General features: G+C 38.4%; 1 protein-coding gene and 1 pseudogene across 4 annotated transcripts; one reads left to right on the top strand and one right to left on the bottom strand.

The window, feature by feature from the left end:
- Nucleotides 1-13,578: 13,578 nt before the first annotated feature.
- On the bottom strand, nucleotides 13,579-40,892 carry PRP4K (pre-mRNA processing factor kinase PRP4K). 3 transcript variants are annotated; one of them, XR_012994661.1, is made up of 19 exons: nucleotides 40,769-40,862; nucleotides 35,652-36,845; nucleotides 32,421-32,594; nucleotides 31,998-32,153; nucleotides 31,177-31,258; nucleotides 28,146-28,356; nucleotides 25,540-25,613; nucleotides 24,007-24,097; nucleotides 23,482-23,629; nucleotides 22,083-22,220; nucleotides 20,687-20,840; nucleotides 19,586-19,700; nucleotides 18,919-19,070; nucleotides 18,354-18,440; nucleotides 16,892-17,664; nucleotides 16,332-16,377; nucleotides 15,722-15,807; nucleotides 14,850-14,895; nucleotides 13,579-13,763 (listed from the first exon to the last, which is right to left on the bottom strand). XR_012994661.1 is itself a non-coding variant. In XM_076330473.1 (15 exons), exons 1-15 carry the CDS (start codon nucleotides 40,804-40,806, stop codon nucleotides 17,461-17,463), a joined length of 3,018 nt encoding a protein of 1,005 aa, XP_076186588.1. In that variant the 5' UTR covers nucleotides 40,807-40,892; the 3' UTR covers nucleotides 16,126-17,460. The 3 variants fall into 3 exon arrangements, 1 of the variants encoding a protein (XP_076186588.1); XR_012994660.1 differs by having other exon boundaries at nucleotides 16,332-17,664; XM_076330473.1 differs by lacking the exons at nucleotides 13,579-13,763; nucleotides 14,850-14,895; nucleotides 15,722-15,807 and having other exon boundaries at nucleotides 16,126-17,664; nucleotides 40,769-40,892.
- A 982-nt stretch (nucleotides 40,893-41,874) lies between these two features.
- LOC143157277 (uncharacterized) lies at nucleotides 41,875-65,366 on the top strand (annotated as a pseudogene). The gene is made up of 4 exons (XR_012994752.1): nucleotides 41,875-42,025; nucleotides 57,006-57,119; nucleotides 60,091-60,214; nucleotides 64,565-65,366. The product of XR_012994752.1 is annotated as an uncharacterized LOC143157277 (transcript).
- Nucleotides 65,367-69,919: the final 4,553 nt, after the last annotated feature.

The raw sequence follows: 69,919 nt of genomic DNA, 5'->3' as shown, positions 1-69,919 counted from the left end.
AGAATTGGAAGAGCACAAGTGAGAAAAACTCGTGGGTTGAGATAAAAACAGTTTAATAATTGAAATAAAATTAGAATAATAATATGATAATAATAATAATACACAAAGCAAGTGATGCACAGTACAATTGCTCACCACCCGCCGACTGATGCCCAGCCAGTCCCCGAGCAGCGGCCCCCCCGGCCAGCTTTCCCCAGTTTATGTACTGAGCATGACGTCACATGGCATGGAATGTCCCTTTGGCCAGTTTGGCTGTGCCCCCTCCCAGCTTCTTGTGCACCTCCAGCCTTCTCAGTCAGTAGAGCATGGGAAACTAAAAAGTCCTTGGCTAGTGTAAGCACTACCTAGCAACAACTAAAACATCGGTGCGTTATCAACTTTGTTCTCATCCTAAATCCAAAACACTGTACCAGCTACTAGGAAGGAAATTAACTCTATCCCTGCTGAAACCAGGACAGGGCTGCACAGGGAATGTGCCTTCAGGACTGGAGGATGAAACATGGCTTTGTCTTGCTCAGGCTTTTGTGGCTGGTATGTTTCCCCCCCTCCCATGTTGCTCACATGAGCCTGAAACTCTTTCTGTGGGGTTTTTATGGCACTGTGGTGGTAGTATAGTGGTGGCCATTGTTGACATAGCCAGGGATAAACAGTTGTTCAGTCTTTTGAAAGCTCTTTATCAGCAATAACGTTTAGTAGACTTAATAGTGCATGAGTTATGTCATCAAGTATAGTTTGTGTGTGTGATGTGTTTGCTTTCCTCAAGGAAAAATGCAGCCATTGATGATCTGTTGATGGATGAAATAGCAGAAACAGGGTTTCCTTGATGAGTAGATGCCAGCATACCACTTACAGCAATGGGAGATGAACCATTACTGGTTGTGAATGAATTAGATCTGTTGAAATATTTTTTCCTGTTCTGACTCTCTATGAGTAATGAGAATAAATCAACATTGCTTCTCGGGAATGGAACTCCTGTGTGTTTTTAGTTAAAGTTAAATCATTGTCTCAGATCACTTATGAAGTTCACTTCATGAGTGTTTTGTGAACAAAATAATTTGTTTCTGATTAGCAGCATCTTTAGTAATTTTTACAAATTTTATAGGTGTCTGGTACTAAGAACAACAAAACAAGTCTGATGAATCTCTTCAAACAATTTCTATTTACTTCATACAACAAATTAACAACTTTAGATAATTTCTTCTGAAATAAGGTCACTTATTAATGATGTTTATTGTAATGGGATTGTGAGGATTACATCAAATGTTCCTGAATGTTCTTTATGTTCCCTTCAAGGTATTACCGTTGGGTGGTGTATATCTTGCTAACATGGGGGTGCAATATGCAATAGGATTCAGGTCACACTTGGCACAATCATACACATGCTTAATAATCTGCCTCCATGTTTGTGTAGAATCACAGGTAAATAATCAAATAGATCACACAGCTGTACCAATGGCAAGATATCTGCACCTAGTTTCAGAAAATAAGGTGTTCTAAGCTTACACTGGATAAAGACCTGCAACATTCATTGATTATATTCATTACAGTTACTGCTAATACAACACCTGTTTGACTAAAAGCAGGTTTGAGACCAGCAATTAGAAATCCAAAGTCTGTCAAAACCACAAAACTCTGCATACAAGGGCATTGTGAAACTTTACTGATATACTCCATGTTTTTATCATAAATGATTCAGTATTTTCAGGCTGCATCATGATGCTGGCTTTTGTTTCTAACATTGGATTTACAGTTCAGTTGTAAATATCCCATAACAACTCTGCTGTGTTAAAGTGCCTCTCCCTTGTTCCAGCTGAATGTGAACATGTCCATGAGGGTAATGCAGTAGATCTCATATCTAAACAAGGACTTTTAAGTTTTTCAAACAAGCTAGAATTTACGATGAAAAACTCTAAACCACGGCCATTCTTAAAAGGTTTCCTCCGTCTATAACCTTCCCTAGATACTTAGGGACAGACAACTACACACGTTATATAATCTTCTTGTAGTAACTAAGCAAAATACTGTCATTCACAAAATTTTCTTGGAGGATTAGTTTTCCTCTTTGGTTTGCAACTCAGCAAACTTGAAAACGCACTCTGTATTGCCTGTAACGAGTGAAACAGTATCAATACATTTTAGTCTTAAGTGGAAGGTGGAATAGGTCTAGAATGCAACGTCTGAAACCTGGGAAAGAAAACGCAAAACCAAATCCTTTTGTGACTTATTAACCACTTCTCCATTCAATGTGATCAAGATGCGTACAGTTGAAAGCAGTTCGTATAGTGTGTTTAACATGATACTGCTTTAATTAACTAGCTGCAGTCAACCACGCGTGTGATGACAGTTCAGCAGCTTCTCACCGAGAAGGGTGCGCAGCACAAGATGACGAGTAACAGAACTGGCAGCAAAGCCTGCAGAGCTTTGCAAGGCGATCAGTTCGGGGCTTGCAGGGGGCTGGAGCAAAAAGGCTAAGATTGCTATTGTCATATTTTCTGAAACTTTGGGATTAAAATATAAATCTGTACGACTGAAAATTCAATAGTAGCTCATCAGGCAGTAGCTACTGTCTGGATCAAAGGGGTTTTTTTCCTCTTCTGACAGAAAATGCCCAGACTCTCCTCAGACCTTCTCTCATCGCCACCCACAGGTCAGGTTGAGAGCTGGTAGGACACCGATGAGGACCTCGTATCTATTAGTCTGCCACAAGTGGGTACAGGTGAGAAGCGTCATTTGAAGGAGTGCCAAGCTGCATGCAGATGGTTGGTCACAGCACGGCTGCAGAGGGACTGCGGCGCAGTGTTTGTCCCTACATGAATTCTCCTGCTGTCCCAGGGGTGCCCTGAGCTCTGCACTCCAGGCCAAGGTGTTCTTTTCCGGGCCTTGCAAACCTCATGAACCAGCGCTTTTCATGAGTGCAAAGTTTACATGCACCTATATTATGTTAGAGACATAGTGTGCTAAGAATATAAACAAAACATGTAGGAAGATGTCCTTTGTCAGAGTGGTTAGTGTAGCACAAAAAGTGGAAAATTTTTCTGGCACATCATAGCTTTTCTTTCATGTGTCCTCAAAAGCAGACTTCTTCTCTCCGACTATGGTAGTTAGCTTTATAGAAGTTATTTCTTCCTACCTAAAATCCCCATCTTGTTCAAATGCAGATGCAACATTTGAGGTATGTTGTTAAAATCCAAGTTCAGCTCACTGAAACTAACAGATACATGCTTGTAACAGGTTAAAACTTTCTAGTAAATGATCAAAGAAAAAAAGTAAGTGATAATTTCTGAGAAGTGTTTTCACATGCACTATATCCCAAATTGGTTTGTTCTTTTTGCAGGACTCTTGCAGACTTCCAGTGGACCTACTGCTAGATTTAAGGTCATCTGAAAATAAGTGTAGCACAACACAGGTGGACTTCGTTGCCAGATAAATTAGGTATCCTGTTTAATTTTGTATTCCTTGTGCTCATTCTGAAACATGTTTCTGATATTTAAACAAAACTGTTTTCCTTACGTTAGCTAACTCAAAATATCAGCGAAGAAGGAAAGTTTCATGCCTGGAAGAAGACACGTAATGAAGGCAAAATTTCTGTGAGCAGGTAAAATAATGTTTTAATAGTTATATCAAATTAAATTGAGTAGTTAATGTCATAGCCATCCAGCCAGGCTGAACAGGTGAGAGCAATGCATGCAAAGACATGTTAGCACTCTGTAGAATTAAATGTCAACGGGTAATTATCAGCTTATATCTTTTCTAATCGGAGCGCTCAAAGGGCTTTTATTAACTGATGTAAATTTGTTTTCATTAAAGTTATGGAAGGGCACTGGGGAGGTAACAAACAGTATGTTCAAGTAAAAGCCTTTAGTCTCTTCTAGAGCGTGTCATTTTGTACTATAGTTACACCCTGAGGATGCTTGTAGATAGCTAAGTATACAGTTCATTAACTCCATTATTAGTGTAATTTCTTCAGTAGATTCTCTGTATACTCTGTCTGATGCTGGTTTTCATTATTAAAGGAGTAGCATACAGCAGAGAGGGAGATTTTTGTTTGGCTGTTTTTCTTTTATTGCTACTGGGCTTTCTCTTCCAATTTAGTTAAGACCCCAGAACTGTAAGAACCACGTCAGTACTTTCGATTACAAACAACATTTCTTATGCACCACGTGTTCTAGTGGATAGGAAATGTTTATGCAGATTGAAAACTTCAACCTGAACTTTGAATAATTCACTTACCTTGTTTTCCCTAAACGTATATGTAAATAAACTGATGGTATCTCCAGTTTGTATCCCTCATGATAGTATACGTTCACCTTAATTAACCATTTGTGATGGGTAGGGTTTCATATTTTTCAGCCAGTGAAATATCAATTGCAAATGTATTTTTTACCTGGCATTTTAGATAACTGATCTTACAGATATGAAATAATGGAATTCTTTACCTATTGATATGAAGGTTAATTTAAAAATCTGGAAAAGATTTGCATAGATAAAGAAAATTTAGAAATTTAAGTACTTACAGAAATTCCGTGGAGTTTGTAACAACATACCTAAAAGAAGAAACAATCTGTAAATTGTTACAATTTGCATTGATTAAAGGGATATTTTTGCTGTCTCTCAGCACTGCTGAATATTGTTGGGGGTTTTTTTTGACACTTAAAGTGATTAGATTTGAGTAACATTTTAAAACTTAAAAAAAAAAGTATCTGAACAACAAAAGAGCAGAAGCTAACTTTTGATCATATTGTTCCATTAGCCCTGATCTTCTAAATATGTGTGGCTGCCTTTCTTTTTTGATACAAGGACGGAATGCTAAGTTTTTTTATCAAGGTCTACTATTGTACAAGGAGAAGAAGCAGAAGGTGCAGTTTAAGTACATAAGGTTAGTGGAGAGAGTTCTTTGGAAATCTCCTCCCTACTCTGCAGTAACAAAACAGAACAAAACATAGTCTGTATTTGTCAAGGACAAACAATATCAAATTGATCTAATTTCCTTCATTAGTGTGACTGGCTTGGTGTATAAGTGAACAGCAGTGAATGTAATTTAAAGTTTAGAAAGGTTTTTGTGCTGTTCTGCTATGCAGCTGCCATAAACAATTCCAGGAAATGTGATCTAGATTAAATCAGAATTGTAGAGTTGTAGAATTGGCTGAAACACTCTACTAAACAGTAACCATCAGGTTATCAAAGTGAGAGGGCATAGACTGGGATCTGACAGGAGTTTATTCTGGTGTTGCTTTTGCTCAGCCTGTTCACAAATGAGTTGGATGTCAGGAGAAAGCATTGTATTATGAAATACGTGGCTAACACCAAGTTTTAAGATCATCTTGGTGAGTTGGATTGTTCATAATCAACAGGATGAATTTCAGTAATGAGAAGGACTTTCCACTCATACTACTACTGCTGAATTTTCTTCTGATGATTCTACTGATGATTAGATTATCTTCTAGTGATGCTGAAATTAGATACCCCAAGAACTGACATAATTGCTCTAAAACGGTTACCTCAGAACTATTTCAATAGGGATTATCTTATTTTAGCAAAACCTTAAGTATGTTAGTTTGAAATTTAGTTCTCACTAATCTACTCATCAAGGGAGAACAAATTCTGCTATATAGGTAAGAACCCAAAATACATGCAAGAACACTTCTATTAAGCACTTCCCTTCCCCAAGCCCTCCACTTCCTTCGTAGTTCTTCATCTCTGAGCATGTGCTCTTCCTTTGTGCTTGTTGGAAAACATAGAAAAAGGTGAGACTAATGGGGTAGAGTGGGGAATTGTCCCAAGTTTTGCTACTCTGTGCTGTAGCTAGCAGAGAGCACACTGGTAAGTTTTTGAAGGGTTTTTCATATGCTTTTGCAAGCTTTTTGTAAACTATGTATCTCAAAAGATTTAGGAAGAATCTCCGCGAGATTGCACTTCCCATTACCGGACATTCCTGTAGCAGTTGTGCCATCTGCTTCTATAGGAAATCGGGAAAGCAATGAAAATATGCTTGATTGTCTCTACTGGGAGTCAACTGGAAACTAGGAGAACCATGATGGTGGCTTCTGCCAATCTCTCCTTCCCTGCTCTGTAAAACCTAGTGGAAGTCCGGGGGCTTAAGCAGTGCTCAGTAAAGGCAGATAATATTTTACTTCTGTGATGGATGGTAAACCAAGAAAAGGCTTAAACTTTTTTTCACTCCTTTCATTTGCATTTGGTGCAAAATCAGCTTAAAACAAACCACAGTTTCCCTTGTGCCTTTCAGGCTTCATTTCCTTTTACCATTCCTATTGCAGATAAACACCTTGATACCACTTTATTTTCTTCTTCTGGACAGTATCTTAACACAGGTATTCATCACAGGGCACTAGGCTTCTCCTGGTTATTGGAACAAAGGAGATGGCACTAGAATAGAATCAAAGAATCATTGAGGTTGGAAAAGACCTCTAAGATCATCGAGTCCAACCATCAACCCAACACCACCATGCCCACTAAACCATGTCCCTAAGTGCCTCATCTACTCGTCTTTTAAATACCTCCAGGGATGGGGACTCAACCACTTCCCTGGGCAGCCTCTTCCAATGTTTCACCACTCTTTCAGTCAAGAACTTTTTCCTTACATCCAATCTAAACCTCCCCTGCCGCAACTTGAGGCCATTTCCTCTCGTCCTATCACTTGTTACTTGGGAGAAGAGACTGACACCCACCTCGCTACAACCTCCTGTCAGGGAGTTGTAGAGGGCAATGAGGTCTCCCCTCAGCCTCCTTTTCTCCAGGCTAAACAACCCCAGTTCCCTCAGCCGCTCCTCAGAAGACTTGTTCTCCAGACCCTGCACCAGCCTCGTTACCCTTCTCTGGACACGCTCCAGCACCTCAACGTCCTTCTTGTAGTGAGGGGCCCAAAACTGAACACAGTGTTTGAGGTGCGGCCTCACCAGTGCCGAGTACAGGGGCACGATCACTTCCCTACTCCTGCTGGCCACACTATTTCTGATACAGGCCAGGATGCCATTGGCCTTCTTGGCCGCCTGGGCACACTGCCGGCTCATGTTCAGCCGGCTGTCGACCAGCACCCCCAGGTCCTTTTCTGCTGGGCAGCTTTCCAGCCACTCTTCCCCAAGCCTGTAGCGCTGCATGGGGTTGTTGTGACCCAAGTGCAGGACCCGGCACTTGGCCTTGTTGAACCTCATACAATTGGTCTGGCTTTTTAAACCAAAACCAAACCGCTCTGGTTTTTGTTATTTTTGACCAGTATCTAGCTGTGTTACGGCAGTTTGGATAGTTTTTAATTTGTAACGTTGCAACACATACTCTGAACAAGGCTGTGCTTTGCCACGCTAAATTTTCTTTCATGGAGGGTCAGCTGGAAAGAAGCAGGGAAACCTAGAAGGTGATACGTGGGCTGTAGTTTGTTACCTGTGTTTTGATGTCTTGGTCTATGCTAGTGTTTGCTTTGTTCTGTAATTGGTGTATTAGAAAAGCAAAAATACGTACTGTGTTGTGAATCCGGGAGGAACAGTACGGAAAAGGCCCTCTGCCTCCCCTAGCCTCCCCCTGGCCCTGGGAGCACAAGATACTAAACTGGGTGTGCACCTTCTTGGGGGAGAAGTTTCCAGAAGAAACTTGGAAGTCTGTTATACAGGATTGGTTTCAGCCTTTGGAGCTGAACATGGCTCGTGCAGACTACAGGAATGAATGTTCCTTTCGGGAACGCTCATTTTCATGTAGAAGATAAAGAACACGGGATTACATTTTTTAAAATAAAAGCCACATTACATTTTTTGACAACAGAGTGGAAGAGTCACAATTTGAATATGTAATACCCTGAGGAGAAAAACAGAAGATAGGTAACTCAGCGTGACATTCAGCTTTTGATATTTTACTAAAAATAGCAGTCTTGCATTTATACTTGAGTGAGGGAAGTAGAGTTGGTTTTTAGTTGCTTGTAGGCATTGAAAAACAGTTTGAGCAGTTAGTCCACATTTATTATATGCTTAAATCAAAATAACAGCAAATTCCAAATAACTCTAGTGGAGTGCTGCTTTCCTTCTGTGATACGGAGTATCAACAGCTGCACCCTTAGCATGCAGAGTGTAATGAAGGGCAAGATCTTTACTGGATTCAGTGGGGCCACTATTTCACCTCTAGTACATTTTCTTCCTCTAAATGGAATCTCCAGTTTATTTCTGTCTTTTTTTCCTTCCTCAGACACACCAGTAAGCCTCCAGCGGGGACTCCAGCTCACATAATTCTTAAACTTCTTTGCTGCTAATCATGCAGTGGGAGGTAATGTGAATGAATGTTAAACAGCATCTTACACCGATCTTCAGCAGACATCAATAGTAATCTGCTGGACAAAAGGAGCCTGGGATATTCTTTCAATACTAGAACTGAAGCTGTTATTTCTAACTTTGAGCCTGCTGCTGAATGTAGTGGAAAAGAATGCATCTGAGAAGGAAAAGATAAATGATGGTTTGCCTAAATATTTCAAAAGCATGGCTTTGAAGTTAAAGCCATAAGCAATAGAAAACAACTGAGGGACTAATATCCAGAGATGGAAACAAAATATTCCTCTCTCCTCTCTCCCCCACCATTCATTAGTCTTTACAAAAGCTAGTCTTTTCCAAATAGGATAACCACAAGTTAGGTTTTGATCCATCCCTGGAAGGCTCTGATGTGAAACTGTTCTCTCATCTACTGGAAGCGGAAGGAATGCAGCATCTAACTACATTCCAGGAGAAGACCGACACCTCACAGCTTCTCCCCTGACGCTTGTCAACAATCGACCTATTTCTTCGAAGTCCACGCATCAGTCAGCCAGGGCTATCTCATGCTCCCTGTCTTCAGACAGCTTTTAATCAAGAAAAAATTCCAGCTGCCGTACACGTGAGCAGAGCTGCTCAGAATGTGTTTGGCAGCGCTGTGGGACAGGCAGGTGTCTAGTGGAACACCCACCGCTGGCAGTTCAGTCGCGAGGGAAGTTAGAGCATCACGCGATGCTCCAGAGAGCTCTGAGACGCCCACAACGTTAAACTCGAACCATATGCCCGTGAGGAGATCTTCCTCTTGCTCCGTTGCTGAACCAAGCTCTCATTCGGCTGTTGTAGCAACTTCAAAGTTACAGTCACCAAATACAGCTGCCGCCTACTCTTTCTATACCATTGTATCTGAACCATATAGGACCCAAACCTCTTCAGAAGGAGGTCAGTAATGAGTAAGCTTTTGTCTTGTCAAAAAGGTATAATCTCTCTCTTGCCATGGCAAAGCTGAAATACGTTAATATTGAAAAATACCAATTTCTTTAATTCCTCCTTGTTGTGAGTGAGTCTCATTCAGCACTGCTGGTTTAGCGTAGTTTATAAGTTAAGTCAGTAAATGTTTTTTTACTGTTTAGAAGTGATAGGTAATACCTCATCGGAATTGAATACCACTGTGTTATACAAAAAAATCAAATTTCATTCATTTTATGTGCCAGGATCTTGAGACATTTTGTAAGACCTCTTTATAAAACTAGCCGGCGCATAACTGTCTTCCGAAGGGCTTATCCTTGCTACAATTACAGCTTTTTTCAAATATTTGTAAAACAGTAATAAAATGTAGCATACAGACTGCGTGTTAATTACAGTTGGATCACTTAGCATAAATACATTGAAACAGTGTACAAGTGGCGGTATGACTTAGATACAGTCTCTGGACCGCATTCCAACTGCCTAAAACTGGTGTGGGCCGAAAGCTTTTCAGGCTCCGGTGGAACTACTCGTATTTGCCTTGGTATAAATGGAATAATCTGTAAAAGAGCTTACTGGTAGCCTGACCGTTGCCCGAGACCAAATAATGGGTGGCCTTGTAAATCAAATACATATGTGGTCTAAGTAAATACATTTACCCCTCTCTCAGAACGTAGGACTAGAATGTGTTCCTGTGGACTCTTGGATTTTGGAGGACGAGGACTATTCCAAGAAAACCTCCTTAAACTTTTATGAGTAAATTACATGCTTGATTTCATCATTTTGTCTATAAGAGGGTTGTTTCCATTAAGTATGTGTTTAGGCTGCATTCATTTCTCTGTCTGTGTACAGCAGCTTCCCACACATGAATTTTGCTAGTTTTGTCACTTTAAAATTCATCTGTTGCTTCAGGTACGCAGGGCTTCTGTGAGATGTCTTAAATTGCTCTTAATTGCATATATGCAATTACTGTGTAATTTACCACATGGTAAGAGAATTTCTGGATTATTTTTAAAGACGAAAAACCTTAAGAAAAAAGCATGTTGATCCAGGCATTATTTGGGATCCTGGTGTAAACATAGCTGAATTTTTTACCAAGCCTTTCTGAACAGAAATAGATTAATTACTTGCAAATAGGAATGGAGTTGGTATATTAGCTTTAATGAGCTAGCAGAGCAATTTGAGTCAGGTTGTGAGCTCACCTGTTTCCTATCCTGTCAGAGTGCCTGGATGTTCTGTAAAAGGGGCAGGGAACTCCACGCCTAAATTTGCTCCGCTGCATTTATTTAATTTAAGCCTCTGAGGGGAAGAAAATGGATAGGCATCGTGCGTGTTTCAGGTTTAACTTAAAAACTCCCAGAAAGAGTGACTCAACGGCCATCTTCCTGTGTGTAGGAGACCATTCAAAGGAAGAGTGATTGCAAGCAGTCCTCTTGTTCAGCCGAGATGAGACATCTTAATTCAAGAGGCTGAGGGGAATGGTGCCTTTACTGGATTCAGCCAGCTGGCTTAATCTGTCTGGAGATTAAATCCAGACTAATTTTGTAAAAACACGTATGTAATTCTGTGTTACCTTTCCACATGTCTAGCAGTAAGCATGGTATGAAGGTCAGCTTGGCTTTAGCTGAGCAGAACTTTGTTCTTTCCCATGGAAAGACTGCAGCCCAAGCGTAGGGCTGTTCTATACTGAGTATCTCATCCAGATAATGTTTCTAGGATGAGCTTTATTTTAACACAGGAGATGATAGATTTGTAGAATGTCTGAGCTTTAGGTGTATTTAGATAAGGTAAAGCTAACTTTATATGCAGCACATGAAGTTCAGCTTCCTCATTTGAGAACAGGGTTTAGGAGCAGAAAGAATACAGATAAATTCACGGACTGGCGAGTGTGACAGCTCAAAGCCACTGTCAGGAGTATTTGCAGAAGAAACTTGGTTTTGTCAAAAATCATGAATACTAGTTCTGCTGCTCCTGCTTGTAATGTGTTCAGTGCCATTCTTAGTCTTTGCTAGAGTTCAGCTCCAATTCAATAAATTGCAGGAAGAATATTCTCCCATTTATTCCAACTGAGGTTTTTATACATTGGGTGGGAATTATGGTAACAGTGAGGTATGGGACTTACTTATGAAAGGATGAGACTTAAACGCTTGTATTACTTTAGAACCAAAACCTCATTCATTTCAAGGAACGAACTTACTTAGCATAAAAATCAACGCAGCTAGTAAATGAACCTTTACAAATGTCAGAAAAAAACCCAAATCATAGCAGTCCCCTCCAATCTATACTCTGTAGGTCAGCTGGTCTTGCCCATGCTCAAAGCAGGGCCAGCTGCAGAGGTAAATTATTTTGCTTGGCATTGCATCTTGTTCAATGCTGACTGCCTCCAAGGATGGAAATTTCACAGCCCGAGTAACCTGTTCAATACGTGCTGCTGGCCTCCCATCACATCACCATAATTTCTAGCAGCCTACAAGACAGGCTACTTCCCTCTCGGAGTATTTTCCTTCGGTTGTTATCTGCAGAAGCTGCACCGATCCTTTTTTAGACCCTTCTACTGCAGGCAGGATGCAAGGAATGAAGTGGCTGAATTTCCAGCTTGTGCTACAAACCCCGCCCCAGTTAGCCAGGGAGTTTTGCAAGTGGCAGAGTTCAAGAGCGGCTATGGCACAGTTAGAAGAGTGGATATGCAGAATGTCAAAAGCAGACTATTACCATTTCTTCTGCTTAGACAGCAGGTCACTTAAGGTGGTTGCCAGTCTTTCTGTCAATGCAGAAATTCACCTGCCCCCTCCCTCGAAGAAATTGTACTTCTGCCTGGTAACGTATCAGATTCTATGATAAATCTACCTATCCAAAGGGACAGGTCTATTGTAGCTGCAGGTTGAAATAGGCTTTCAAAGACTCGTAGAACACGTCAAAGAGACAGTTTAACAGTCTATGAAAAGATCTGTTTCCTATAACAATACAGGATTAGGGGTTTTGACATGTTACTGGAAATCAGAAGAGATTTTTTTGAACCCTTTTGTGAGGAGAAGGGTTGGTTCGCCCCTTGTGAATGCAGAGGAGGCTTGGTACGGGGGTACCACAGGCTGCAGGTGCTGGCATTCTGTCCTTGCTCTTAACAGGAGCCCTTGGGGAGAAAACAGCCCCCCCAGAAATGCTGGGCACCTTGTGCATGCGGCTGGTGGCAGGGCAGGAGAGTCAAAAGAGCGCTTAGCTTTCTGTACTCCAGCATGAGTGCGGAATAGTCTCCTTTACCAACTCCGTGTTTCTTTTTAAAGCCATAAGACTTTCTTTGCCTATTATTCTTGGAAGCAACTATCAGTCCCGTTCTTTTAATTGGGTGTACTGTAGTTGTCCTCAGCTACCCTGCTCCTAGTTTCTTTTTTACAAGAACACAAAGCCACATTTGTTGCAGTCTCACTTGAAAAGTAACACTTTCAAGCCTGAACCATGAAGAGTTATAGAGTAGGTGCTGACTGTATCAGTATCTACTTTCTGGGTTATGACTCATTTATTTCTACCTGCCCAGAAGTAGCTTTATGTTATGTCTCATTAACTTACTTAAACTGAACCCCGAATCTTTGTAAATATCGTTCATGCGTTTTCACTATTTTATGAATCGCTGGCTCATACCTACTTTATAGAAAGATCTGGGCCCCAATCATCAAAATCACTGTTTATGAGGAAATAACTGAGATAAGGAAGCATTCAAAAGGTATATCATGGAAGGAAGGGCCAAGTTTTTCATTTAGAGAAAGTAATTATTTGTCACAAGTTTAAGTTTTAGCTATTGAAGCATTTAGATGAACAAAACTAAGATGTGAAAGTCTAGGAGACGTGTGGTAGTGTCACTTCTGTACCCACATGATGAATATAACGAATATACTTAGATTAATAATTTGATACACAATTCACAAGTTAAGGAATGAAAATACACACTCCATCCCACTTCACCATGCTGCTTCTGCCATTTGACTAGCCTCAATTCTTTCTTATAAAGATTGATCTACAAATACATCTGGCTTCCCTTCACTGTAATACAACATAGTTCTTTCATCCCCTAACTCACACAGGCTAGTACCTCCCTTACAAGCGATAAAAAAAGGCATGGGGAAAATCAAAGTGAAACCCCCATGAATTCTTTGGCGCTGACAGGGCTTCCAAAACCAAGAGAGAGGCAACTTAACAAAAGACAACAGCTCCATTTTACACATATTCAGGAAGACTTTTTCCACGGATTCTTTAATACCTAAGCAGACAAGCCCGTTCAAAGAACTATACTTTGGTCTTAGTGTATTTAAAAATTGTTCACATATTTAGCAACTTTGCAGTATGACATTTGTAAACGCAACAGAAGACAGGATGCAAGTAAGCGTTAAGCGTACTTTATTAATTTCAAGCAATTGCCACTTCCCGACATCCTCCACCCGAGTTACAATTTTACACATACTGTAGTAGACGGCTCTATCTCCAGTAGTATCACAGACCGGTCTGCCTTCTGTGTACGGGTCAATATACACATAAAGGTTCTTCAGAGGTTTAATGCCACTTACCCTATGTATGGAGATAAAGTATTATTAAAAAGGTTTTAAAAGAATCATCATATTCTATCAGAAACTCTTACACAGTTTTTAATTTTTAAGTTAAGGTAGTACACACCAAGGTAATAAAGACACATTCTAACTGCATTGGGCTGGTATCTTGTTTTTTTCTGAATGCTTGGCAAACTAAGTATGTTAAATGCGAAGCTCCTTGTCACCACGAGGGAGAAGGAAACAGAAATTAGCACAGTAGATTTAGCCAAACTTTCTGCATGTAGGACCTCAGGTGAAGATACAAATTACATCTTCAAGTAGAAGAGGAAAAGGTCAATTATCCTCCCTCTCAGATCAGCTGAGAAGTAGTTCAACAAGAAAACTCTGTTGCACAGCTGTTCCGTTTGCCACAAGCTGCAACCATGGGAATTCAGCTGGCTGCAGCGGCACTAGCAGCTTCTCTGCTCTCCTCAGAGACCACAGGCCACTGGGACAGGTATTGCCTAAAACTGGAGAGGTTCCTTAACAGCGTCAGGGAAGTCCTCAATTCCAGAGGCTTTTGAAGCCAGAACTAAGGGTTTTCTATTGTTGCCAACAACAAGTATCAGCTGAAGCCGATACTGGATGGAGGACTGAAATACACTTGTTTTGAATAACCCCCTCAGCTAGTCCCCGTATCAACAATAAAGTTTGACAGAATTTAAAATAAATAATGAACCTGCTGAAGTTAAAGAAAAAAGTGCATCACCTGCTTAAATATTTACTAGTTAAAACACACGTTTTAACCAAATATAATGGCAGATTTTTTCCTAAATTTCATAGGTTTTGTACTGATCATTCTATCATTTTAAGAAAATTGCATTTAAACAGTAATGCTTATTTCACTACATTTAATCACACACACACACACCAAAAAAAAAAAAGCTCTTCAACCAGAAACGAAACACACACATCTACGTAACAAGTTCTAATACAGTTAAGTATGTTTCAGGAATTATCAGTACTGCAGCAGTGTTAATCAATTCTGAATTGGAATGCTGGAAACCAAAAGATTAAGACAGAACTACACGAAGAGTATTTTTCGTATCTTTTATAGGACAGAAACCTTTGTTCATGTCTTCTGGTAGCCATCATCTTCTTTTGAGCTGCACCTACAACACAAAGAACAAGTAAACGAGCAACTTTATGCTTCTCCAGAATAGCTTAAAACAGTTCTGTAGGCATTAAGGGGCATCTTTTCTACTGCTTTGTTTCTGTATCACCAACTCATTTCATTGTTTTATATTCCTATTTTAAGAATAAAGTACAAAGCAACAGAAAGAATAAGCTATTACTACATCTGTGTAAAATTGCCCTCAGAAGTGCTGCCTACGCTGTAAAAGTGCCAGTTACTTTCTGTATTTAACTAGCAAGCAACTAGTATTTCATTAAACGTAAAAGCTCTTTTTTTTTTTTTATTTTCTGTATGAACAAGATACCTTAGTATGTGGAAATAAGGAGAGATTATTTTTTTATTAAGAATTTTACAATATAAATTGAGAAGAGACAGGTTGAAGGTTCCAAATAGGCATACAAAACCACCCATCTCCTGCTTGTTTTCGTAGTTAGTTCATTACATCTCCTCGGTGGGGTATTCCCCACCAGCAGAATGACTGCTTTGTGTCATTTTTCCATTCTTGAGTGCACTAAGAGTGCATGATTGTTGCCATTATGTACCTAGATGGATACAAAAACCCTTCTTAGTTCAAAGAAGTATTATAAAGTCCGTGAAACCAGTGGGGTTTTCACAGCTTTTCAGAATACATTAATAAAAATGAAAAGATGAACTTCTTAATATTGTCAAAGAGAACACTAAAACAGCAGTATGGACCTGAAAAGTTTGATTCTGGTTTCCTCACGCTGCATAACCAACTCAAATGTTTCAAGCTGTTTTAACTTGTTGCTAAATGTTTATCTACACATGCTGTCAGAAATAACCTTGTTAGGAAGGTGAAGTTGGTGTCTCAGCAAATCAGACCCATGGAGTAGGCGTTGAGTGGCCTGTGACTCGCTTTCCTTTTTCTCTTTCAGCACCATCAAAAGGAAAAGTGAGAAAAACAGCACAAACATTAGTTAAAGCCTGAATTTAATCCCACGTCCTACAGGAATAATTTCATTACAATGAAAGCAGACAGACATTATCTGTAGGGTTTTTTTGCTTTGTTTTTGTTTAAGCACTGATAATTATAGATCTAATTAACATAGCCTACAGCTCTCCCAAAGATCATAACGTTTAATAATCCCTTTAATTAAATGATTAATAGGAAATGCAGGGGTGGTTCTTACGAATTACCTGATTTACCATCACTGAAGACAGATTCTTTTAAAAATGGCTACAAATGCCTTGTTCACAAAAGACTTTATTATCTAATGATGCATACTGAAAACATACAGAAATCTGCATGGTCCACTTTACATGCAGCAGAACAATCTTCACTTTACAATAAGTAAGTGTCAACTGTTTTATGCAAGAGACAACACTTTAAAGTCACATTTCTTAAAGAAAAGCTTCATTTACAAAAGAAATAAAAGGTAAAGAAGCAATTACCGCTTTTAAAAAGCAGCTGCTTTGTTCAAGAGTGGAAGGTTTATGCCTGTATTGAAAGACAACATGATCACAAATAATGAAAACAATGAACAAATGAAACACTTTTAGCATAAAGCAGTACACTTTCAAAATGACATACAAATAGTTAAAAATTTCATTATGTCGTCTATCTATCCTTTAGATATAAGGTCTTTCGAATGAGATCCCAACATATGTAATTACTAAATGAAAACTCTTCTGTAAGTATTGGTTCTATGTCATAGTGAATTGTATTTAACAAAATGTATACAAAGTCTATAGCAAGTTGATTAAAAAAAATTAAAGTAATAAGAAACAGTACACTGAAGGCGCTCTATCCATCAAGTGCGCACTCTCAAAATTTTAAATGTGATGAACAGAACAGAAGCTGTAACTATGCCACGGTTGCAATGCCAGAAAATAAAACAAGATCATTTATCAAACATGCAGGGAATTCTGCCACAACGCTATTGTCTCTCATTTGTCAGTTGTTCCAGTAAAATAACAGCTTAAACACCGGTGATGTTGATGGGTTAGCTTACCTTCAGTGTACTGAAAGTTGTACACAACCTGCTTTAAAAGAGGAGACCATCCCTGCGGGCAGGCTCAAGAAGGAACAGACCCCCTTCGGCACTGACTACACCAAGGGCATGCTGCTGTGGCCTGCACACACACACCTAGGAAAATGTGAATATAAACAGCATTTATGCTGGCCATTTTTTAAAGACAAAAATGAAGCCAAGTCTGCTAAAAACAAATCAACCACCCAGTATTACTGCTCTTTTTTTTTCCTTTCTTTTTTTTTTTTTTATAACAGATGCTTTTTTTTTTATAATATATACGAACTGCAACCATATACATTAGCATTGTACTTCTGTGCAGTCTTGGCAATTAAAACAGTTCTACAGTGAAAATTTTCACATAAGACACAAAACAGAATTACTCTAACATTTCTAAAAGAAATATCAGCCTTGATGTTAATTCAAATGTATCATTTCTTCCTCAACTTTGCAGGGGAAATATTTATGTTTATATACATTAATAACTGCTGTGAAATTTCTTCAGTCTTTGTATCTTAATTACTCAAACCCTTTGAACTTCTTCATCTGGTTTAAATTTTTTCCTGGATGAAGGCGTGCTGCAGAGCCTGGTTGATGCTAATCCGTTTGGCTGGGTCTAACATTAGAATCTGGTCCAACAAGTCCTTTAGCTGGTGTACTTTTTTACGCTGGTCTTCAGGGAGTCGTTGGCACCCAATCAAGTCTGCTAACAGGTCCTTGGTTGGATTAATGGTGCTCATAACAGTAACTTTCTCCTACGAATACAAAAATGGCAACCTTGTAGAACAGAAGTAATGCACAACCCCCCTATCCCTTCTACAGAGCTTCAGCAGCAACTTTTCTGCAGGGTTCTCTCGTGCCTGATCAGCAATGCCCTTCGTCATCATATGGCCTCATAAATCCTCACGCGGGCAAAGGAAGAGAGTGGAAATAACGCTGTCAGGGGTAGGCCAGGCTGCATCTTTCGCCAACAGCAGGTGCATACGTGAACCTAACATGCCGGTTAACCGAGAACATCAAAATTCCACGTGGGAAGTTCCTGTATCTGACCGCTAATTCTGTGATTCTTGATAAATATACTACGTTAAAATGATACCGAAAGTAACAGTGACCTCCTACGACGTAAGCACATCATACTGAAGTTGGACATCCTTCTCTAAAATGAAGGCAGAATTTCTCTTATTAGTAATTTAAGGATAGATTACGTGGAGATACCCTGTATCAAGATTAAACTTAGATTTTTCTTAAACACGCTCCTACACTGTAGGAAAATCTCTGTTGCCAGTTTATAACTATGTAACCTGTCCAAACCGCTGCAAAAGGACATTCTAGTGATTTATAAAAATCTTATTTTTAATTAAGATGTCAAGGCATGTTTGAAAGACCATACTAGTAGGAAAGCTTGGAAAAAAGTAATAGGTTAGTCGACACATTAAGGACTTACCCTTTCTGTCACTTTATCTACTTCTATATACATAAAGTTGAGATTTTGATCAAAGTGCTGATCTTTGAACACACCTTTTCGAATCATCTGGAAAATAAGGGAGAGGCAAGAGTTTTAGGCAAGTTCTCTGTGTCTTACAAGTTCCACAATTAGCATCCATGTCTACTAACTTATTGCAACATGAATAATTTAATAGTAATGAAAAATATATCAAAAGGACAGTAAGAAATGTCTAGATTGAATAAAAAAAATACAGTTCAAAACAGTTGAAAAAGGACACAGTATCTTCCATTGACTTACGTATTTTTTTTTCAGGTCAGTGCTTAGAAGGTTTCTGCTTTCACTTTATACTTAGTCTATGAAAAAGAAGCTGTATACCTTCACTTCATAAGATTTTAAATCAATACAAATTATACAGTCAGAGCGATGTCTGCTATTTACTTGCTGTTAAGAGAAGATGTATATGATAAGAAACAGAATTCAGAGAGAAAAAAGAAAGTATGTTCTACTGTTCATTACAGCCGTTTCAGATATTAATTAAAAATCATACGCTTATTTTGCTTACCTTGTTTGGCATCTTTCCTTTGAGATCCATGGCTAGTTTCAACATATGGTTATTGGTTTTGCCAGGAAAGAGTATTTTTCCTGTATAAAGTTCATATAATGTGCAGCCTACAGACCACATATCTATACCATAGTCATAGATTTTTCCTATAACTGAAACAGAGCAATTCCAGTTAATTCCATAAAGGCAGCATTAAACGATATAATATCACAAAGCCAGACAGATGAAAAAAATTCTGATTTGTAAACTGTATTGGTGCTCCTCCTCTTAGGAATAAGAAGTCACCACAAAAGAAAAGAAGGATGCAAGCCTTTTAACTTTTACAGTATCCCTATTTTAGAAAGGGAGGTTTTCACCTAACACCCAAACTAATCAGCATGAATTAGGTTAGTAAAAAACAAGAAGTCAGAACAATACCTCTAAATTAAAACATAACTATAACCAATCAGAATGACTTCTCCCTGTCCTCACTGAGCTGACCACCAACATACATGAAGAGTCACACAAGCATGCTTTCAAAGTCTGAATTTTTGACTGCCATCATATTTCCAGAGTGATGTTTTGCTAAGACCAAACAGAGAGTAAATTCAAGTCAAATTCTCTTTTGCTAGTACCGGTATATCCTGCTACTGCTTAAGATACATGTAGCCAATCCAAATGTACTTACTGATTTCTGGAGCTCGATAAAATCTACTAACTAGATACGGTGTGATGTCATTATCTGCAACATGCGAAGCTGATCCAAAATCGCAAAGCTTTAATATCGTTTTAGACTCATTCACCTGAAAGTTAAACATAAATATCCATTAGCACTATTTGTAGACAGAATTACCAAAAGCACTGTGAAAGTAACAACACATTTAAGTCGGAGATAAGAAAAACATTCAGCCTTTAAGTGAGAAGTTCTTCCCATATTTCAATCCTTCCTCTCTGTATTCTAAGGAAACTGTAAAACCTTCTTAAATTGAAAGTGACGATTAATGTCTTCAGATCCTACAAAATACAAAGAAGGTCAGTTTCATGTGCTTTTCCCTTACCAAAATATCCTTGCTGGACCTGGATTTCATTCCAGATACTGAAATCGTATCAGTTTAGACTTCCAACTCCAGTATCCGGAGTACCACTCATAAAACAGCATATTATTCACGTATCTCATGCTTACACAGTAAATTCTACTGCTGTGATGGCAAGAAGAGAACATTTTAAATAAAATAAAAATCTGGAGTTTGTCACAGGGAAAACCAAAGGAAAAATGCTTGATTCCTCTGATGTAGCTCTCACTCTCTGCTAACCAGAACGTTTAATGGAAACAGAAAAGACAAAAAAAAAAAAAAAGGGGCATTAAGGACTTTTCCCCATTATCTCATTCACATAAACAAAATCTCCATCCAGACTCAAACAACCTACTTCCATTTTGCAGAAAGCAAGAACATTTTTCAACTACTGATAGAAAAAGTCCCAAGATTTCTCCTAAGAAAGGATACATACTGTCTTACTTTGGAAGATCTGCTTTTTAGAAAGATACAAGTGGATGCAGGTTTGTCTGAGAAAGACTACACTAAATAAAAGATTTTATTTAGATGCTGTATTGTGTTTCTTACTTACTATTTATACCACGATAGCATTTTATATCAAAGCATGAACCCTTAACATTTTCAGTTAAAGTAAATTTTGACTTCACCTGAATTGACAGAATGATATTAATTTCAAATAAGTAATTTTACACTGTAAGACTGTGCAAAATAAGTTTCAATTATTTATTACTTACCAAAATATTATCTGGTTTAATATCTGCATGTAGGATATTGCATCTTTTAAGAAGTTTTAAAGCCAGGAACAACTGCTGGCTGTAGGAACGCACAGCTTTAATATGGAGTCCAACATCTTTCCCATACTTTTTCAACACCTCTCGTAAATTCATACTATTAGAAGAGAGAAAGGGAGAGAGAGGGAGAAAGAATAGAAAAGAGCTTAACAAAGAAAAATATAGTGGCCTCCCCTAAACTGTACGACAAACTCAAAGAAACCAGTCAGCTTTAGACATTTTTGGAGAAAAGCAGCATTCAACTTAACATACATACCGCTCCGTTAGCTGCAGCAATGAAACAAAAATGCTGGTCAATCAGATCTATCCTATACTGTTATAATTAATTACTAGACTGGACTTACTTAGTTCAGAACACGTTTTTAATCAAGATTAATTTGAGAGGATTTATTTGCACATGAACATTTGCATTTTCTTAACAACTGTACCGCCTTTGTACTCGTTTTCTGAAGAAATAAATAAAAAAGGAAGTACGCAAATGATACAAGTTGAGGAGGCGATTTTCTGATGACTTCAACGGCAGATAAAAATACCACAATTCCAGGACAAGAACATCACTGCACATAAATAATGTACTAGTGTGTTATAAAGAGATAGGGCAGCACAAGCAAATAATGTGTGGTATGGCTTATTGATGAAAATATAATAGTAATTTCATAAAATTTGCATTGCTTCAGCATTTAACTTATCTTCACCTCAAATATGGGAAAAAGTTAAGATATGACATACACAGAAAACCAATGTCTCTAAGCAGGAATAGGAACTAAGGCAATTAATATATCCAGATCTATCATAAAACAGTCTCTGCAATTAACCTGTCAAAAGAGCCTAATTATTTAAAGAAAAAGTGAGCATGCAAAGAAAGCACTGTAACAATTTGCTTCCTTAGACTGCTGTTATATATGTACTCTTCACAGAATATAGAGCATTTGCTGAACCTCTCTGGGAATACATTCTTAATCCAAACCCTTAAAATAAAGAATTACATAACCTAAGAAAAATATTGTGACACACACACACAATCATTAAGAGCAGCACTGGTGAGATGAACCATCTTTAATAATACATTATTTTGTTTCACATATTGTCCAGGCAGAAAGTTCACAATGACACTCTTAAGTAAATCAGAAATAGTTCAGTAGTCTGTGGATTTGTGCTTCCAGTTTTTTGGGGTTTTTTTTGTTTTTTTTTTGTTTTTTTTTTTTTTTTTTTAATTCCTTGCATTCTTGTATCTTGGCTATAGAACAAGGTATCAGAACAATAGCCAAAACCAGAAAGGTAAAGATCACTCAGCAGTACTTTACTTTTTACAGAGAACCTCTAACATTTGTCATCTTACCTGAGTGGCTCAAATACCAGACAGAGATGTTGTTTGTGGTAGAAATGCCTGAACAACCGTAGACAATGAAACTTGTCGTCAGGATCTGCATCATTGAGCTTCTTCAAAAATTCCAGTTCTTTTAGGCCAGTTTTTTGCCTGAAAACAAAGAAATATGATTAGAAAACAAAATCAGTGACATTCTAATACTTTTCTTAAATCTAGACATTCACTTGTGCGGTTATAGTTATCATGAAATGAGAAGTGTCTTGTCATTCATTACTTAATGTACCATGGCTTTAAAAAAAAAAAAAAAAATCACAACAGTGGTTTGCTGTCAGCGTCTACACATTGGGTAAGTTTATTTAATTCTTTGATTTTCACTGTGCCTTTGTAACCTACTTATCCTTTCCTCCTCCTTCCTGGCTGCATGTAAAGCTAAAATTAGATTTCCTCCTGTAGTACGACACTTCCGTTTCAAACGGCACTCACTTGAGAAGTTTACTTTTTAAAAAAGCAGTACTTAACCACGTACATTATTAAAAAAAAGTTTTAAGCTAAACTGACTATAAAGTACACACCCAAACTGATTATCTAGATGATACAGCAAACTGAAATAGCTTATCACCCCCCCCTTTTTTTTTTCTTTAAACTTTTCTAGATACCTATTCATATAACTCGAAATAACCCAGTTATACACACAGCAAGACAACTTTTAAAACTTCCAAGGTAAAATGTACGGAGAAGATTTTAATTTAAGTTGTCTTTAATGGAAGAGGACGTAATACATGACTGTAGAAATACTGCAGCAGATACTGAAAATGAATATTATAGACAAGTCCTCACATATCGTAGTTTAATAGATCATACTCGTTAATGTTCACTCATTCTGAAAGACCTCAATTTTTTTTTATTTCAACAAGGAGAGTCCCATCCCTTTTGATATATCTTATATATATGCAAACACATAGAGAACATACAAAAATAATTAACGTACAGAGGTCTTTTTGTAAGTTGCACATGACCTATTAGGATCCAACCCAGAGCCTGCCAAATCGATTTGGTCCATCAAAACAAAATTTTTTACAGTCCACAACTCCCATCTCGAAAATTTTTAGGGCCGGGCAGGCCTCATAATTAACTGTAACCTCCTTTCTTGTTACCATTGTTCCCTGCAGTTTTGCAAATGAGAAAGTGCCTGATGAAAATGCAAGTACCCTTCTCCTGTGATAGCTGTAAAGAAGTGTGGATACATAGTCCTCAAGCGCTTCCCATTATCTGGCTCATATTAGCAGAAAAGGCAGGAATCACAGCTGTAATCTGTTACTTCACTTGAAACAAAGGGAGATTCAAATCACATCATGAAAAATTTCCAACTGTTACATATGCTTTATTATTATTAAACAAAAACATTACTTACATAAGTTCATTGTTCCTGATGATTTTAACCGCTACTTCTTGGTTTGCTCTCGCCATGTCCCTGGCTCGCACTACGTTACTGAAGACTCCCTGACCAGTGTAACCATAGACATTGTAACGTTTATCTAGAACTTCACCTATATTAACACCTGAAGGATAAAATCAAGCAGTTTTAAGAGTTAGGAGTGACATACATAATGAAACTTTTTATGAAAAATAAACCATTCTGTGTAATTCAGAAAAACAGGATAAATGGTATAATTGCTTAATTCCATAGTGTACGACGTTTTATATCACCTAGCTTTGTGGAAATTATGGGGAACAAACTGTGATTCTGCAAGCCTGGAGTCTTTTCAAAACTGAGGTTAAAACCTGCATGCTCATTTCATCCATGACATTACACACTCAGTGAGGGCACTGTGGTACGTTTACATTAGAATAATGTTTCAGTACTCTTTACATGAGGACCTTTGCCATTCAGCACCCTCATTCTAGCTGTCCTTGCAAATCATGAAATACAACTTACGGTAATAGCCTTCCGCGTCAGTCCAGTTATCCCTGAGATTGGGGTTTTCTTTGAAGTCTTTTCCAAACCCAGCAGCCCTTAGACGAGCACTCTGAAATAAAAAGAAAAGTAACAGCTTTGCTTGCGTGCTCTATGTTTTTCCTTGATGTTTACTTACCAAAAGCCCTTTTTTCCTACCAAAACACTGTTCCTCTCCCACAGTACAAACACACTTATCTTGTAGCAGAGAGAAACTACTGAACACAAAATGCTATTTACATACCAGTATCTAAAGACTGATGCAAGGAAAGAGGATGGGAACAGCCAATAGAACTATTATTAAACATAAATGGCCAAAGTTTCAATTAATACCCACAAGAAATTTATACAAGTCACGTTAGAATGCACATTTTGGACCATGTGAATAAGACTTTTTACTTACAGTATGTTTGTAGTAATGAAGTTTAGCGATTTGCGGGGAAAATGTAACTGTTTAAGCCTTGAATTTCTGTTCATTCAATGCCATTTCACAGATTTCATACTATTATACTTACGATCATAAAATTACTACTGTTGACATCTCTTAACAGAATGGTCAATATATTATCACAAATTCAAATCTATGAGTAGTAAAGAATATCTTCAGTTGAACAACAGTTTCTGGAAGGGAGAACTGCTCGCGCACAAGCCATTTAAATCCCTACTTATAATTTTCAAATTTTAAAAGCCCCCCCCCCCCCCATCCTTCAAGTATTTATCTTTTTCCAGGTCAAAGGTTTTTTTTTTAAATTTTATTTTATTATTATTACCAGTGTTACTAGAGTGACACCATGACAGCCTTTTGTCATCAATGCTTCTGTTGTAACTAATAGATTATGTCTGCCATAAACCAAGATTAACTGGAGAATGTCTAAGTTAAGAAGAAAGTTGTTGTGACTTATTTCGCAGTGCTGTGCACCAGCAACAATGGGGTAGATTTACAGAGAAAAGCAAGTAAAGTCTCAAAACCAGTCACTGGACTGCCAAGGGCACTTCAGCACATTTACAGAAAAGCTGCTGGCATAGTGCAAAAGTAAAAACAGGAAATGCATCTCTTGATCAAAAAAAACCCCAAGCCACCACATCACTCGAACACAGCATCATTAGCAAATTAAAATATCTTACACAGACACTTTTTAATTAACCATACATGAACCTCTGAAAAAAGCACATATTTATAACAGTGCAGCATGGTAACATTAACATAAAGCGTAACTTATAAATAAGTTTATAACTGTGTGCTGTCCTATTCAAACAACAGGTGAATTCCCTAATTGCTTACTCTGGTAAAACTCCCCCTTAATTTCAGCAGGTTTTCTTTCACTGAAATATTAATTACGAACTACTTCGTCTGCCTTGGCTGATCAAAAGATTCAGAACATAATATCCAGTCAGCTACACATGCTTTTACAAATCAAAGTTCCCACAAACCTCAAGTGACAGTAACTCTCTTAACAAAAATCAAGAAAGAAAAAAAAAAAAAAATCATACATTTTGTCTCCAAGAATTACCTACATCAAAGTATGCAGCGAACATATCATCCGATTCTGTGAACATATCGGGAGCTAGCAGTTTCTTCTGAGCTGAACCTTAAAATGAAATTTAGATTACTCAACATGAAAAAGACGACGAACTAATAACTCTGTTACCAGAATAATTTGTGACTTGGTATCTTTACAAGACAACCTAAGATCAGTAAGTATGCTGGCAAACAGGTAGCTCTACTAATGCTTCCAGCAAATACCAATTTACATTCTAGAAATACAAAACTCAGATTAGATGAGTTCTTCAAAGCACTCAAAAATTTACACCTCCTTGAAAAATTAAGTATAATAGCTTTCAAATAATTCACACAGCAGAAAGCAAAAGTACATACTTACATGTTCCCTACAGATAATGACTATATATATGTATAAAAAGAAATATAAAGTGACTGGCTGTATATATAAAAAAAAAAAAATACAGACATGCTTTCAATATACAAGTTCAGGCTTTTCTGCTAATCACAAGGCATTTTACTAAAAACCAAAGTTATAAAGCCCAGAAGCTGTTTCTTTGGAAAACGTTTTCTTCAACCCTGTCAAAAAGGACCACGCGTATAGCTTTTAGCAAAGACAACATTAACTATTATATTTAAGGGAAACATTTTTAATGTAAGCAAGATTATCCCTTTTTCACCTTTTAATGATCTTTAAAGTCCCAAAGACATTTTACTTGGTTGATAAGATAAAAGCAAAGAAATATAAGTTAAGTACACGTCAGCGAAGGCAAGTGAACTTCAAACTATTTCATAAAACACATTATGGTAACATCCCTTCACGACCACGGTAAATCACAGACACTCCCTTTAGGGTATTAAGCAAGGGAGAAAAATAAACTGTTAACCTCAGATGCTTCAGGTCTCATGATGCATATAGCCAACCGCTTTCATACAGAATAACTAGACTGAGATCTTCTGGCAGCATCAAAAACTCTCATCCATCATGCTGCCACCATTGTTTCAAGGTACAGACCTGTCACCTGACACTATGGGGAGACAGGTTACACCATTGTTTCAAGATACAGACCCTTCCAGCAACTTCCTCAAATTTTCTTTTTAGTTCCAGTAACTCACACTTGCACTGGGCTACAATGAGTTATTAACTAGTTCCTTAGCAACTTACTATCCTGCCTCTATATGAGGTCAAGATATAAATAAAAAAATGGCTTTTACAAAGAAAGATGATCCACTGCTTCCATCTGTTGTTATAGCCACCTCCAACCCAGAATCCTACGAATGTGAAAATTCCCAGATTTGAGTGTAACTGATCTGTTTTTAAAAACAAACCTTTTTCAGATCTTAAAAATGTCTATGTAGTTGACAGTTATATTTTCATATACTTTAGTGGACAAAATTAGAAAGCAGTACAAGCCTCTGACAAAAAAGGAAAAAGATATTGTCTGTTAATAAGAAGACTAAGTCTAAACTTGACATAAATCTCACATAAGACCAAGTCTAAACTTGTGGTATGCAAATAAAGTAAGATAGTTCTTTCCACCTACGTTGCAGGAGAACAATCTGAAAACATACTGCTCAAGGGAACACCGGGACAAACTACAGAGCAGTACACCAGTCCCAAAGAGAAGCATCCTCTAGAACATAGCATATTTAACCCCCAAGGATACATCTAGCGCATGACGTGAAATACAAGCTAACTGTCCAACCGTTTCCTGAGGGATGGGGCAGGCTTCACAGCCCTTGTTAAACACCATGCTGTTGCAATTAAACTGTAAAGAGAAACTGAAGTAGTTAAAACTAGCTCAGGTATGTCCACACAGCAACTAGTCACACCTTTTGACTACTTGGACAATAATTTTGAAAGTAATTCACTTTCAAAAGACAAAAAAAAAAAAAAAAAAGACAAAAAAAAAAAAGCAAGCAGATTTTCAATATTACAGGGTGCACTGGGAGATGTTCCGTGTTCCTTTTGCCGCAGCAGGCATAAGGCAGGTTTTCTATCAAGATGTATTTCATTTCAGTATTGCTGTACAATAGATTATGTGCAGGGAGCAAGAGGAGGAAACAGCCATTTCTTCAGCAAGAAGTTATGCCACCAAAAGGGACTTACTAGCAATGACTCTCCAAAGCCTTAATTATTCTAAATTACTGCAGACCCACCTATATTCTTCTAACACAGTGGCTTTGGCCAAAAAAAGGGACAAAACGGGCATGGTTTCCAACCCACCCCAAAATAAAGACTAGGACTATATTAAACTTCTAAGAAAACAACACGCATAAGCGAAAAGAAAAATTTTGGAAGTTAAAAAGGTTGATTCTTAACTATAAAGACAGACATCATTACTTGCTCTTCCAAATTTATAGCATGAATTGTGTTAGGAGTTTTTAGAAATAGAGAGAGCATGTTCCATTCATATCATCCTCCTTAACTAGCAAGCTTTATTTTAATGTTGTAAGTACCATAATATTCATGGAAACATTCTCAAGTTCTGTCCAAAAAGTCAATCTACTTCCAAGTCTGGAAGTCTATAAGGAAACTAAGCAAAATGTCTCTTCTGAAGTGCTCCACTTAAGAGTTGAGCTTTCATAAAGTGCACTATACAGTGAGATTTCAGATTCTTACCGTTGTTCTGTTCAACTGTCATGAGGTTGTGCTTGGCTTTTACTGATGCCTCAAACGTGTCCACATTTTCCCGTTCGTACTCCTTAACATCAGCAGCTACTCTTTCTAGGATGTCGTCTGGCGAATTTGAGCGACTACGCGTACTACTTTGAGGACTGCTTGGTTCAGATGGTACAGATATATTACTGTCTTCTGTCTGGCCTTTGTATTTCTAAAAATAAATTTAATTATTAATCTCACCATCACAGCTTATCACAATTTAAACATTTTTATACTCACTTTTTCAATGGTTTGTACTAAACCTTAATCTTTGCTTTCATAATCACCTACATCTCTAATGGCAACAGATTATTTGCAGAATGGGACACAGCCTTTGAAAACACATTTTGCTACAATGCACCACAGCCCAGACCATAAAAGACGACTGAAAAATTCATGTGTGTCCTTTAGGCTTTTACATTTCTGTAAAAAGTGATTTTTATTGATGATTAACTATTTTGTGGTGCGTGACAAAATGTCAGTACCAATAGATTTATTACTAAACCATTCTGGCACACAAGTAGTGAAATAAAGTCTTTAAGGAAAAATTAATGAACTTACATCCTAGAATCTTTTCCATTTTTATTAGTGTAATGGTACAGAAAAGTAGTTTTTAGATTCAGGTTTTTTATTTGAATTGGAAATCCTGTTTATTCATTCGTTCTTGTTGAAAAATTTCAGATGCATTAAAAAGCTCAAGACAACACCTTTACAAATTTTTTTTTTTTTTAACTCAAGTAGTATGAAATTATACAAACGTCACCTCCTCTCCCAAAAGTTAAAAATCAAACTGAATAAATGCTGATACCACTCAGTTATCAAGGTCAAACTATTCAGTAATACAAGCAGAGGTTTCCCATTTAGGGAATGAAGCTCTGGAATTTGCTTCCTGCACAGACCAACAACAGGTGTAACTGGCCTTTAAAAATAATTTACTTCATATGGTTTTGCTCACTCGTAGTTCTGAAGAATTTTACAATGGGCTTTGCACAGAAGTCAAACGATGAACAGTATTTTTAGTGCTGCTTAAAATAAACAGCACATTATAACCGTGTTTTTGTAACTAAATATTAAGTAAATATGCTACAGCATTTTTCTTAGGATGATCTAACTGTGTGCCAAATCCCAACTTTAAAAAAAGATACCCGACTTGTGCTGTACAATTACACCCCCTTTGGCCACAGCTCCCTCTCAGGGGTCTCGATCACATATTACCTGTCACTACTGTTACCTTCTTATCAGGAATAAGAAGTTTATGGGAACTCACACGTGTAACCGAATACATTATCTACTTTCATGAAGAGGGAACCCATGTCAGTGGCTTATGAAGTTTTGGAAATGGACAAGGACAACTCCTACTTGAAACAAACTGACTAGTTAGGTTAATTGGTATGTAACTTAATGCTATATTGACATTATGATACCAATGATACAGCTCTGAAGAAAACCTACTGTCCTAGGTACTTGCCCATGCTATCCCACACCCCCTGCCGCTCATAACATTCATAACATTGCCTTGGGGAAGATCTCTGGAGGATATTCTTAAATTGCTCATTAACCTTAGACAAAACCAAAACAATATTCCCAAGAAATACCAATAGAAGTATCTTAACTACCCAGGGATGAAAAGTTACTGTAACGAAGTGGGCATGGTGGTGTTGGGTTGACGGTTGGACTCGACAATCTTAGAGGTCTTTTCCAACCTTAATGATTCTATGATTCTATGAAGGAGGAAACATCATAGAAGAAGGTAGCAAAGCTGCCACTCTGTATTTCCTCCATAAAAAACCTCTCAGAGGAGGAACTGTAATTGCTAATTATCTCCACGAAGTGGTACCCAAAGTACAGTAATGGCTTCAGTACAAAGCTCAAATACCAGATTAAGCTCAAGGCCAGTGTTTTAATAACAAATCTCCCAGGTAAAATATCACTAATTACTGCAGACCACAGCAAACTGCAAAACCCAACACTAATCTTTAACACGTACAGCAAAAGAGCATGATGCAGATCAGATAAACTAATATCGAGAACAGATGAATAAATATTGTGACCCGCAACTGTTAACTTTAAACTAATAAATTCCTTAATACGCTCTGATTAACCTGTTACTATCTCAAACCCTTCGAGCCCCACATCGGACGCCAAAAAGGGCTGTCGTAGTTTAATCTTAGCCGGCAACTGAGCACTACACAGCCGCTCACTCACTCTCCCCCCACGCCAGTGGGATGGGGGAGAGAATCAGAAAAGTGAGAAAACTTGTGGGTTGAGATAAGAACAGTTTAGTAATTGAAATAAAATAGTAATAATAACAACAACAATAATAAAAGAAAATACAAAGCAAGTGATGCACAATGCAATTGCTCACCACCTGCCGACCAATGCCCAGCCAGTTCCCGAGCAGCAGTCACTGCCCCCCTGGCCAACTCCCCCTGGTTTATATACTGAGCATGACGTCACATGGTATGGAATATCCCTTTGGCCAGTTTGGGTCAGCTGTCCTGGCTGCGCCCCCTCCCAGCTTCTCACTGGCAGGGCATGAGAAGCTGAAAAGTCCTTGACTAGTGTAAGCACTACTTAGCAACAACTAAAACATCGGTGTGTTATCAACATTGTTCTCCTCCTAAACCCAAAACACAGCACTGTACCAGCTACTAGGAAAAAAATTAACTCTATCCCAGCCGAAACCAGGACACCTACAGATTAAGATAATTGAAGAATATTTTTAACATGTCATAGGACTGTCAGAGAATGTTTAACCGTAGCACAAAAATGCCTCACAGAAGAGTTGCTTCAGTCTTAAAACCAATGCTGTTGCAACAGAAGTGTAAAGTTTAACTGAGACTAACATTTACAATAAATTAACTGGAGAAAATGTAGTAACAGTAATTACTATCATAATGTAGTAATAGGCTAAGAGCCTTCCTTTATCACAGTTTTATACTAAAAGCATAAAATTAGTTTCTGTAACCCACATGATAATATAAACATCTACCTGAACAATTGCTTGCCGCTGTAATCTTCTTTGTCTTATCTCTGCTTCCTCATCCTCTTCTTCCAAATCAAAGTCTTCGAGACTATAAAAATATAATTACTTTTTATATAACATCATAAACATAAGATTATCTACTGAATTTTACCAAATGCAGTTCTTTGGCGTAGAAAGCACACAATATATTAAACAATAGCTGTTCAACTGACTCAGAAAGCAAAGGTGTGTTAAATCCCAGTGTGTATATTTACATCTCCTTACAGAGAAAATTTATCTTTTCGTATCTCATTGGGACTTTGAGTATTTCACTTTTAACTGCAAACAATTAACAGTAACTGCTTTTAAAGAGAAAAAACAAAAAAAAACCTTGTTCATTTTCATGCCAGCATCATTCTTCCTTGATAATTTGATTAAGAATGCATACTCTTGTGCAATTGGATTAAGTAGATATTTAGCAAATATAAAAACAATTTGCAGATAGCAATTAATCCTTTCAGCTGTTACAGTTTTTCCTCAAGCAATAAGCTTGAGGAAACAGACCAAGTATTTTCACAAGATACTGATCAAGTTGAATTTAGAAACCGAGCAATGTACCATCCCCTCAGGTCTGCCCACTAGCCAACAGGTCTTGGTATTTCTTGCATACTCCAAAGTTTTCCAGATCATCCCAACAGTAATTTGACAAGATCCCAAGTACTAAAACATGATTAAGGTTTTAGGTGACAACACAAAAACTACACCATGAAGACAAATGCCAGTTCATTCTCTGTATCAGTGGATCTGTATTTTTAGATAATCAGCGCAAGTTAGAAATTAATTCTTACTTTTCATCTGATGAAGACTCCTGTTCAGCTTTCATACCCTCAGAAAGACTACCTTTAAATTTGTCTTCTTTAACTTTGCTTCTGCTCCTGCGTCTATGGCCACCACGTGACCTGGACCTCCTTCGAAGGCGAGATCTACTTCTTCGGCCTCTATCCCTGGTAACAATAAAAGGGGTTTGGGTTTTTGGGGTTTTAGTTTGGTTTTTTGAAGAAAAGGAGGAAAACCTATTCATAAAACATAAAGGTACATAATGACTCCAAGTAATAAAACAAACGAATTCATGGAGGACAAAATGCATTCAACTATGCTAGCATATATAAATGTGGACAAAAAATGCATCGTCTTTTTACACATAAGATAGCAATCTTTATTCTTTTAGTAATATTTTACAAAATATATTAAAAAACGCAGTGTGTCTTTACCTCCTCCGAGGAGACCTACTCCGCCTTCTTGGAGATCGGCTACGTCGAAGGGGTGAACGAGACCTCCTTCTAATGGGGGACCGAGACCTTCTTCTGGATGGGGACCATCTACTGGGTGGGCTAACATCTTTTGATCTTTCACGTCTAGACAAAATATCATCTCTGGTCCGCGTTCTTAAAATAGAGGAAGAGAACGGCAGTAAAATCAGGAGCAAGCTGAAAACAAAAATCACAATTCCCTCTAAAAGCTCACTTTAAAATCTTACTGCAGGTGAGGGACCACCAGATGGGCTTCTGAGGGAGGGATGGATAAGTATGCTGCAGAGCTGGCTGCCCTTTCTCTGTGTCTCTCCCCACCCCGGGAAATACGTGCCCATACATAGGTCTCATTCAGGACAACTCTGGAAACAGAGCTTGTTATTTACTACCACAAAGCTAAGAGTTTTAAAACAAAGCTTGTGTTTCAGTCTTACAGAAATAGTGACCTGTTTTTATGTCTATCAGAAACAGTATTTAAACAATAAATAAAACCCAAAACCTAATTCTTGAGAATTTTCTCAGCAACTTTACAACACAGTATTGAAATCTAGGACCACGCTACTCCACAGCAATGACTTTAAAGTCTATTTCAATTTGGGCACTAGAACTGGATGGCTTCAACATTTCACACATTCTAATACAGCAGCTGAAAACTAGAATTCTTAATTAACATGTAAACTAACCCTTCTCAAATTAAAAAATAATTCAAGTTCGACACTACATACAATTCAAAATTTGTTCATTCTTGTCTATGCAGATTCACAATTATTCAAGAAAAAAAATCCTTGATGGGACAACTACATTAAAAAGCTTAATTGTATTCCACAACAGCAAGACTTCAATCAAAAATTGGAAAGGATAGAAGTTAAAAATGTTTAACAACTATTCTAATGAGGCTGCAACAGAAATTCTTGGAAAATATTTCCACACCATTGTTCAAAGAAAATGTTCCTACTTTATTTCTTCCCCCCCTCCTTTTTTTTTATTTTTTAATTTTTTTTTTTAAATCAAATTGGGACAAGTTATTTCAGGTGTTATCTCATCAGTGAACAAAATCTCTTGGGTCTGAAAGACTAATTCCACCCATTCTGTAACGGTTTTTTTGTTTGCTTTGAGACTGTTATAACAGCTTCAGTTACCTTAGCTACGTATAATGACCAGGCATACAGAACTGATGCAAAACAGTAAACAGTGGGACAGAAGGAAAGTTTATGCACGTGCAGAAGTACTGGCAGTTTCTACAAGAAGTTACTGTAGACTCAAATGCGGGAGCAGGCTGATCCCTTTAACCCATTTAATTTACATTATGTTCTTGTGAACAATATTACAAAAAAAGTCACAGGATGAACTGACAGTTCCAGGCTTCCTGGCTAACAAAGTGGTTGTACTGCCAAAACCCAATCAAAATATCTGTAAAAAAATAAATTGGTTCAGGGATCACAGGTATGAGATAAAAAGTAGAAGCTGATTAAGAATTCATAGTAACATCATATAATGAGTAACTTCGAAGACCTGAGAAGCATCTTACATGATTAGAACACTGGAAGCAAACATGAAAAATAAAATTACTGGGAATTTTTGGTTATAAATGTTCATTAAAGCTCCTGAAATTCTCTGGCAGCCTGAGTAATTACAGGTAGTTAAAACTCGAACATAGTTGGAGTTAGTTCAGGATGTCCCACAAATAAAGATTATTCCAGCTGATTTGCAAACACTTCCAGCAGAAAATATTTCTTAGTAGTCCCCCACTCACATGCTGCTCACCACAGTGTTACAGAAGTATGAATTTGATAGCAAAATTCTAGACACATGCATCACTTGAAATAGCGTCTAGACAACTAATTCAAACTGGCTGCAATGCATGCTGTCATGAGAAATGAAAACTGAAAGATGCAAAATGCTACGGAAGAAAAGTCAAATACTATGTCAGAGAAACTTAGTGGTTGTACCGATACATTCCTGATTTACCAGAGAGCAGTCAGATAAGCTGCTGGCGTTTACAGTACTTGCTTAATCTGGTTAACACCACGGGGGCCATCCTCCAAAGTACCCGCAGTTATTGCTAAGCAGTAGTACAGACAAATAAGCTGATAATGCGCCTGCAGAAGATAACCCATACTTGAAACCAGAGTAACCTTCAGTGATGCAGGCAGAAAGACTTTCACATTTATTAGGCGCTTATTTAGTGAGCTAGATCTTTGTAGTTCCACTACACGGTTTTAAATTCATACTTCTTTGTTCTTAATTCTCAGAGTGGGTGAAGCTAAACCCCCATGATAAAAAGTTTTAAATTATTCGTTATCCAAACGTAATGCTTAACTCTTCTGTCTGTTGAACTTCTTACATTTAATGTATACGTTTTTGGAAGTTAATTCACTTATATTGTTCTCTGCTTGGGAACTTACCATCCAGACCTTACCAGCTTCAAAGAAGGAGATGCTAGTAATTATTGTCTCATGGTTTATATTAAATTTCAAGGTAACTGCTTTCATAGGCTAAATTGTCTTTTTAAAAAATGCCAAGACTTTACATTAAAAAGATTTCACCTTTAAGTGTAAGCAAAATACGGTAATGATATACAACAGACCAATAACGAAGCAACACTACCATACCTCTAGCAAATGAAAAAAACAAAATATTAAGAAAAAAATTACTGTGAGAAGGACATCTTGATATAAAAGATTTGCTTATATTCACACATGCTGACTCCATCATTAGGGTTTTTTTTTTAGGGGGAAAAGGGGTTAATTACCAACTTTTAGCCAACACTGATATGTAAGAGTGGAGGGGACTCACTCAACAGAAATTCCTGAAAGCAACAGAACTATTAACTAAGAAACAAAATAGAAGCCAAATTCTGAATCCAACCAAGTGACAACAAGGAGAACCTGAGCTACAAAACTTGTTCCCACTAATGGTGTGAGCAGCAAATAACTCAGCACTTCAACATCCAAAGCTGAATTTGCATGTCTGACAGCGGGGGGGGGAGTATTTTTTAAAAACTGAATACATACGAAGTAAGCTCATAATATAATGCACAATCGGATTACCTTTTTTAATAGCTATTTTCAGAAAAGGAAGGGAAAAAAAAAAAAGAGGGGAAAAAAAAAAAAAAAAGAGATAAATGCCAAACTAGAAGATAGTTAATCCTGTAATGCATTTTTGCCATGGTTCATGACATCTTTAAGTTACCTGGGAGAAGACAGACGCCTCCTTTCCGATTCTCTTCTTTTCCTTTCTGCAGATCTACTCCTCACTCTTCTAACCGGAGACCGGGTTCGAGAGGGGGATTTACTCTGTTTAGACCTACGATCATTAAAGAGAGGGGATCTGCTTCTTCTTGACTTTTCACGCTGTTTGGGAGACAAGCTTCTTCCTTTTGGGCTACGGCCAGGTCGTCTAGGGGACCTGTTTTCTTTCCCTGAAGAAGCATCTTTAGAAGGAGATTTAATTGGCTTTTTTTCTTTGTCAGTCTCTGATCTCCTAGGTTTTCTATCTTTGGACCGTGATCTTCTATCTTTGGATTTGCTTCTTAGTTCTGTTGGAGATTTAGATTTTCTGCCACGATCTCTGCTTTTGTTTTCATTTACAACTGGAGACTTTCTGCGATCTCTTGATTTACTTTTATCATCAGCCTTATTTCTATCCTCCGGGGGAGATTTAGACTTTCTGTTTTTCTCCTGAGATCGCCTTTTAAGCATTGGAGACCTAGATTTCCTTGTCTGATCTTCAGACTTACTTCTCTTATAAGGGCTTTTGGATTTCCTCCTCTCTTTTGACTTGCTTCTAGTTGTCTTCTCTTTGATTCCATCAACTCCCACCTTGCCTTTCTTTTTGTCAGATCTGTGCCTAGTCCTTTCTTTTGATTCACTCTTACTTCCTTTCTTGGAACTAGTTTTATTGTCCACAGGTTCTAATTTCCCCTTAGGGTTTGACTTAGCTGTAGGTCTCGTTCCATTTCGCACTTTTTCATTAATCTCCCCCTCTTCTTCAGATCCTGACTCATAACCTTGTAATATTAAACCCATCCCAGACTGGACTTTTCCTTCCATTAACTCGTTTTCAAGTTCAGCTTTCAATAATGCTCTTTGTTTCTCCAAGTCTTCCAGAGGAGCTAAAAAATCAATTTTAGTTCTTTTAGCTGGTCCATCTTCCTTGTCAGAGGTATCAGCTACCTCTTTCCGTTTATGTTTCTTATGTTTGTGTCTGTGTTTATGTTTTTTGTCCTTGTCGTCTTCTGAAGAATGTTTATGTTTCTTGTGTTTACTTCGGTGTTTGTGTTTCTTTTTTTTGTGCCGGCTGTGCTTGTTCTGAGGTTGGTCTGCCTCTGATACTTCCCCATTTTCTTCATTTACACTTCTCTCAGATGCATCAGCATCCTCAACCCTGCAAAAAATAAAAACTACAGATCAGTACTATCAACTCACCGTGGTCCTTAATCTTCTGCTAAGTTGACAGTCTTTTTTATGACAGAAACTAACTGGCATTTAATTACCTACCTCTGGGAGAATTAAAAATGTACGACTAACGTAACTAAGTTATAACAGCAGATACACTTCCTCATGAACAGACAGCTATGACTGCAAAAAGCAACGCTACGGAAGGAAGATACAGCAAATGCACTAACAAAACAAAATGTGTGGGTGAAATCAATGCTTATGCTTTTAGGTTCAATACTGACAATATCTGTTAATAGTATACAACAGTGCTGCGTATTTACGCATCCTGCCAGTCCATCATCTATCTTATTTGCTGCTCCACTCCGATGCCTAATCCAAGCTATGCCTTTTAAAAGTATTTTCAAAAGGCAGAACACAGTCGTGCTCCAAAGATCAAAACTTATTTCAAGGGATGACACTGACCACCTAATGAAACCATCTTGCAAAATCTCACGCAGAGTCAACTGATTCTTTTAACTGTTATTTCCTTCTGTAAGTATACACACCTGTTAGAAAACCAAGAACTGTTCTTATCGTGCATTTGTATTATTTATGCAAGACAGGGAACACTACTGAGGAACAGGATAAATTAAGGAAGCATTTCAGAAAGGCTTCCTGATAATATACAGCAGTCTATCAGATTCCCAAGAAAAAAGCAGTCATCTTTAGACCTGTAAAATGACACTGGCCAAAAAAGCAGGAAATAAGTCTACAGCAGGTTATTAGAGTAATAATGTACAGTGTTTCTTCTAAAAAAAAAAAATCATTTCAATTAGCTAGTCACAGCAACAAGCAATTTAAATAGTGTACTTAACTTCAAAAATTATAAAATTCAGTCTTGACGTTACACATTCACTTATATTAGCTTCCTTAGAAGCTGCAGCTGGCTTACCAATAGATTTTTTACAGTGCTTAGCAAATATCTCTTGATCTCCTTCAGAACATCAGTTAAGTTACTGTCTGTGGCAAGATGGATACTTGCCTTTTGAAATCTGCTGCCAAGTATTACAGGTGCCAGAGTTCACCTTTCTACAACTCACCCCATCTAAACTACAGTTTCGGAATTTACTAGCTAACACTTCAATAACTTAAACATAGCTCTTTCTGTATCCCAAGCCTCATTCATTGAAAAGAAATTCCCTAAACATGATGGTCGGGAGTGGTGGGGGGATGTACACAGAAACATAGACATATCTTCCAAACTCTACTAGTTTCATACGACAGATGTTTCAGAAGAATATGATCAATGATCCAATAGAATAAATATATCAGAGGTATTCTAAGGCAGGCCTTAAAGGATGGAACTTCACTATAAATTCGATTAGTGTCTTCCTAATTAAGGATAGGACCTTCAAACAGCGCACAGTTACTGATTCTCTCCTGCTTGAGTTAATGCAAATTCTAGTAGTAGTAAATAATCCAGACTTTTCTGCAACATACACTAAAATTACTCACTAAAACCATCAACACTTTAGTGCTCTGAAATGAGAAACTTCCTAAGGGAACGGATAGTTTGTTTAAAAATATGCAATATTCAGAGACTTAACTCAGAATGCTGTATGCTTTTTCTTCTACATCTTTCCCACTACTTCTGCTTACTCAAAGCATAAAGAAGGGTGTTTTCCTCAGTTGCTTCCTCCTGACACTCCACACCATTATGACAACAGAATATCAGAAAGAAAGAGGACAAACTGCCTTAAAATGAGTTTGCTCTATGTTGCATTTGGCACAAAAGACACGAAAAAGAACGAAAAAGTATTAAATGTAAATTAAAATTTTTTCAACTTGGACTTCCAATCCAGAGCAAGTATGTCAGTGGCATAAGCTGGCTAAAGGGCAGAGAAATGTCACAAGGAGAATTTTGAGGGAACTATGCATCTTTCAAGATTTCTTTTAGTCAGATACAGGATGGTGTATAAGTCCCCCATTAACACATTAATCATACTTCAATACACTATAAAAATATTACAGAACAACAAATATCACATCCGTTCAAGCTGCTCCAGATAAGCCTTCCTTCTCTTAATAGCAGAAAGTGACACTGAAATCTATAAGGAAGTTATTTTGTTATTGTATTTATTTTAATGTTATGTCATAACCTCACCTTACATTCCGCAAAAGCAAGCTGGTAGCAGAGGCGCCAGAGGAGATACAGCCCCACAGCAGCATCCCAGGCCACTACAGGCTGCTAACACGACTGCCAGCTTTCTTTGCATTTGTACCTCAACTATAAAATTACTATTAACTTCATTAATATGCATTAAGTATTTCAGAGTTTCTTAATGTACAGGAATCTGTTTATTTCAAGTAATTCCATCAAAACATGGATAAACTTTTTCTTCATTCAAATGCTTCAGAGGTGGAATGACATGGATGAGAAACCTTTCAAGAAGACTTCAGAAGGTGATGAGACAGATCGCTATCTACACGTTTAGGTGCTAATGGCTTTAAACAGGGAGGAATTGTGACACGATCTTGTTATAGCCCCACTTTTTCTGACTTTTGAATTCAAGGAGAAGAACGATAGGAAGTTCAGGAAGATTTGCAAAGAGATTTCACCCACCTTTTCCTACATTCAGGCTTTCTATCGCCAGTTTTTACCTTATTACTCTTAGTCATGTTTCTCTATACAATACTCAACGCTGCTCTTCATGCGCTCATGCGTTTTATACGGTTCACATGCACATCCACTGCTTTTCCTCACCTGTTTTCTACTCCCACGATTAACAACAACAAAAAAGCCTCAAATCGCTACTTTTTAAGGGAGAAAAAAAATACAGAAAGCAGTTTACATGGCTAAAATATTTGTACCGTGAAGAGGAGCAATAAAGTAAGCATTAGGTTGTCAACTCCGGGCAAAAGTTCCAGAGAAGGAAGTATTCACGAGCTCGTGAGTGTCGACAAACCTAAATCTCACGATGCCAACCGGGGTGCCAGGAAAATGCACCCCCGGAGCCCCGGTCCGGCGGGGAGGCTGCAGCTCGATCTTCGCTTCCCAAGGGGAGCCGGGAGTTGCCAGTCATTTCGAGCGCTGGAAGGAGGGGCTGGCGGCAACAAATCGCTTTTTGCTTCCACCAGCACAGGCGCTTTTTATCACGCGAGAGCGCCCGGGACTCGGGGGAGGTGGGCTCGCCGCAGGGCGGGCAGCGGCTCGGCGGCAGGCGGAGGGGCAGCTCCGAGGCACCCGCTGGCCCGGCTCCCCCCCCCCCCGCTCCGCTCCGCTCGTCCGGGGAGGCCTCGCTCGGACGCAGAGCCGCGGCCCGCAGCGGGGCGGGGGGGAGGATTCCGGGGAGCGCCGGCCCGGCTTCGCCTCAGGGATGCCCGAGCTCTGCGCGCCGCCGGGCACCCGCCCGGCCCGGGAGGGCAGCGGCCTCGCAAGCACGCGGAGGAAGAGGATCCCCCCCCTCCCCCCTCCGCGGCAAACCCGCTTCCCCGGGGAAGGGCAGGAGGTGCCGGAGCGGGGAGGGCAGCGCCGGAGCCCCCCCACCCCGAGGCGGGAAGGCGCACGCGGAACTGAGGACACGCGCCCGCAGGTCCCGGCTCCGCTTCCCCTCCCCCCGCCCCCAGCGGGACGCCTCGCGCGCGCCCGGCTCGCGGCCTCCTGCGCCTCCCCGCCCTCCCCGGTCCCCCGCCGGCGGGAAGCGGCTCCCGCGCCCCGGCCCCGCTGGGCCGCCTGGCGGCGGGGCGGCCGGCGAGCGGCTCCTATAGCAACCCCTCTCCCCCGGAGCGGCCGCCTTCCCCCATCTCCCTCCTCCGCCATCGCCGCGCGAGCCGCTTCTCGTCCTGCCTCCCTCCCCTCGCCCGCGCTTCCCCTCCGCCTCCCTCCTCCCCGAGGCGCCATCGCGAGGAGCCTCCCAGCCGGTCTCTTACTCGGGCGCTCGCAGCTCGGGCTCCGCCGCGGCGGCCATTTTGAACTTCCAAACTCCTTCGCTGCCGCTGGGGAGACGCGGGGCCGCGGCGCACGCGCACGGAGGCGCCGCGGGGAGGGGGACGGGTTGAGGCGGGGGCAGCCGGCCGCCGGAAGTGAACCCCGCGTCCTGGGCAGGGAGCGGGCCGGAAGCTCCGCCCCCTCCTCCCCCGGGGGTGGCCGGGGGAAGGCGGTGCCCTGTGCGCGGCGGGAGCGGCCTGGCGCCGGGGGGGCCGAGTGGCGGCGGCGGCGGGCTCAGTGCCGCCGCTGCCGGGAGAGGGGAGGAGGGTGGAGCGAAGGTCGGGTGCTCGGCCCCGACAGCTGCGTTCGCGGTGGCACCTGCGCACCTCCTCACCTCCCGGGGTGGCCGGGCCGCGGTCGTCTCCTCAGGGAACCTCACCGGGACGAGGGCGCCGCTTCCAGCCGCTTGAGTTCGGAAAGGGCCTGGCAGCGGGAGAGGCCGCCGCTGCAGCCCGGGAGGGGGCTGCCAGGCGTTTCGGTGCGGGCTCTCCAGGGGCAGCTGGCGCGTCTCGTGAGGCGTCGCTCCGCTTAGTTTGCGTTTCCAGACTCCGTCCGACTGCACTGGGCTGCACAGAAAGGGGCGACGGGGCACTGGGGCGCTGGGCTGCGTTTAGGGTACGCTGGTAAATGGTTGCGGTCCGGAGGCCTCCGTGTATTAGCGGCGCAGGTTTCTCACCAGGGTTCGTTGCTTTGAGATTAATACCGCCTGTTTCCTAGCGGGAACTGCTACAAACTTAACACGAAGAATGACATAATATTATTAACCTGTAGTTCATTTTTAATTTCCACGAGAGATTTGAGTAATCATTTACGGCATCGTTTTTCTCCTGGCAAAACCCTCGTTCCTCTCAGATAGTCTTAAGATCTACAGACATCCCTGTGACTGGAATCTGAATCTAGATTTCATTGTGGCTTAGAGTTTTGATAAAAGACATTTGAAATCATAAAGTGGATTTTAACTGGTTTGTTTATTGTCTGTTACAGATTTACCTACCAGCAACTATGGAAGATGAATGAGTTTAAATACAAATACTGATGTGTTGCATCAATGAACCTGCATTGCCCTGAGGAAATAGCAGCATCCCAGTTGTATGCTGCTGTGCCTGAAGGTTTTGAAGCCCAGATTGCCCGCCTGGTGGAAATGTTTCTGGCGGAGTCATACAGATGCAAGCTCTGCCAGTTGACAAGCAGCATCAAAAGTAAGATCAGGACACACCTGGCTTATATGCATGAAACAGATCCAGCGTGTCAAATTTCAGGCTGTCCTAAAATGGACCAAGATGAAAATGAGTCATATAGCATGGGAGATGAAGCTAACCAAGAAAATAAAGAAAACGAAGAAAATCTTGCAAAAAAGATCTGTTTTATTACCTGTGTGTCAGATGCTTCAAAATATGAGTCCTCACTGTTGTGACATGAGCCCAAGCAGTCAGGGCAATAATCCTCACGCCTCTCACTCCTGTGAGTGAACACCTTGTTTGGAGAAGCAGCAGCTCATTTGCAGCTTGAGGAGCCCTGTTCTGCAGTGCCGACTTCTCTTTCATATTCCAAGAGCAAAGATGAAGCAGCAGCCCAGTCTGTGCATCTTGGCCTCTGTTGTATTTCCAGTGTTAGAACTCAGACCTTAGCTGGGGAGATGAAAACCCTTAAAGCCGAATCAAGGTGTAAAAAATTACAAAAATCAGAAGACAGCTAGATGTTGACAGTAAAGGGTTAGCTCATCCTGTGAAAGATGCTTGCGCTTTAAAGCTGGGTTCTGAGAGAGCGCAGCGTTTCTGCAACGTGTGTGATGTAGCAATGAAGTCGAAAGATACTCATAAAATCCATGAAAAGGGTCATGATGTGGATTGTGGCTTTAAATGCGTTTATTGTCCATGACTGAGTGGGACTTAATGGGAAATCATTTAAAATCACACAAGCGGATAAAAGAAACCTACCAGTGCCTCATCTGTGAAAGTGTTTTTATGTCACAAAGTGCCTGGAAAGTGCACAGAGACAGCCATCAGAGGAAAGCCCATCTCTTTCAGTGCACAATGCATTCATCATCTTTTGAAACTGAGCGGATAAGAAATCTTCATGTAGCTTGCCATTATCAGGATATGTTTAAATGTCCGCACAGTGATTTTACCAGTAAGTCAAGTTTTATTTTTTTTCCTCATACAGTTGCCTCAGCTATAAACTTCTCTGTGCACGTAACTTTATTTGGTCAATGCAAAATTTATTAGAGTTTCAGTATGAGCTGTAAATGCCATCATGAGAAGCTACAGTAAAACATCTTCATACTGGTTTAAACAAAGAAAATATACGAATTGCAAAAATTCTAAAAAGTGTTGTAAATATTCACTTTTTGATGATGTTCCTTCATTCTGCAAAATCCTGTCTCATTTTATATTGTGGACTCTGAGTATTTCTAGGAGCAGTTGACCGTCATATTCCACTAATTTCAGTATTATTAGCTTTTTAATGGCTCTGTAACATTACTGTAAAGATAATTCTATCAAGGTTAATGCTTTTTATCTCTAAGTTTTGTGACGCTGCTGATAGCTAAATATTATCTCCATTTATAAATGGAGGACCTTAGCAGAATAACATAATCTGTGTCTCTTAAATCACAAAAGGACATAATTCCAGTATTCCAGTCCTGTTCTCCTTTGCATTGACTACAAATGTTGCTTTTGTACCAAATGTACTTTATTTAAGCAAGGAGGGAAAAACGTAGAAATGTTTCTGTTACTAATTGCAGGTGTTTTACCCTCAATAAAGCCATGCATTTAGTGCTTACCTTCAAGTCTGTAGGTAACATCTTGAAAGATTTGCGTACAAAGGTAGTCTGGGCATTTTTCTGTTTAACCATTCAGTGTTGCAGGTGATTGCAGTGATCGACTGATTTTTAGCAAGGTTTCCACAGCTGCTACTGCTAATATAGACCAAATTCTTGCTGTCTGGGTTGAACTACTGATTTGGTTCTGATTGCTCAGTAAGGCCAGTGCAAAACCAGGTAATTTATGTGAAAGAAGATGATGGCTCACAGGAGTGCTCTGGAGTTTGTGGCAGTGGTCAGATAAGAAAAAAGGCAATGTTAGGAGCATTGGGGAATGTGGAATAACAGAGCTTCTTGTGATCTTAGTAGCTAGGCTGGGCATTGCATCTGTGTTGTGGCGTTGGTTTTGAAGGGTTTAGATTAGATTATGTGTTGTGCAGTCTAATTTCGAAGTCTTCTTTGTCTTTGGGATAGGTGGGGTTGTTCTGAGTTTTTACTGTTTAAAAGGGCAGGAGATAGAATTTTCATAGAAGGTTATTGCAGAATTTCTGCAGGAAAAGTGACTAAAAAAGGGTCATTTTTAGAACTAAAAGCAAAATGAGTATCTTTCTTGCTTCACAACGACATGCAGTGTCTCCACTTAATTGTATGCAACTGTAAGTCGACAACAAGGCTGCAGTCCAGTCTAACTTTTTCTCTAAGAGGTTGGGAAGGAGAGCACATAGACAGCTGAAATTCACAGTATTTCAAAGTAGAGATGGCTACAACAGTGAAAAGATTTATGGGTGCTTATACAAACAATGTTTTCTTAACTGAAAGGAGAACTGTTTTGTATTGACAAATTGTAAGTTGTCTCTTGAATGAGTAATTTCCTTCCTTGGGGGGGGGGGGGGGGGATAAAAAAATCTATCTCCCTTACAACTGTAGTGAGAAAACAACCTGAGACTAGGTTTTCTGGGATATGTTTTTGACAATTTCCATTACGTCTGGGGGCAGTGAATTTTGAAGATTATAACTTACCATTCGCTGTTATGTTAACATATGCAGAAAGTTTACTTAATGTTAGTTTCCTGTTGAAAAATTTAGTAGGTTAAATAATAACTTTTTAAGCTATTATGGAATTGTATATTATAGAATTGTAAATATTTTGCAGTTGTTTTGAATATTGTTTGCATTTTTGTGATAAATATGAGCAAAAGAAGCCTTTCTAAATATCTATTTGACACCATGCTAATTCCTATACATCTTTGAGGTGGAGAAGAAACATTAAAGAAATTGTGAGAAGTCTTCAGCTTGCTAGTGTTTTTCAGATGTTTCATTCCTTTAAAGGGAGTTTTACCATAACATTACAAAGAACTATTGTCTGCCAGTTTGTTATGCTTGTGGAGCTGATAAAACGTCTGCGAGAGCCTTCCAGCTTGCTATGGGGATAGTTTTTGAAATAAATTTTAACTGTAGCTTCTTAGCACCAAGCTTGAGTTTAACTTAATGTCAAGTTTTAGCTGTAATTGCTAACATTATTTGCTACAGTATGCTTGTTATAACTTTTAACCTACATGAAAGCCTAACTGATTAGTGGGAAAAAAAAAGTACAAATTGCTGAAATACTTCGGTGGAGTATGCTGAAGTTTCTTCTTAATTTCGTATTTAGGACAAAGCTATCAATTTGTTGTGCTGATTCTTGCATGTGATTACATGATGTTATTTGTTGTTTACTTGTATAAATTAAAACAGTTGTCAATACTTGTGTAGGCTGTATAGTGGCAGTTTACCATCAGCATCAGGGATAAAGAGGCAAAAGACCTGAAAGACTAATCACGCTGCCTGTCCTCATTTTTGGTCTTTGAATCTTAAACCTTGAAAAAGAGTTCAGAAATTGCTACAAAGTTGAGTGATTTTGTATTAAAACCTTCACAGGAAAGGGCTAGTGGTCTTGATTGCATTTCCCATTCAACAGAAATCCTCTATGCAAAACCCGCAACCTCCAACCATTACTTTCTCCAGACCAAATTTAGACTGTCAGCAGATGTGCTTAGAAGAAAATGGGCAAGTAAAGTGTATTGCATCTCACCCCTAAATATAATCCTTTGAAGCTTAGGTATTTTGATGATTCCTAAGTATCTGTTCCTTCAATATTTTTCATATGCTCCATAATTCACATCAAAATAACTCCACTGCAAGTATATATTTTGCTAACTCATTTTAAATTGTGGTTTGAAATCTTTGAGAACTGTTTGTTATCCTGGTTTTTTTTGTTCTGTTTTGACACTGGGGGAGGGGAGTGCATTGAGCATCCTTAGAACTGAGCTAACCTTGCTTTTGCTGCCAGAGCCCCCATGGTCAAATTGTGTCTTCATAATCAATAATTGTTCTTTCTTCTGAAATACTGTGCCTCTCAGCCAAATTCAGCCTCATATTGCTTTAATAAGCACAAAACACTTTAAACTACATAAGAGTTAAGTTTGAACTTTTATGTTAATAATTGTTTAGCGTGGAGAAATATCTGTCTTCTATTTTAAATTAATGCATTTAATGTGATTTTAACCTATTATAACAAACTGTGGCTTTTAGTACAGCTAAGGAATGGGTCAAGGTCTACAAGCATCTGCGCAACCATGGTTACAGTTTCAAACTGCATCCATGTACTGAATGTGAGAGATGCGAGAGACTTTTTTTCCAAATGTAGGTGGATTTTTTTTGTTTTTTTTTTTAACTTTTTTATTCCCCCCTCCCTCCCTTCAACAGGTCTCTTTCTTTTACTTTTTTTTTTAACTGCTTAGTTTGTAAAGCGCAACAAATGCTTTGTAAATACTGTAAACATGTATTGGATTTCTGATTAAATGTTTTACTTCTGTCTGCTTTTATAGAGTGGAGGTGAATTTCCCAGTGCTAAATATTTGCTTTATGCAAGTGTATGTACAAATAAATTTGTTTTAATTGGTGGAAGAAGGCTTTACCATTCATTAAGCTAGATTGAAACTGTGGTTTGAAGGGGGAAGAGGATTAGGGACTTCTTACAGTTTGCTTGAAGGCGCTAAACAAGGATCCTCATCTTCAAAGGCTGTTGGTGGCGGTGGGATGTAGCAGCTGCATTGAGCTCGCAGCTGAGCAGCTGTTCAGTAGGTAGAGGAGAAAAGAAGATGACGATGACACTCAGTGCAGGGAATCTGGATGCAGGATGAGATGCTTGGGGTTTGGATACGGCTTATTTTGATTTGAGTTTCTGATGGGCTTATTCTGGCAATTGATAATTGTTTGGTTAGATAACCAGTTGTCAGTTTAAAAGGAAATTCTTCTTTGTTAAGTTAGTAGCAGCAAGTTTATCTTCTTTCATCAGTCTTTCTTCATCTTAGTGAGAGCTTTATTTCCATCTGCAATAGGTAGAGATTCTTGCTTCATACAAGGAAGACTCTGTATTAACTCACAGTTTTATTGTTTTTTTGTTATCAAACTAGACCCTTCACTTGGGGGGGGGGGGGTGTTACTGTACTGCTTAAAACATCAAAGATGAAGGCTGCTTCATGTCTGAAGCTTTTCTGACTTCTGCTTTGTGTCAGTGTGACTGGAATAACACCAGAATTGTAATACTCTGAATGACAGCCAGACAGGTTCAATCTACAACTTAGGTCTTTTAGACCAAGAGTTTGGTCTCTTTCTGATTCCTTTTTTGACATTTAATGATGTCAAAAGTACACGTTGCAGTTCACAATGTTAGAAGTTCCAATTCCTCAGACCTTGACCTACAAAGTCCTAGACTTGTGGTTAGAACAGAGCTATGTGGAGAGACTTGTCCCTGCATCTGTGACTTCTGACTGCTGCCTTCGGTTAATCTCGTTAACTGACGCAGGATGAATCTGATGGGGAAATGTATAGCAGCCTATCAATCAATATATATTTACTCTAGTTCCATCAAATGAGCAATACTTACGGCTAACTTCAACACTTCTTGAATCCTAAAGCAACTTTCAAAGGACTCTATCCAGCTGTGCCTCTTGTGGGGTGAACAAAAGGAGGGGTGGGAGCTATGCATAGTTAAACCATCAAATTTGATTTTGTAATTTATTTTTTAATAATGGTAGAGGCTATACATCTCTAGCAGCAGTTCTTCTTCATGCTGATAAATATACTTTCCCCCAGATTATGTTAAAGAAGGCCCCTTCCTCTGAAAACAGAAATTAAATGAATTTGACCTATGCCTGCATATCTCTCACTTCTTCTATATTTTAACTGCTTACTTCTTATTTAGTGTTATAAAACCGCACTGCCTTTTTTTTACTGCTCTAGATGCTCTGCTTTGTTACCAATGTTGCTGTTTATTTAAAAGATACTGTTTTCACTTACCTGTTTTGCTTTTTTGTTTGTTTAAACTGTATTGGCTGAAATTTTTTATGTTGGTTCTTTGCCTCCAACTGATACTTTTCCTTTAAAAACAGATCAACCAAAATGATTCAACCAATTTTCTGGAATGCGTATGGGGGAAAACTATCTGTTCATAATGTTTTCAAGTGGAACCAGTAAGACTGTGGATACCTTTTATTTAAAAAGCCCTAATATTCCATGGCTTGCAGGAAAGATCTAAGCATTTTTCAGATGGTGTCTTCTGTTAGAATAGATGAAAGGCACACTCCTGATGCAAAAGTCTGTCGAGATTTGGCCTCTTCACAGCCTCTGAAAAATTCAATGAACAGTGAAGATACCTTACTGCAGGAAGCTAGTTGTGACAGACTGTTTTAGGGAGGCAGGGACAGGAACTAAGAAAACTTGCCAGTTTTCTTTGGTACCTGGCTGCAAAGGTTTTTAATTCTTTCATAGAGAGCATATAAAAAAACTTGGATACTAAAAAACAGTGGGGCTGGAAAACCTGTGAGAAGTTGCTAGAGGACGTGATGAGATGAGGAGATGAACTCAAGCAGAATTTGGCACATTAGGAAAACTGCCAGTGGGACAGGGCATAATGGGCAGAGAACAAAATAAAGTGGGGAGTCTTGGAGAATGAAAATCACTTGGGCAACAGGGTGGCCTGAAGTGGACAGAAAGGATTTAGAGTCTCAGATACGTGAACCAGCATTAATATAACAAGATACACAATCACTTCTGTTTACTATTGCTGTCATTACTCAAAACGGCAATTAATTCAAGCATCAGAGGTTTCTGGTGTATCTAAGGGTTTCAGCAATGCCAGTCGGCCCAGATATAATCCCCCATTGGGAAACCTGGAATTTATGTTTTAACTTCTCAGGCATTTTGTTTCAAAAAATAAAGCCTAAAACATGTTAAAGGTGTTTTTAAAAAACCCGCAAAAAATTTAAGGAAACTCACAATAAAGATTGCAAAGTCAAACACTCATCACCTGTGTGGGTGGTGTAAAATCTTCAATTGTCTGACTTGACTGTATACAAATTTTTTTTTCCCCCACATGATCCTTCCAAAATTCAGTTTGTAGAATGGGTAGTGCTTCATCAGCCTTGGTTTATTGTTTAGTGAGCATAGAGTATATACACAAAAAGCAATGAAATTAAGGTTACCAAGGCAACTTTAATTTTGGCAATTCCTAATTTTTATTTCTTGGCTTAGCAACCTTAATGAGCTGGGGGTTTGTTTGTTTTTTAATATAGGATTTATTTTGTGTTGTGGGAAATATGTTGGGAATCTACCTTAACATACTAAAATAAATTACCAAAAATGCCATCATCTTTAATGGTATGTGCTGTATGCTCTTAGTTACTAGGCTGTGAGACCATATAGTACGTTGCTATATAAAAGTTCATGTATTTCTTCCTTAGGTCATGTGACATCTAGACTGTTTAGGGTCACTGGCTTCAGCTCCGTCGTGACATCCTAACATACACTGTGTTGGTGGTGATGTATTGACCACTGAACCACTCTGAAGCATAGAGCTGGTGTACACTGCATGGAGGGTCAGGTAAGTGTTTGTTTATTCATAATACTGTCTTGAATATACCATCTCAAAAAAGCATAAGAAATTTAATTTTTTTTTTTTTAATGTGTAAATGATCATAAAATTGGCAATTTATTCTCCCTTCTCCCCCAGTCGCTAGAGGCTCCATAATCTGGCAGGGTTTGTAATCTGATGCTTGCTGTGCCGTCACATTAAAAGGAATTGGCAATTTAATACATACGGCTTGATGACATGTGGTGAGGAAAAATCTTTATTTTTTTTCTTCCTGTAAACAGCAGTGTGCTGAAATGTCTTACATTACCAAGCCCTTGTGGGGAGCATTTGATACATACTGCTTAAGCTGATGGATTTTACAAGTTGCCTTCAGAGTTGGTGCAACTGTTTTGAGATTGATTCATTTATATATAACAATTAACATCACCTTTTATATCTTGTTTGTAGGCTTTGGGAGGGAGTGTGCAAAAAGAGAATTTTTGGTACTTTGTTGCTAAAATAATTAACTCATACAAAAGCAGTAATATACAAACTATGTCAGGACCAAAAAGATTGAGTCCAATTAAGTGATTCTGTGCCAAATGATATTTTCTGTGGATTAAAGTATTCCCCTTGCTCTGAAACAAATACCGGCTATCTTCTCAATCATCTAATGGGCTTATTTAATTTTTTTCCTAGTCTTACAAAATATGCTATATATTAAAAGTGTATGCAGCACTGTGTTTTTTAAGTTTTTATTTTAGGTTGGAAATGGCTGTCATTTCACTGATCTTGATATTAGTCTTAACAACGTAATTAGAATTTTATGCTGTTTTAACAACAGTATAAGAAAGGAAACTTAATATTTGGATTTTCCTAGCATAAAAATAAATCAATTCCTTGCAACTTAATAGTTATATTATGTAAATATGTTGCTTGTTCATTATCTACATGTGTAATGATCGTTGGAAGTTTAGCTGAGGAAACTTAGAAAATACAACTATTTAAAATGTGCATTGTTAGATAAAGCTTTTGTATGATAAATACATTGTAATCTGGTAAACCCAAGGGAATCAGGTCAAATGAGAGTCCTGAAAATCACGGTTCTCCTTCCTGCTTTGTCACTTTTAAAAAACAGGGATATTTATTGTGGTGGTGAGTGTGTCACACACAGTAGTGACTTTCCAAATGCTATCATTTTTATCGTTATAATTTGTGCTTATTTCACTTTGTTTTTCTCTTTGTGCTGAGCAGCGCTGCGGCAATTTTATAATGAAAATGTGCATCCAAGAATGATAATCTGTACTTCTGGGGTGGGTGTGAATGGCAGTTAAACATTGCTGTAAGTCATCTGCCTATTCATTATATTTGCAATATGTGCAAAAGTAAAATAGAACAGTTCTTTCCTCAACATTACCTATATTTAACAACTTGGATCTAATTCTGCCCTACAGTTTAAAAAAACAAACAAACAAAAAACCAAAACCAAAAAAACCCAAACAAATGGCTTGTCTAGCTTTTTTTGGGAAGCTATTTTTTTCCCTTTGTGTGTGTGTGTTTCACAAATGTAACACAGAATGATCGGCAAAGTTTTTCTCCTCTGTTAGTGGACTGAATTATGAGGGTTACACGATCTCAAAAGTCCCTCTACAACTTTGTCTTTCACATGAAAGTATCTTACCTCAAATTCTTAAGTCTTTTCAGTCACTGACGGTAATGTAAAATATTGGTTGATACTGTATTTTGGGTTTCTTTTTGAATTAGTTTACTTATTTCTTAATTGGCAATCTAGAGCAGAGTTGAAAGAGCATATGGAAAATCACAGAACTTCTACAGCCCTTCTGTCTTCATTTTAGGATCAGGTACTCAAAACCAGACGTCAGATGAATGGACATCACAAACGAATCCATGAGAAAAAAAAACAAATGAAAAACAAATGAAAGAAGAAAGAAGGCTGAAGATAATCCTACGTGCTCCGATACAAAAGCAACTAGAAAGAACGATTCAAGTTAATTTGCATGTAGTACCAACGGTAGGTATGACCCATATTACAGCAAAACTTGCATTTTGTTACGCTCCAAGTACTTCTGTAGATGTTCATTACAGAACAATTGATAATGTGGCACACTTATTTATCTACTTACTTATTTTCACAAGAAAGTTGCCCACAGATAGCCTGAACAAAAATAAGGTACCCTACTCAAATAGCTGTCTTCTACTTGGTTTGTGATAGTACCGGTCTTTTGAATAAAGTAAGCAGGTGCTGATCAAAAGGTGTTTCTAAAGGTTTTTCTCTTACGTTTTGTTACAAGCAATAACAAAGGAGAGCCACTGAGATGTGCTCTTTGAAGAGCCGAGAGATGTGCTGTGAGACTTCTTGGAATTCTGCGCGTAAACTAGATGAAGAAACGGTGACAGTGTACAGCTTCCTTTGCAGTCATGGCTGCATTTCTAAGAGGCATATTTATTGAAGCACCATTTTTATCAGTTAATGCAAAATTCCACTTATCTGCAGTTCTAAGAGTTAACACTAAGACTTTGTCTGACCTCAAGTGCATCCTCTCTTCCAAAGAGAACCTGAGAAGGCATTTGATGCTTTTCTGTTATTGAGAAAAGATCTTTTTTTCTTTGATAAAGATGATAGTGATCTCTGGTAGCCACCCGTCCACGAGTTGACATCACGTGATATTCTAATAATAGTTTTTCTAGTATTTAGGTAGAGAAGTTAGCGTACATTCTGTTTCTCTAGGTTTCTTCTAAGTATGTGAGTTTGGTTTTGGGGATGTTTCGGGGGGATTTTTTTTTTGTTGCTGTTGTCTATGGCCATATGAATGTCTATTACATTATTAGAAAATATTTTCACAATAGACACCTTCAGTTTAACTAGAGAAATCACTTTCTGACTTTTAAAGTTGTGTATTATAATTAATTAATTCAAACTGTCAGTTTTTTCCCCAAATAGCTTCTTTACCCCACTGTTTTCTAGGACTGAAGTAATTGTCTATACCGAATCTGGATTTCCTGGTTTGAAGTAGTTACTGCTCATGTGGGAATAAATAAATACATGTTTTAGTAGCTTGCTGAAATTGGTGTAATAAAAAGAAAGAAAAAAAGGAATTTGTGTTTGGATAGTCAAAGGTCTGATTACTTGCTTTGCTAGTAGGTAGAGGGTAGACCAATGTGCTGATGATGTACCTTTCACATAGGCATTGGTCTTTTCTTTTTTTTTTTCTTTTTTAATTAAGTAGTCAGTTAACAAGCCTTGTCATAGTCAAAGCACGGTTCAGTCATTACAAATTTACAAAGCAGGTAGACAAGTTGCTCCCATGTTCACGGTGAGGTATTTTGAAATGATTTGTCTCAGTTTTAAAGAACTTGGAGAAGTATAAAGTTAAGCACTTTGCATCATTATGTCATTAAAACAGTTATTTTTGAACCAGTGGAGTATGGCAATCCAAATTTAGTCTGAGGTTATATATGAAATGTGTCATTATCTGATGAACGCATTACCTCTCTGTTTCGGAAGTAAAAAGAGCATTAATAGACTGGGTCTCTGGAGCTCTCCCTGGAACGATGTTTGTAATTACTGCAAAGATTAAGAACTTACTTGAACTTTTCATACTAGTTCTGACTTGAGTTTTGCTGTGCTATCTGTACAGCAAAGCAAACTTCATGTTAACGCTGTTTCTTTCTTACAGCCTCTTTGAAGGGCAAACTAACAAAACTAGCAATTAGCCATATTACCAGCCTGTGGCTGTCTCTTCTTTCCACCAACGGCCCTGACCCCATGGCAGAAGAGAATCTGTTGCGAATCGCAGCCAGTTCAGTTTTGTGTCCCGCAGCTTAGGTTGAATAGCTGATGGCGGAATGGCATGAAGATAATGCTGCTGTGCTGGCTGCGATTCTGAGCGCGCAGCCAGTGCTGCTACGCAGAGCTCCAGAGTGCCAAAGCAAGTAGCCTCATTTTCTCTTCTTCCCGGAATCGTGTCTCATTATGCCTAGATTAAGACTCATTTGGGAAATATATTTTAGAGTCTATTGATACTTTAAAGTTAAAACTTAAAATAAAAAGCTTTTAAACTGAAAAAGATCTGCTGTCAAAAGGTTGAGTTATCAGAGAAGTGTCGGTAAGGGTATGCAGGGAGTGTCTGTTTTTCCGGCTGTCTTGTGGTGCTTTTTCTGTTTTGTTTTTCCCCAGAAGGGGGCAGCAAATGAACAACATCACACTGGCTTTTACTTTTCAGATGCTTTTTCAGTGTTCCTCTTTGCCTGTAAACATCACTGCAGACTACCTACTGATGTTAGAGTTTAAAATGATGATTTCTACCTAATTTATTTGCTACAAGGATAGCTGGAAGGTATGAATTGGAAGTCTTCATTCTTTTCAGTATTAGGCGGTAGAATTTATTTAGTAAAATCTATTTCAAGTTTATGAAAAAGGCAGTTCTATATGAAGGTTTAAGATCTTTATGAGTATGGCATTAGGTGCGTGTATATTTTAAAGGATAAAATAGCGGAACAACTGAACCCCATGATGTTATTAGTTAACATCACCTGAGTCTTGCTTATGTCTTTCAAATACTTATTTTTCTGTATTTCAAGTTAAATTAATGTAATACTACAATTCAAAATAATGTTCTCTTGGCCATTTTTCTCCCATCAGAAAATAAAACAGAATACACTAGATATAGCGATGCTTTTAATTCACGTATTAATTAATACATTCATGTACAAGGTCGGGTTGTGCATTCTGCTGACGGTGCATGCGAGTTAAAGGCCTCAATTCACAGGGAATACTAGTGATACTAAAGAATATAACCAAATTTTATTGTCTTATTTCAGCCACAAAGTACAGTTTTATCATCTAAAACTTTATGGAGGTGTACCATATTACTGATTTGGAGTATTGTTTTTTTTTTTTAATGACTATATGGGAAAATGGTGATTAATACCCATCATTGTGAATTTCTTGAAAGCATGTGGCCATAATTCTGTTTAAGTTACAGATCAAGTAGTTAGCAAGGAGCTACAGAGAGAGGGCAGTCTAACCTTTTCAGCTGCTGAGTTTTATCCAATAGTTTATATAAAGAAGTGAAAATCATAGTGGCATCTGTGAAGACCAGCTGCCTATAGTTGGTGTTCAAAAGCTAACTGGGAAGAATGAAACTGATTCCTAACAAGGCAGATTTATTGATAGTCCTGCCTGACTGTTTCATTAAAATCTTGTGTTATAATGCATGTGGGACCTTAATGGAGCCTAAAACTTGATCAAGAGTACTCAAGACCCTTTGGTCTTAATGGGTTGGAATTTCCCACTGTCTCAAACACACCTTATTTACAGCTGAAGGATGAAAGATTAAATCATCCATATTAAAATTCCAGGTTCCTTTGGACTTTCGCTCCTTAACTTAGAAGATTGAACCAACACTCCTAGTAACAGTGTCGTCTTTCTTTTCTCCTTAAAGAAGAAAGAAGTTGTCAGTATTTGTGGGGAGTTTGCACCACAAGCGCTGCATAAGATAGGCACTGTCCGCAATATTATCAGAATTCTGAAATCTGCATTTAAAGCTATTACATGTGCTGGAAGTAGGCAGCTATGCTTACATGTTTTTTAAGGAGTAATTCAAATAGCTAGAAGATCCGAATAGCTCTACTTTTCTACAAAGCATTTAATCCCCTAACAAAGAGAGGTTGTTCTGTTATGTCATTGTGAAAGACATGTCCTTTAAATGTATAAAAAGTACAGTTTTAATTCTGGTTTCCATGAGTAGAAACGGTAACAAAGAACATTTTCCCTGTTTGTGAATTGGCATGTTATGCCTTTGAACTACTGTACTTGTATTGGATTCACAAAGATATTGCAGAAATTAGCCCCTGCTTTTTTGGTGTCTGCTTCATAACTCTAAAAATGTTCTGTCTGTCCTGTAGGAGTTTAGAATCTAGATCTTTGACAAATTTTTTTTGTGATGGTTTTCCCTCTTGAAAGACCACAAATGTTTAGGGAAGAGGAGAAAAATTAATACAAAGAGTTATTCAGAATGGCACAGCTTGCCTTTCAGAGTTGGCTTTCATTTTGAAGCCTGCTGTTTAAGTCCCAGATTTTTCCATATAGGCTTTCACACGTTCTATGCATCGAACACTTCAGCAGCTCCCCTGAGTACTTAAGTTCCCTCGTGCAAGTTAAGGGCTTTTATTCTTTGAGCAACGTAAGCTTTATTTCTCCGGTGCAAGAAAGTGTTAATCCGCACAAGTAACTGAGGATTAAATCCTCTTTTGCATCTTTCTTGTTTTGAATACTGTTGCATAAAATAACAGATGTATGATTCACTCTTAATTCAGAATTAGCAGGAATACTCTTACCAGTAGAAGTCTTGAGTAGAATATAAACTAATTTCGTTGTTTTCTAAAATACTTTGTTTTCAAAATAGTAGGACTTTAGTTACCTTCGCAAATGTGTCATGAAAATAGCTATGTCTTCATTATGGAGTGTTTAAAGAATGAGTAAGCCTGTTTATTACATCTAACATGTGAATGTAGTGTGTGTATTTGGAAATAGTATTTACTTAGTAATTAATTATTTACAGATATGATTCAAAAGGACATTGTTTCCTTTTGCTGAGTGCTGATCAATAGTCTGGATAGAGATGTAAGCACTTTTTAAACCTGCTATAGTTGACTTCCACAGGACAAGGATTTTAAAGTTGTTCTTTGCTTATATATCTCCCTTTGAAATTATTGTATGTTACAGATGTGACTTTACAGCATTATAGACTTGTTTGTGAATTTAGGAAGCACTCATTGTTTACCTGTTGTTGCTGAGTTTTGAGGAACTTTAAGTGCTTAAGGCATAGAGTTAAATGGTTTTGAGGTATCCTAAGCGTGGTGTGGGTAAGAATCTGGAAAATCAAGGAATTTGGAACAGCAGATCTGTGATCTGTGTAGGCCTTTTCAAATGTTTTACAATTTTGTTCCCTAGGAATCCTCTCTTTGTATACAAGCACACATATAATTTTCATATGCATTATTTTTCCTTCTAAATAAATTCCACTTGCTGGCCTGAAAGAGTAGCACGTCATGCAATTGAGAAAGTAGAATCTGTCTTTTTCATCCAGACAAAAAAATTCTAGAAGACTTAGGTGGACCATTCAAACATCAAAATACAACAATCGAATATAATCATGTTGCATTACGCAGCATTGGCTGCTAGTAAATTACTCAACACAGCAAAGTATGTCATTCTGGGAATATAAATAAATAGTTGAAAGATAATAAAATAATAACTGAAGTACTTGGTTGTAGATGGGTCTGATAGGAATCTTTGTGCTCTCATCCCTCCCATAATGATGTCAGTCTTTCCTAACTAATAGCTTTAAACAGTCATGATAAAAGGCATTAAAAGCCTAAATTAACACAGTAACTGAGAAATGTCATCCCTTCAGACCACTTACACAGGAAGAATAGATGATGATTTTCCAGCTGTGACAAGGTTCGTTTCCTTTCTGACAGGAAGCCGCCTTATAGTTAGCTCTGCAGAAACACATGGGAACGCATGCTGGCATCAAAGCCTTCCACTGCCGGCACTGCGAATGCAAAACAAGGCTCAAGGCCTCTCTGACACAGCATATGTTAATGCATACAGGTGGATTATATGTATGTCGTCTTTGTGTTACCACTTAGATAAACTGCTTAGGGAGGAAAAAAAAAAGGTACTGTATGGTTGAATATTGAATGCTGTGTAGGAGTGCTTCTTTCGTGCTGTGAAAAGGACTTTTAGAGAAAAGGGGTATTTTTTTACCTATTGGTAGTTCTCCCTCTTGCGATGAATGTGCAAAAACCAAACACTCTGATCCTGATTTAACAAACAGGCAAATTTTTAACTTAAATGTTTTTTGTGACATTGAGGGATATTGATCGTTAAGGATATGTTTGATTTGCCTTCCTGAATATGGGTATATTTACAGAGATCCTGGTTTAGGATCTATATTCAGAAGACACCTATGTAAAGGTATACATACTGCAAAGACAAGGACAGCTTATGACCCTGGCTCGTTAACTGAGAAGCATGCCTTTGCTAGTTCAGATGGTTACGGACTTCAACCAGTTCATAAATTTTTGTTCCGTACTGGTACTCCATGGCCAGGAAAGAATGGGAACGTCTGCTCAAAACTTTTTAAATCAACTTGCACATATTGGCATATTTCAGGATTTTTAATATAAGAGATTGTTGTTTGTCCACCTTGGCTACATTCCCTTTCATTTTCTGGAAAGCTTCCTGCTTCAGTTTTCTGTTTTAAAGTTTAATGTTGAACCTCTATCAAAGGCCCAGCCTCTCTGTGACTGATGCTCTGGGGTTCTTTCTGTCTTGGTCAAGTGATTTGTTTACATAGACTTTGCGTTGCCATGGTTATATTAAGTCGATCAGGCTGCCAAAAAAGGCACTTGCATTAGAAATTCTGAATTTACACAGAAGAACGTACTTTGTATCACTGTCTGCCTGGAACTGTTGGATCTGTTCCATCTTGTTGGTATTTAAAAAGTGAAGCCTTTCTCCTTTTTTCTGAACCGAGCATTTTACAGGATTAGAAAATAAGTTTAACTGAATGAATAGGATGGGAACGTGCTATGTTGCATTAATGGCCTTCTGAAACCTGCCACTTGATGTGTGCAGTGAGTGGGTGGACAGGACAGTGGGGAGCCAATTAGCTGCTTGTGATAATATTTAAATAAATCCGCTTGCGGAGAATTCGTCCTATAGGACCTGGCAGCGTAGTGAATAGGGAATATCCGCCTGTGTCCACACTGGCAAAATTAACTTTTCAGCGAGTTGAAGAAACGGAATACTCTTGCAGTGGTTTGGCAGGTGTGCAGCCCTCCGACGCTTGAGCGACGTGGGGGGTGCTCCATCCCGCAGCGTTGGAGCCATGGCGTCACCCACAGCAGCGGAGGAGAGTAGGCAGATGTCTGGCAGGAAACATAGGTGTGAAGGGGGCTGATAGACGTCTCGTGCTACTGGGACAGATGGCTCTCAATCTCATTCATTCTCAATCTCTGTGGTGGCAAGTATGCCATGTCTTCAAAGACAGACATTTGCTCTGTTCTTAGCTTCTGTAGAAGGCAACTGACAAGGCTTCAAAAGGTACAGGAAAAGGAGGGTGATACCCAAAGAAAAGATAACCGACTTCTCCTAGGAGGCTGGCTAGGCACTGTGGCCAGGCACTGTTAATGATATTCAGGTGCATAAGTAGACAAGTGACCAAAAACATGCAAAATAAATTAAACTTTCGCAAAAAATGAACAAAATAAGTCACTGTCTAGAAGAAGGATTGCAAATCCAGAACTGCCTCCTATTCCTTGTTCTGCAGCTGACCTGTTATGTAACCTACAGCAAACATATTTAATGAGTTCTAGGAAGCTGCTTATTAGCTATGAAAATGTAATTTATTATCTAGATATCAAGCCATTGACAACTGCCCCTGAAAATGTCATCAGCTTCTTCCTGTTTGCTTCCCCATTGATAGCTGGGGGTAAACATAAAAAAATGCTTTGATTTCCACATCATGCTGACTATGCAGTGATCACACAATGTGATATCACCTGCATTAATTCTTAAAAGATAACACTAATAAAACTGGAGCTGGAGAGTTACTTGTAATGACGTTGGTGTGAAATGCTGTCTTGAGGAGAATTATTACTATACCAGGGTTGGTGTTAGGACTTAGATTCTTAAAATATGTTCACTTTTCATTCTAACTCAAATGTATTTATTTGTTTGGTTTGTGTTTTGATTTTTGACTGCCAAAATGAAAATAGGTTTGCCTATTTGGGGGTTGCACCAAATGACCTCCAGAGATTCCAATCAACCTTGACCATTCTGTGATTCTGTTTCTTTTTTTTCTTTTTTTTAGTCAGTGGTTTCTGGTTAGGTTTGTTTCAGGTTCTCCACTGTAAGGCTAATATTTCAGAATTTTAGTACATCAGAAAAACTTGAAGATAAATGTTGTAAATTAGAAATTGTCAGTGGGAATGTAGATGAAAGGGGAGGCTAGTCCTTTAAGAATGTACCTCTCAATGGTTTTGTTATTGAAAGTCATTGTTTTCCTTTGTGTTTGTGACCTAAATGTTGTCCTTGTTGTCTTTACAGAAAACTCTTTGTGTGTTTTCTTCATTAAGCTAAAATGACTTTCCCTTAATGTCATTTCCTTTTGCTTCTTGAAAGTTTACCGTTCTGCTACATTTCCCCTTTCTGAGTTGTTTGTTTTTAATTGGTGACATAGAGTACTCTGAGAGTTGGCCCTCTGAACTTTGATTCAGAAAAAAAGATCAAAACTAAATTTGGAAATCATTCTGGCCAGTTTTTCTTGATTGGACTTCTGGTAGAAGCCAAATGTAGATGCAGTAGGTCTCCTACTGGTAAAACAGACTGTAACCTTTAGCTGTCTAGACCATTATCTAAGATCATGCTTCATTAGCAACAAGATCATGTGAAAGATGAGCTGTGGCTTTGAGGATGTAAATGCTAATCCACTGACATTCTTTTGAATTCCCCACACGACTTTGTGTTCCCATAGAAGATACTACATCCTTTGTATTTGCTTTCCATTTCCTGGTAGGTGAGAAGCCTTTCAAATGTGAGATCTGCTCTTACGCCTCCATTGATGCAAGGTCTCTGCAGCAGCACTTCCCAACAGGTGCTAGTGAGAGGCCCTACAAATGTTGACTCTGTTCATATAGTTGGTAAGTGTAAATAATCCCTCTGTTGGACAAATCCTGTAAATCTGTTGGCTTTTAAAAAAACAACAACAAAACCCCACACTTTAAGGTATGTGCTCCAACCCATTAATAAAAGCCAAGTCAATCATTTAAATATATTCCTGTTGGGAGCTTGGCTCTATGAAGGCTTTTTTGTTTAAAGAGATTGCTTTCCATCCCCTCTTTACAGCTTTTTCTGTATATAACTAATGCATAGACTGTGCTGGCAGAAGTATGGAACGCTAATGTGATAAATACAAAAATATCCCGTAGAAGGTGGTGATAGTATCTGTGTGTGCGTGAAGAGGTGCTGGGACAAGTGACGTATAAAAACAAAAATGCGTTCATTCACTAACTGTATGTCTTAATTTGCTGTATTAGGTACACCATGCTGCTTTTTCACACTGATTTTGTCTCCAGCTTTGCTTGTAGTGTTTTGATTCCACCCTCCCACCCCCACCGACTGAGGAAATGATCACGTTTCTGAGAGTGCTAACACATTTCATTTTGCAGTGCTGGCAGAGTGTGTCATGTGATGAGTGGGAGCATTAGCTAGTTTTAGTAAAGCCTAAGTACATGTTGAAAGTATGTACTTAGCAGCCTTAGAGGCTGTTTAAATGCTAAATTCTTGTATGTTTAAACTCTGTACACTAAATGATGTACTGTTTGCTTTGGTTTTTTTTAAACTCAAAAGGTTTAAACCAAGATAAGCTAATGTCCACAAGTCACTTTCTTGAGGTATGCAGTGATTGGTGGAGAGATGGCTTGATTAGTTTTGGTTTTTTACTTATGTGGGGGAAAGCTTAATTTACTCTGTTTCTTTATCTGTCATAATAAAGGTAATTCTGATTACAAAACTAGTGCTCCTTCTGGAGAGTCTTTTGATGCCAGAATTAAAATCTGGAAATGTATCTATCAAAAGTGATAAGATACCTTGAGCTTAAAGTAAGTTCCTTCTTCACCAAGAGCTTTTCAGTATCTGGTAATGGAATAGCAGGGAAAAAGGCTTTTTCCTAATTTTTATGGCAGCTGTGTAAAAATGCAGAATTGTAAACACGGGCAGCAGAAAATAGCAGTTGGAAAATTTGAGGGGAACGGTAGTGGTGAACTCCAGACTACAGAACGGAACACTGGTAACCTATTACTCTTTATGCATTACTGTAGTAAGCACAAGAAATCCAGTTTCCTCTCCTATCAGATGAGCTTTAGTTATGGGATACAGCTAAGCGTGACAGGGGACTGTCATTAAATCCTGTACTACTAAAAATCTGTTTTTTTAATAAACCATCCTGTAATACCTGTCATAGTATTTTGTCTCTTTTTGCAGTATTACTTTACAAGCATATACTTTTTCATTTATTTGTAATAGGTCAGCCCTACTTACAGGGATCAAAGATTTTATTGCTTGCAAATTAACAATGTGCCTCCTTCCACCAGCCTAGTTTGCCCTGTTAGCTGCACATTAGCTGTCATAATATAAACACTTGCATGCTTAACTTTTGCTGTGGAACTAGTTCCATTTGAAGTTAATAGGATTGTTCTTTAATAAGTTAAAAACTTATTATATAATGAGAGTCTATGAGATGAGGAAGTGAATGTTTTAACCAGAGTCTGTAAGAGTAAATGATAACACTGTCTGGAAGTATTCTTTTCTTGTATGTAAAATTTATACTTAAAAAAATGCTTAGTTCCTGTCTGCAGAGCAGTAACTGCAAATGCCTGCATAGTGTTCCCGACCTAAATAGTTTGGATGTTTGAAATTGCCACTTGTGAAACAGTTTGCCTGAATTGGGTAAATACAGTAAGGTTGGGGTTTTTTTCTTAAGTAATCTATTTCAGGTCTGTAATAGTCTTTAAGATTTTTAAGCACACTAGAATATAACACCCTCTATTTCTGAAATTGTATCAAAAATACAACAAAACGTAGGAATACAAAAGAAGGAAGAAAGAAAGAAAAAAAACCAAACCAAAAACCCAAGCAAACCCAACCCTTTTCCAGTCCCCAAGCATATACTTTACACCCACATAGAACCCATTGACTGATTCAGTGGGCTGTATTCAAAAGTGAGGTGTAAAAGGGTAGAAATCACACATGAGCACGCAGATCTGAGTGTAAGCAAGACTAAGGATGGCATAACTGCAGGGATGAAATATACAGAAAAGTGTTATCTCTAAACTTTTCCAGTATTCTGATTTAGTTTGTGAATTAATATATACTGTTTACTGGTACTCAACTAGAAAAGAGTTTCATTATTCAAGCTCTCACCCGTTAAGATTATTTGTGCTTTGAGTTTACCAGAGACACTGAATGAAAAATAAGATAGTGAAATCTGCAGTGGCAACTGCTCATCAAAATTCAGGATTACAGTGCATTTAATTTTAAAGTGCATCTCTGTGTGTATTGATACACATACACACACATAAATATATATACATAATGAACTCAAGACTTAAAATGTGTATGTAACTGTGTATGTAAACTGCTGTTTACAACACGTAGAGTCCCTTTACTTTAAGGCTTTTGTCATATCAAGAGCTCAGAGCTATATAGAAAGAGAGATGTAAATTTGCTTGAGATACCTGCCTTGCTTAGTGACTGTGAAGAGTCAGATGACTGCTTCTGATGGCACAGAATCCGACAGGTTCACGTTTTTGGTAGTTTTGCTGTAAAAGACTGCAAGAGGATTTCCTCAAAGTTGTGTGTTCCTGGTGATGATACAGATAGGGATTTAAAGAGTTCTGAGCTGCTTTAATAAGAATGTATGGGAAAATATTTCATCTTTTGTGTAAATCTTAGCTTGAAACCCCAAGTTTTTCTATGCCTGTGTAGTAAAATGTTTTCTGACATGCCAGGTCAACCAATTACATTTTTTGTTAGGTGTGAGTGGAAAGGAGGGTTAAGGTATACTTACCTGATTAAGCATACTTTAAGTCCAGTCTTTTGCTTGTTGCATTGCTATAAATAACACCACCACCTAAGTACCCCAACCCTGAATATAGAAAACCTGTAAATATTTGCAGCACCAGCCAAGACGTTTTTAAACTGGTATGGTGTATACATTACTGAGTCCAAGAATTAATTTCAGCCAACTTAGTCGGTTGTTTAATCTGACGTCTCTGTGGATCCCCTTCTGTACTCAATGGAGAATGATGGGCATTCCCACAAGACATCTTAATTTCATATGAGACATTACTTAAATATGTGGGCTAATTCGCACCTGTTAGGGTTACTTACTGCCTGCCTACAGGTAACTTTACAGAGGAAATCTAGAAGGTAATACGCCTGTTGGCTAACATTATGTAGGATGAATCCTACTGTAGGTGATTGTTTTAATTTTCCTAGCTCATAGGGCTGCAAATAGTTCTTGCCAAAATAAACAGATCCTCAATATGTGTTTAAGGGAAACCTTAAATTCAGAGAAGCTTGCATTACAAATTGGTAAGTTTTGAAACCTGATTGAGGTTAGGTAACAAGTGCTGAGACTAACCTGCAAGTCTCAATCTGGATTCTCTTATAGCCTGTATGCAGTTGTATTCTAAGTTGGCCTTGTTCAGGGGAAGTGCCAAAACCCAAAGGTTTAGATCCTATATTTGGTATTCCCTGAATCTGAAAAAAATGAGGTTTTGATTAGGACCAGATGGTAATTCCACTGTCTCAGGGCAGGACTTAGACCCATAGTAAGTATGTAGCAGACATCATATTTTAATACAGAATGAATCCTTGACAGTATTTGTGTTATGGCTAAGTTCTTTATTTTGAGATATATCCCTTTGTCATAATGGAAAATAGGTAGAATGAAGTGACAAATGCAAGGTCAAAATTTTTCAGTATATTCAGAGTGGTTTGCAGTTTTCACTATGCTGAGCTGGAATTACATGCAGATTCACATGCTTATGCAAATGTGTGCATCTGTGGTGTGTGTGGCTGCATGCTGGTGCAATTGTACCCTAAGGTTGTAAATGCGTAAAAAGTAAATTGGGACACGTGCTTGTAAGAGTTTAGATTTTTAACGCCTGTACAGAGGTTTTATTTTCAAAGAACAGATATATCCACAGGTACACAACTGACACTAAAATAGAAATATTGCTGAAAACATGGTGCAAACTCCACTAACTTACTCCAGTGGTAGGGGGGGGAAAAAAAATGTGTTCTGTTCTAGCTCTGCCACTGGACAGAGCTATGAGATCTTGCTAGGGATGACTTATCCCCTGACCTACTGTTTGGCTATTTTGGATTTGTGAACATTCCAGCTAGAGGCTGGCTGCCTGTGTTTGTGCAGTGCTCACTGCTACTGATGGTACTAATGACTGATACATTTTTAATTTTTTTTACAGCATTCAGAAGAAGCGCTTGGACTTTCACATATGCCGACATCACACTGGTGAGGCATTTGGCTGTAGTTTTTGCTGCTATTCTTCCCCTGACAAACAACTTTTCCGAAAACACGTTAAGAAATATCACCTGGGTTCAGGAACCTCATTAACCAGTTCCCAGCCCACCTTTACCCTCAAATCACTTCCTGTGGAACATTAGGTTCTTCACGCTTAAACTTCCACCAGAGCATCCCGGCAAATAAAGAAGCTGTTGGCATTGTCGGACTTTTGTGCTGAAAGCCAGGGGTTATCGGGAAGAAAAGAAGAAGAGGAGAAGAGGTCCTTATGTGGCAATTGGAAGCACTTAGGATGGTCTTCCCAAAAAGCTTGGTGTGCGTTATTGTAGAGGTGGTAACTCCAATGTGCTGAGAGGAGCGTGGAGATTTATGTTGCATAAGGGGTGGACATGTTGATTTTTGTTCTGGTTACCTCTCGCTGATATATTCCGCTTACTTACAAATGAAGAGTTTGACATTTCAAGGCAGAATCCGTTGAAATGTACCATAGCTGACAGTGAACCCTGCAGGTGGTTTCTGTACTACATCTTTCATTTTTAATACAGGTCCCTATATAAAACAGTAAATGATTCAAGAAAATCTACTGATGGCATAGCACTCATAATATGGTAAAAAAAAATCCATTAAATTTCTTCATGGTTATTTTGTATAACAGAATGTGTCTATTATCATAAGCTAATCCAGTGTTGAAGTAAAAATAGAAACTATTGAAATATGATATCAAATAAACTTGACTTGAAAATTCAGTGACTAAAAACATCTGTACCTTATTTAGCCAAATAGAAATTGCTCACTTTAAAAAAAGATTAAATTAGAAGAATGGAATGTTTTCTAATTTTAGGCTTAGAGGACTGGTTTTACTCTAAGACTCCACATTTATTCTTTGACTATGGTGGTTTTGTGGAGTCTGTTATTAGCTATGAATGTTACTCAGGAAATATAACTCTTGCTAAAAATAAAAAAACTAACATCACAGCTTCCTACCAGACAGAAACAAATAGTGACTGAAGTGTGCCTACACTGTTCCCTTAAACACAGTTGTAAAGAATATACTACTTCAACAGGATAAACGTTTCCCTTCAGGTGAGTTTTAGATTTCTTGATTTACAGGAAAATGATAGTAAGAGTTATGTGGAGAGTAGCTGCTGGCAAATTGTAGGTTGGATCTTCATTAAAGAATTAGAGAAACCTTTTTCAGGGAAGAAAATGCTTATACTGTTAGAAACTGATGAGCATCACAGACTTCATCTTCCTCTTGTACAGTTGGAACAGAAAAGGCTGGAAATGCATACCAAACATAAACGCTTGGTTCCTCGTCATCTGGAAGTATAATAGTTGGACATTTGCAACTGAGCACATACGTAATTACTAATGGGAAGTATTTTCTTTCCTTAATACAATTTACATTGCAGCATTTTAGCTTGTTTGTACAACAGTCTGATGGTTCTTTAACTTGACATTGCTTGAATGGTAGGTACTCATTTACGACAACAGCACTGCTTTACTCTGAAGGATTCCAGCAGCTTTCCGCTAACTTTGCATTGGGGAAATATTTTGGTCCTTGTTGATGTCAGGCCCAGAGGATGTTGACTTAACATGTTGGGTTTTTAATAGCATTTAGTGGTAGCAAAAGATGTGAACTGCGGAGGGGCTGTAGATATGTGGAATTTAATTAACCAAACTGGAATTTAGCCAAAACTCAGATCAACAGTTCCAATCTTGCAAAAAGCGCAAGGGGAATTCTAATAATTGGTAAGTGAACTGAGCGTTCATTTTGATGTCACCTTGACAATTGTGGTGTAAGCAATCTAGTATCTACTATTTTACAGAATTTATTCAGTAATATTGTGAAGGATGGTCTATACCACTTACTAAATTACTAGTAATTACGAGAGATTACTGCTGGCAGCATTCTATCCTGTTTTCACGTCTTTCATATAAGCACCAAGCTCAACCTTAGCATTTGAGAACAGGCAAGAGTACAGCTTGGAGTAGTAGAGCTGCAGGCGTAGCATGGTGCAGTTGTATGCCCACTAGAATTTTTAATGTGCTGGGGTTTTTTTTTCCCATTTTTTTCCCCACTATTGTTAGTGCAGGCTGTATAATAGGCCTGATAAGTTAATTAGGAATGGGATCTTGAATATAAAATAAGTACTTTATTTCTTTTTTACATATTTATTAGCCTATTGTAAGTGGGCAGAAATATTCAGTATGAGCTAGTTTACTGAAAAGACTGACTGCTGATAGCAGTTTTTGTACGTATAAGGTATGATTTATAGAGCCAAGTTCTAATCTGTTCTTTATACTAGCCTCAGGCAGTACAGTTACTCTGCAGTAAAGTGAAGGATTTTGGTATGTCCTTGTTGAGTGATCTTGCAATATGAATATGACACGGTCTATCAGAAATACTTCCTTGCTCTCTAGAAATAGGACAAAATTTAGATACAGAAAGTAATAATCTTGACCTGTTTCTTGTTTGTTGTGTAAGATATCTTGGAATGCTAGCCTTTTATCAAAAGTCCACACACCCTGGTCATTCAGGAGTAGCTATTAATGGAAGCCTAAAGTGGTTATCATTTAAAACTATAATTTATTATTATAAAATATTTTAAATATAGTTAGATCAGTAGAGAATTAGTTTCTTGTTCAACTGTCACATATATTACAAGTCTTCAGAGTCTGCTTCTGGCTCCAAGCGTAATTTTTCTAGGAATATCTGTGTCAGTATGCTTTGTTTTCTTTCTGTGTGAACCAGTAAACATAAGTGGTATGTCTGTGGTTTTTTTGAGTGTCAACTTAGGCAAGTCTGAGGGGAAACTGAGGTAAGTTTTCTGTGTGACTGTTACAAAGCTGTTAAATGAACTGTGCTTCCTCTTGAACAAGCTGTCCCTTGCATTCCATTTCCTTCTTACTTCCCTTTGCTGTCAGGAAAGATGTTTCATAGAGCAGTAGTTCCACAAAGTGCAGCCTCAGCATGGGTTAGGGGCTGTAACAGAGTTGACAAAGGACTTTGTCGTGTTATATTCAGGCAAAGGTTCTACTGCTATAAATAATGCATGTTTTAATTGGAAACTGCAAATGGAAATATCAGTCTCTACAGGCTTGTTGATTTCAGTGTAATCTGTTAGGGGCGGATTCTGCTTATATGCTGAACACACAACGCATTCACCAAATTTGTGGTTGGTTGTTTTTATTAGTTCCTTCCTATAAATTAAGACAAATGTAATATCTAGTTAATCATCTGGGAATTTCTATTGCCGAATATTATGAAAGTTGCCTGAAACACTATTACAAGACTGGGTACCCACTGATGTAAAGAGTTTCAGATTCCATTTCCCTTAGTTAGAATTAATAGGATCGTGCACTGTACCTACTGAAAGTAAATTTAACTATTAGTAGGAGATGAGTTTAAAAGCAGATAATAAACATGCCCATTTCTTGCCAGATTTCCCTGGGATTAATCACACTGTGCCTGATTTTAGCCACAGGTTTAGGCTTGCAGGCACAATTACTGTGGCTAAGCTGATACCTGGCTAATTCATGAAGCTGGAACACTAATTGCGTCTAAGAGGATGAGCACAACTTTTTGTACCATTTTAATTAAATTGGTTTAAAACCACGCCTTAAGGCCTCTTCTAAACATAACATCCTACCAACTTCAATAAAGGTGTCCGACAGTTACTTAAGTGCTGCGTAAGCGTGTGAATACAAATCTGTGTGAAGGCTATTAGTTTGCTTTGGGCTAGATTGATTTTTGCTTTAATTTGGATCATTTGTCTCTGAATGCATTCAGCAATCTTGTTTTAAACTCATTTAACAGTGTCAAGATTAATTTTACCCTCCCCCCCAAACTTGCATAACTAGAAAAAAGGGGAAACAGATTGGGGCAGCCCAATATAATTTTATTGCCGTCCAGTTTGGGCACCCTAATCTCCTGCTGTTTGTGGGCAAGCCTGAGCAGCGTATACCTAGAATGCTTCTAAGAAGTAGAATTTAGGATTGAAATAGGTTTTAAGTGTGTAGAACTCCTCAGCGATGTAGAATCCTTCCAGAAGTGACTGAAGGCTGATTTCAGAAAATGCTGTAGGAACACCAGACCCCAAGCTTTGAGTGCCTAGAGCAACCCAGTGTCCCAGCATGGGTATGTATTGAGCTACAGGCGAGCTCGGTGCCTCAAAGTCCAATCCAGAAGATGCTGACATTGAGCAGGGAGCCTTCAAGTTAAGAGGCAAGGCTGAATGTAGGATTGAGTTTTACACCTAATCTTCAGACTTGGGTACCTCTGGCTGGTTGTGATTCACTCATGAACTCTTACCTGCTTGTTTGATGGCTGGAGTTTGCTTTGACAAAACACAACCAGGGGAAGTCCTGGGACCCCTACTTCAATTTATTTGCCTGTATTGTACATACCACATGGCGGTTCAGATCACTCCTTTGCACAGGAGAACAGAGTTTCATATTCTGTGTTTCCCAAGAGAGTGCAGAAGGGTAAAACCTTTTGGAAATGGGGTTTTATCAAGTGCTCCTATGAAAGTGTTATTCATGCATGAGGAGACCAGGCTTCTAATTTCTATTCCAGAGAATATTTAAATCTTCTGTATTAAATGGAACAGGGATTAGGTCTCATAGTTCCATGTAGCACGTCTTAAATGCTATGTTGTATAGACATTCTCTTCTTTTTCTGTCAGCTTATAATTACTAAATTAGTCTATGTGCATAGCAATGGTTTCAGATGTTCTTCTAGCTTTATGGTCAGGCCCCAGGGGTGGTGGGGATATCATCAAGCATAAGAGTTTTTTTGAATTTTTCCTTCACTGAGGTTAAAAGCAAGTCGGGGCAGAAGTTAGGCAGGGAAAAATACTTCTGTCTCATGCATCAGTCTTTTCAAATATACCTGTCCTTTTTAGGACAGTAGTAAAAATAGAGAAGAAAGGTAACTTCTTTGCCTTCTTCCCCTAGAAGATTTTTCTTGAAAACAAATTCAGGATAGCTAATAAAACTAAAAAGGTAGGAAGGAGAAGCGTGACTCGGATGGAATTGCTCAAACTTGATTTTTGTTGGAGGACCAATAGCTAAAGCATTAACTCTACATTCTGCAAGGTAGTGCATTGTATTAGTACGTTATTCTTTTCCTGATCATAACTAAACAGGACTTAGTGATATACATGATGTACATTCTTGGATTGCATTGCATGAAAGCATGTTGAATAATTTTTCCAGTTTATTGAAAACCGAAATCAATGTTTTTAACTTGACATTCCTCTTTTCAAAGGTCATTCTGCATATAACAGGAGATGTA

The sequence above is a fragment of the Aptenodytes patagonicus genome, chromosome 2 (genome assembly GCF_965638725.1).
Source record: "Aptenodytes patagonicus chromosome 2, bAptPat1.pri.cur, whole genome shotgun sequence".
Classification (NCBI taxonomy): domain Eukaryota; kingdom Metazoa; phylum Chordata; class Aves; order Sphenisciformes; family Spheniscidae; genus Aptenodytes; species Aptenodytes patagonicus.
This window is presented reverse-complemented; position numbering and strand designations above follow the sequence as displayed.

Bases quoted from the DNA above. Each gene is read 5' to 3' on its own strand.
- PRP4K (XM_076330473.1), bottom strand. From the start codon at position 40,806: ATGGCCGCCGCGGCGGAGCCCGAGCTGCGAGCGCCCGA. The intron at 36,846-40,768 runs GTAAGAGACCGG...TATTTTTTGCAG, and splicing joins CCCGAGCTGCGAGCGCCCGA to GGTTGAGGATGCTGATGCAT. The intron at 20,841-22,082 runs GTAAGATGACAA...CTCTTCTAATAG, and splicing joins CTGGTATTTGAGCCACTCAG to TATGAATTTACGAGAGGTGT.